The 72,089-nt window shown below is 38.6% G+C and overlaps 1 protein-coding gene and 3 pseudogenes across 1 annotated transcript; 2 read left to right on the top strand and 2 right to left on the bottom strand.

Annotated features, from left to right (window-relative positions):
• Positions 1-11,196: 11,196 nt before the first annotated feature.
• Positions 11,197-11,646, bottom strand: LOC111553144 (calmodulin-alpha-like). Its single transcript, XM_023227762.1, has one exon. The coding sequence runs from the start codon at positions 11,644-11,646 to the stop codon at positions 11,197-11,199; it is 450 nt and encodes a 149-aa protein (XP_023083530.1).
• An 8,312-nt stretch (positions 11,647-19,958) lies between these two features.
• LOC111553145 lies at positions 19,959-43,214 on the top strand (annotated as a pseudogene).
• On the bottom strand, positions 22,917-23,265 carry LOC111553146 (annotated as a pseudogene).
• LOC111553141 lies at positions 32,605-33,693 on the top strand (annotated as a pseudogene).
• Positions 43,215-72,089: the final 28,875 nt, after the last annotated feature.

Genomic DNA, 72,089 nt, shown 5'->3' with positions numbered 1-72,089 from the left:
CAGCTCACTGCAACCTCTGCCTCCTGAGTTCAAGTGATTCTCCCACCTCAGCCTCCCTAGTAGCCAGGATTACAGGCACCCACCACCACGCCCAGCAAATTTTTGTATTTTTAGTAGAGACGGGGTTTCACCATGTTAGCCAGGCTGGTCTCGAACTCCTGACCTCAAATGATCTGTCCCAACCTCCCCAAATGCAGGGATTACAGGCGTGAGCCGCGGTGTCCAGCCTAAGCTCCTCAGTTTTCAAACAGGTTCTTGGGCATTCAGTTCAATAATAATTGTAAATAACTAAGTATGTGGTCTGGTATGTAAGAACCATACAATGATCATTATCTGTAATTGTAAATAAGGATGTGGTCTGGTATGTAGGAACCACACAATGATCATTATCTGATTTTTTTAAAATTTTACAATTACAGGATTTTGAATTGTTTTGTTCACTCACTGCTACATCCCAAGTGCGTAGATCTATGCCTGACTCATGGCAGGCATCCAATAAATATGTGTTGGCTGTGTTTAAAGATGAAGAGAACCATGATAGCACAAAAAGACAACAGTGGAGATGAAATTAAACCACAAGGAAAATCCATACACTCCTTGATGGAGCCTTTGTAAATTTAACATAACAAAGTGTTTCTTCTTCTTCTTCTTTTCTTCTTCTTCCCCCCCCCCTTCTTCTTCTTCTTCTTCTTCTTCTTCTTCTTCTTCTTCTTATTATTATTATTATTATTATTATTATTATTATTCCTCTTCTTATTATTTTTCCTCTTCCTCTTCCTATTCTTCTCCTTCTCCTCCTTCTCCTTCTTCTTTGAGATTGTGGTCTCACTCTGTAGCCCAGGCTGGAGTGTAGTGAGTGATAGGATCATGGCTCACTGCAGCCTCAACCTTCTGGGCTCAAGCAATCCTCTCGTCTCAGCCTCCCAAGTAGCTGGGACTACTGGCATGTGCCACCATACCTGGCTAATTTTTAAATTTTTGGTATAGATGGGGTCTCGCTATGTTGCGCAGGCTGGTCAGGAACTCCTAACCTCAAGCGATTCTCCTGCCTCAGACTTTCAAAGTACTGAGATTACAGGCATCAGCCACCATGACTTGCCTCGCCTCGAAGTGTTACATTTTTTGGGAAATCCAAGCTAGAAAACAGAATTAGTGCTCAGAAATTGAACTCACTAGCCCTAAGACTCAAATACGTTCTTCTCCATCTTCATCCACTAGAGGGCGTATATTACTTAACAAGTCAGCCTTTCTCAAGCACGGCTGAAGCTGCTTTAAAATGATGATTAATGAAACATGTAGACCTAATGACCTATCCTGTACATTTTGATTTAGGCAGATGATTAAATTGTGTCAGATAAAAAATAAATAGTATCGAAAAGAAATGATCAAAATGTGATTCTTATAGTTCCTCAAACTTTGTAATAGAAGAATAAACATTAAAGAAATTACATCAATTTCTTTTTCAAACATTTGTCAAAGTCATTTTGTTTATATCCTAACTCAAGATAATTCAGTTAAAATGTACTTAAGAACAAAATCATGAATAATATTAACATATTTGAGGTACACCAGTAACGTGCCAGCAAGAGTATAGTTTTTCATTTGAAAGAAGCTTAGCAGGTGCCAAAAGAATAATCAAAAATTAATTGCATTAAAATGACATTTGTTTTAAGGGGATCATTATGTGATGATTTTACTTGGATCATATTTGTTAATCTAAACATTTGTGATGTGGCTGAAAAAAAACTCAGAAATAAAAAGTCCAAAATACCTATTTTTAGTTTGAAACTTGTTTGCAGAGATTATTTTTTCCCCTATTTTGGTAGTGGATCTTTAACCATTTAAACCATAAGATACCTCCTCTTTAGTCAGGCAGTTGTCTTATTCACTTCTCTGGGAGGAGAAAACAGTAAAATTAAAGGTGTGAATCGACTGAGATAACATTTGTTTCTTTCAAATTTCATTGGGGAACACTTTAGATTGAAAGGATTCTTCTCCTCTACTAAATATTTTACATCCTTAAAACTGAAATTGTGACTGATCACCAAAACAGACACTTGAATTGAGTAAGTGTGTCAGAATCTATATTGAATATTAAATAATAATTTTGTCTCCGGCAAATGCTCATTTATATTCTGTGTGAACCGCTGTGACTTGCTATATATTTCCTGTTATTTCCCAAGAACCTGCAAACTACTTGAAATGAGGACTTTAGCCTACTTTTCTATAAGCATGGAATGATTACTATAGGGCTAGAATATAATTCATGCTCAATAATTACTTGTTGAATTATGTTTTTAATACTATAAGCCAATATTTCCCTAAATATGTTCTATTGAGAATTAGGCTCTCTAGACAGAAGCTCGTAAAACATCGCCTCCATGGTCAAATAAATTTGAGGAACTACCTGGTGCATTCTTTTTTTTTTTTTTTTCATTCAACAAACATTTATTTAGCTTTGACAGTGTTGGGTGCTATATTGGTCTTTGCACAAACAAGGGAGTATGGCAGAGAAACAAAGAAAGGCCATCTGGAAAAGTGACATCTGCTGCTAGTGTAATATTGTGAAAATAACTCATATATTATTATAATAAATTTTTTCTGGATTTATCATATTTCTCATTTTGAAATGTTTAAATTTTTTTAATTTTTAATTTTTATGGATATATAGTACATATACACATGTACAGGGTACAGGAAATGTTTTGATGCAGGCATACAATGCGTAATAATCACATCAGGGTAAGTGGGACATTTATTACCTCACTTATCATTTCTTTGTGTTAAGAACATTCCAGTGATACACTTTTAGTTATTTGAAAATGTACTATAAATTATTGTTGACTGAAGTAATTCTATTGTGATATCAAATATTAGATCTTATTTACTCTATCAAACTATATTTTTGTACCATTAACCATCCCCACTCCCCCTGCCTCCCCTCTACCCTTCCCAGCCATCGTTCTGCTCTCTATCTCCATGAGTTCAATTATTTTAATTATTAGTGCCCGCAAATGAGTAAGAACATGTGAAGTTTGTCTTTCTGTGCCTGGCTTATTTCACTTAACATAATGTCCTCCAGTTCCGTCCATGTCCTCTAGTTCTTACAAATCACAGGATCTTATTCTTTTTTATGGCTGAATCATACTCCATTGTGTTTTTGTACTGCATTTTCTTTATCCATTTGTCTGTTGATGGACACATAATTTGCTTCCAAATTTCAATAAATCTAAGAGTGAAGATATTGCTTCAATATGCTGATTTCCTCTCTTTTGGGTATATGCCTAGCAGTCAGATTGCTGGATCATTTGGTAGCTCTATTTTAGTGTTTTGGGGAAGCTCCATACCGTTCGCCACAGTGGCTGTATTAATAATTTACATTCCCACCAACACTGTACAGGGTTGCCTTTTCTCCACATCCTTGCCAGCATTTGTTATTGGCTGTCTTTTGGATGAAAGTATACAACTGGGTGAAGATGGTATCCTATTGTAGTTTTGATTTGCATTTGTTTGATAATCAATGATATTGAGCACCTTTTATATACCTGGTTGCCATTTGTACATCTTCTTTTCAAAAATGTCTTTTCAGATCTTTTGCCCATTTAAAAATAGGATTATTAGATTTTTTTTTCCTCTTGAGTTGTTTGAACTTCTTATATATTCAGGTTATTAATCCCTTGTCAGGTGAATAGTTTGCAAATATTTTCTCCCATTCTGTGTGCTGTCTCTTCACTTTGTTGATTGCTTCCTTTGCTGGGCAGAAGCTTTCTAACTTGATGTGATCCCATTTGTCAATTTTTGCTTTAGTTGCCTGTGCTTATAGGGTATTACTCAAGAAATCATTGCCCAAACCAATTTCCTAGAGAGTCCTCCCAATGTTTTCTGTTATCAGTTTCATAGCTCGAGGTCTCAGATTTACATCTTTAATCCATTTTGTTTTGATTTTGTTTTTCTTTTTTTAGGCAGGGTCTTGTTCTGTTGCCCAGGCTGGAGGGTAGTGGTGCAATCTCGACTCACTGCAGCCTCTGCTTCCTGGGTTCAAGTGATTCTCCTGCCTAAGCCACCCGATTCGCTGGGACTACAGTGGCACACAAACACACCTGGTTAATTTTTTTGTATTTTTAGTTGAGATGGGGTTTCACCATGTTGGCCAGGCTAGTTTCAAACTCCTGGCCTCTTGTGATCCATCCACTTCGGCATCCTGAAGTGTTGGAATTATAGGCATAAGCCACCGTGCCTGGCCTGATTTGATTTTTGTATGTGGAAAGAGATAGGGATCTAGTTTCATTCTTCTGAATATGGATATAGTTTTCCAGGCACCGTTTATTGACGAGACTGTTCTTTCCCTAATATATATTTTTGGCACCTTTCTCGAAAATGAGTTCTATGTAGATATATGGATTTATTTCTTGGCTCCTTTCTGTTGTATTGCTCTATGTGTGTGTTTTTATGCCAGTACCATGCTGTTTGGGTTACTATAGCTCCGTAGTTAATTTGCAGGTAAAGTGATTCCCTAGTTTTGTTATTTTTGCAAAGGATTGCTTTGCCTATTCTGGGTCTTTTGTGGTTCTGTACTAATTTTAGAATTTTTTTTTCTATTTCTGTGAAGAATGTTACTGATATTTTGATAGGGATTGCACTGAATTTGTAGATTGTTCTGTGTAGCATGGACATTTTAATAATATTGTTTCTTCCCATTCATGAACATGGAATATTTTTCCATTTTTTGTGTCCTCTTCAATTTCTTTCATTGATAGTTTTCATGGAGAGATTGTCCTCAACTTTGATAATATTTGTCCTCATCTTTGATTATATTTATTTTTATTTAATTTGTAGCTATTATACATGGAATCACTTTCTTTATTTCTTTTTCAGATTGCTTGCTATTGTCATATAGGAATGCTACTGATTATTGTATATTGATTTTGTATCCTCAAACTTTACTGAATTTGCCTATCAGTTCGAATAGTTTTTTGGTGGAGTCTTTAGGTTTTTCCAAATATAAGTTCATATCATCTGCAAATAAAGATAAGTTGACATCTTTCTTTCCGATTTGGATACCCTTTATTTGTTTCTCTTGTCTGATTGGTCTAGCTAGGACTTCCAGTACTATATTGAATAATAGTGGTGAAAGTGGGCATCCTTGTTTCAGATCTCCTCATTCAGACTGATACTAGCTGTGGGTCTGTTGTATATGACTTTTCTCGTGTTGAGGTATGTTCCTTGTGTACCTAGTTTTTGAGGGTTTTTATCATGAACTAGCTTTTCTACTTCTTTAAGATGCATTGTTAGGTTTATTGGAAGTTTTTTCACTTTTTTGATGTAGGTGCCTATTGTTGAGTTTTATAAAATGCCTTTCAGCGTCAATTAAAATGATCATATGATTTTTGTCCTTCATTGTGTTGATATGATTTATCACATTGAATGATGTGTGTACACTGAACCGTCCTTGCATCCTTACAATAAATCCTACTTGGTCATGATGAATAATCCTTTTAATATGTTGTTGAATTCAGTTTGCTAGTATTTTGTTGAAGATTTTTGCATCAATATTAATCAGAGATATTGACCTATTGTTTTCTTTTTCTGATGTGTCTTTGTCTGGTTTTGATATAATGGTTAATATTGGCCATTTTTGGAATAGTTTGAGTAGGATTGGTATTAGTTCTTCTTCAAATGTTTGATAATATTCAGCAGTGAAGCCATCAGGTCCTGGAGCAAAATTTTCTTTTATGGGAGACCTTTTATTATGACTTCAATCTCATTACTTGTCATGGGTCTTATTCAGGTTTTGGATTTCTTCATGGTTTAATCTTGGTAGGTTATATGCATCTAGGAGTTTACCCATTTCTTCCAGGTTTTCCAATTTATTGGAATATAGTTGCTTGTAGTAGTCTCTAACAATCCTTTGAATTTCTGCAGTATCTGTTGTAATGTCTCCTTTTACATCTAGGATTTTATTTATTTGGGTTTTCTCTCTTTTTTTTCTTAGTGTGGCTGAAGGTTTGTTGATTTTGTTGCCAAAAAGCAACTTTTTGTTTCATTAATCTTTTGTATTGCTTTCTTCATTTTAATTTCATTTATTTCTGCTCTGATCTTTATTATTTCTTTTCTTCTACTAATTTTGGGTTTGGTTTACACTTGCTTTTCTAGTTTTTAAGATGGGTTAGGTTGTGTGTGTTTTTTTTTTTTTTTTTTTTTTTTTTAGAAATCTATTTTATCTGATATAAGTATGGGTACTTCTGTTCCTTTTTTGGTTTCCATTTGAATGGAATTTTTTTTCCATCTTTTCATTTTCAGTGTATTTATGTCTTTATAGGTGAAGTGTGCTTCTTACACGCAATAGACTACTGAGGCTTTTTTTTTTTTTTTTTTTTTTTTTTTTTGGGATTTTTTTCTTTTTTTCTTGACTGGAGTACAGTGGTGTGATCTCAGCTCACTGCAACCTCTGCCTCCTGCGTTCAAGCTATTCTCCTGCCTCAGCCTCCCAAGTACCTGGGATTACAGGCATGTGCTACCATGCCTGGCAAATTTTGTATTTTTAGTAGAGACAGGGTTTCTCCATGTTGGTTAGGCTGGTCTCAAACTCCCGACCTCAGGTGATCTACCTGACTTGGCCTCCCAAAGTGCTGGGATTATAGGCTTGAGCCACTGCATCTGGTCAAGGCTTGTTTTTTAAATCCATTTAGCCAGTCTCTGTGTTTTGGTTGAAGAATTTAGTCCATTTATATTCCATGTTATTATTGATAGGTAAGGATTTAATACTGTCAGTTTCTTATTTAGTTTCTGGTTGTTTCGTGGTCTTCTCTTCATTACTTCTTTCCTGTCTTCCTTTCTATGAAAGTGATTTTCTTTGGTGGATATTTTAATTTGTTGCTTTTTATTTTTTGTGTAACTGTTGTAGTTTTTTGTTTTAATTTAATTACCGTGAGGCTTGCAAATAATAACATCTTTTTTTTTTTTTTTTTTTTTTTTTTGGTGGAGTTTCTCTCTTGTTGCCCGGGTAGGAGTGCAGTGGTGTGATCTTAGATAACTGCAACTTCTGTCTCCCAGATTCAAGCAATTCTCCTGCCTCAGCCTCCCAAGTAGTTGGGATTACAGGCGCCCACCATCAAACCTGGCTAATTTTTTGTATTTTTAGTAGAGACAGGATTTCACTATGTTGGCCAGGCTGGTCTTGAACTCCTGACCTCAGGTGATCAGTGCCCCTCGGCCTCCCAACCGGGATTACAGACGTGAGCCACCACACCTGGCCTCAAATGCCATCTTATAACCCATTATCTTAAGCTGATGACCACATAACTCCAATTGCAAAAACAATCAAACTAACAAGCAAAGAGAAAACTAATAAAAACTCTACACTTTATCTCCCCATTTTCTTTTTTTTTTCTATTTCTATTATACTGTATATGTCTTGAGAAGTTTCTGTACTTACTATTTTTGATAGATTCATGTCTTAGTCTTCCTGCTCATCATATGAGTAGTTTACACACAACAATTAGTGTTATGATATCCTGTAGTTGTCTGTGTATTTACTATTACCATTGAGTTAGGTACCTTCAATGATTTATTTCTCATTAGTATCCTTTTCTTTCATATTGAAGAACTCTCTTTAGCATTTCTTGTAGGACAGGTCTGGTATTGGTGAAATCCCTCAGCTTTCTTTTTCTGAGAAAGCCTTTATTTCTTTTTTATGTTTGAATGATATTTTTGTTGGATATAATTTTCTAGTATAAAAGTTTTTTTCCTTCAGCACTTCACATATGTCATGGTTCTCTCTCCTGGACTGTAAGGTTTTCACTGAGAAGTCTATTACCAGATGTATTGGAGCTGCATTGTATGTTATTTGTTTCTTTCCTCTTACTGCTTTTTGGATCCTTTTGTTATCATTCACCATTGGGAATCTGATTATTAAATGCCTTCAGGTAGTCTTACTTAGTTTAAATCTGCTTGGTGTTCTAAAACTTTATCGTACTTGAATATTGATACCTCTCTAGGTTTAAAAAGTTCTCTGTTATTATCTCTTTGAGTAAACTTTCTACCCTGATCTCTCTACCTCCTCTTTAAGCCTAATAACTCTTAGTTTTGCACTTCTGAGGGCATTTTCTAGATCTTGCAGGTATGCTTCCTTCTTTTTAATTCATTTTTCTGTCTCTTCTGCCTGCATATTTTCAAATAGCCAGTCTTCAAGCTCACTAATTCTTCCTTCTTCTTGATCCATTTTGCTATTGAGAGACTATAATCCAGAATTTCTACTTGATTTTTAAAAATTTATTTGAATCTCTGTTAAATTCATCTGATAGGTTTTTGAATTCCTTCTCTGTGTTATCTTGAATTTCACTGAGCTTCCTCAAAACAGCTATTTTGAATTCTTTGTCTGAAAGGTCAGAGGACGCATTTGTGTCACTATGGGATTGGTGTTGGTGACTTTTTTGTTTCGTTTGGTAAAGTCATGCTTTCCTGCATGGTCTTGATGCTTGTGGATGTTTGTCAATGTCTGAGCATTAGAGAGTTAGGTATTTATTCGTATCTTCAGAGTCTGAGTTTGTTTATACTCATCCTTCTCAAGAAAGTTTTCCAAGTATTCAAAGAGAATTGTGTTTTAAGACTTTTGTCACTGTCACCATCTGCATGAGGGGTCACCCCAAATCCCGTAATACTCTGACTCTTGTAGACTCATCAAAGTACCACCTTGGTGGCCTTCAGTAAGATCAGGTAGAATTTCCTGGATTACCAGGCAGAGTCTCTTGTTCTCTTCCCTTGGTTTCCTCCAAACAATGGAGTCTCTCTTTCTATGCTCTAAAATTTGGAGAGTGGTGATTCATGCACTCCCATTGGCCACCACCACTGGGACTGTGCTGGGTCACAACTGAAGCTAGCACAGTACTGGGTCTTGCCAGAAGCCCATGGTGACTACTGCCCAGCTATGGCTGATGTTTATTCAAGGCCCAGGAAGGGCTTTTTAGTCAGCAGATGGTGAATCCTGCCAGTTCTGTGTCTTTCCCTTATGGGCAACAGGTTCCCTTCTGACCCAGGATGGCTCTAGAAATGTCATCTGAGAGCCAGGGCCTGAAAGAGGGGATTTAAGATTCTGATTGGTGCTTAATTTTACTGTGGCTGAGCTGGTATCCAAGTTGCCAAAGTTCTCTTTACTTTCCCATCTCTTCTTCTCAAGCAGAAAGAGTCTCTCCTCGCTCTGTGAGCTGTGCTGCCTGAGGTTGGGGGATAGGTGGCCCAAGCACTCCTTTAGACACCCCAGCTGGTATCTCACTGGGTCGCCTGCACCCCAAGTCTACTGGCTCCAAGCCCAACAGCACCAAAACCTCCCAGGAATTGCCGTCCTTGTGGCCTAGACTGCCTTTCAGGTTTATTTAGGACCTGGAGCACTTTAGCCTGCAGTGATGGGACTTGTTGGAACTCAGGTTCCAACCACTGGGATGACCTATTCCCCGTTGACTGGGGCTGGTCTAAATCCTCCCTTTTTGGATGCTGGTTGAATTCTTCCACATGTTGCTTTTCACTGTGTTCAGTATTGACTTGAAATGCAAAGCCCCACCGTCATTTCACTCTCCCTTCTCCAAGCACACAGATTTTCTCTCCATGCCACGCAGGGCTACTAGGGGAAGGGAGAGGGGTGACACTGGCAGTTCAAGACTGCCTTTCTTATCCACCTCAGTGCCTTTTTCTTTGATATGATGTTCAGGTACTGTGATTGCTCACCTGATTTTTGCTTCTTGTGAAGGTACTTTCTAGTGTGGATATTTGCTCAATTTTATGTTCCTGTTGGGGGGACAATTTGGAGGCTTCTCTTTGGCCATCTTGCTCCACCCTCCTCCCCCATTACAAATTTCCAGTTTTGGCACTCCTATTATGAGGTTGTGAAAAGGTCTGTGGTTAAAAATTCACTTTGATTAACCTGATATTTTCAAATTAATGTGATCATAGAATCATATTTTAATATGACACAACCTCCCATGGGCCTACTGGGGAATCTAGTAAAAATAAATAATTAGAGGATTCCATCTTCTAATCCTGGCATTTGGTGCAACATCCAGAACTATAATTCTGACTTGACTGAAATTAAATAATTGATGAGAATACATGAACTAAGAATTAAAACACAAAATATTGTAGCCATACCTGTTTCCTATTCTAGCTCAGAGAATGTAACTGTAGTCAATTGTGTCTCTGGAAGATTTCTAAAAAATATCACCTGCCACCAAATATCACCATTATTACAATGGAAACATTGTAATAATCTATGTTCATTGTATGCCAAGTGTGGATAAACTGAATCCCTGGGGTGCTTCATGCCACAGGTGGACTTCTTTTATTTTTTACGGGGGCGGGGTGGTATAAATTGTAATTTTTTTTTTTTTTTTTGAGACAGAGTCTTGCCCTGTTGCCCAGGCTGGAGTGCAGTGGTGCAATCTCAATTCACTGCAACCTCCACCTCCCTGCCTCAGCCTCCTGAGTAGCTGGGATTACAGGCATGCACCACCATGCCCAGCTAAGTTTTTTTGTATTTTTAGTAGAGATGGGATTTCACCATGTTGGTCAGTCTGGTCTCGAACTTCTGACTTTGTGATCTGACCGCCTCAACCTCCCAAATATACAACTTGGAATGGATTTGACGCAAATTGTGCCATAAGTAGGTTGTCTTTAAGTGGCTAAACAAAGTTTTAAAAGCAAGTAAAGGAAAATGGTTCTGGTACCATATCAGCAGTACAAAAAATAGTATACAAGTACCTGGATAATACACCACTTTGCAATAGTGCAACTTTTAAGTACATATTATTGACTACCCCATAGTTCACGCAGAGTTACAAATCCACACTTCAACAAAAACATGCTGACAGTTCCTAAAGAAGACTACTTTAAAAAAAGGCATAACTCAGATGTTCCCTCATTTGACCAACTCCATGTAAGTTTAGATGTGCAGAACAGTTTAGATATATCCAGAGTAAGCCACGTGTAACATGTTACTTGATCAGTTTTCTAAAAGAAGTTTTCAGGACAATGACAGTAAGATAAGGAAAGAAAACATGGAAGAATGAGGTCCTAATTACTATATATGCTTTTTTTTTTTTTTTTTTTTTGGACAGTAGGGAGAAACCTTTTACAGATAAGTTACAATCAAAGAAAAGGCAAATAAACAATTCTGTACAAGAAATTTAACACATTTGTACAAGGTCTTCACTTTGCTTTCATCATTTGTACAAACTCTTTATAGTTTACTTGACCATTGCCATCAGTATCTGCTTCCCTGATCATTTCATCAACTTCTTCATCTGTTAACTTTTCTCCAAGGTTTGTCATCACATGACAAAGTTCTGCAGCACTAATATAGCCATTGCCAACCTTATCAAACACATGGAATGCTTCTCTTATTTCTTCTTCACTGTCTGTGTCTTTCATTTTTCTTGCCATCTTTGTCAGAAATTCAGGGAAATCAATTATGCCATTACCATCAGCATCTACTTCATTAATCACATCCTGTAACTCTGCTTCTGTGGGATTCTGTACAAGGGACCTCAGTACAGCTCCCAATTCCTTTGTTGTTATAGTTCCATCACCATCTTTGTCAAATAGTGAAAAAGCTTCTTTGAATTCTGCAATCTGCTCTTCAGTCAGTTGGTCAGCCATGCTACAAGCGCTACCGGTTTCGGAGACGCAACCACACGGACACTCAGCTCGCTCATTCCACTCAGACTAATTCTCCACAGGTGGACTTCTAAAGGTCCGTGCAAAACTCTACTTCTAGGAATATGTCCTATAGATATATTCACATGTAAAAAATGAGATGTGCACTTTTATTATAGTGCTTATTTGTAATAAATAAAGAATGAAAACAAAGGATCATCAGTAGAAAACCAATTTTTAAAGTATGATATATCCTCTGGTGGTTGTTAGAGATGTTCAAATATTTTCAACATTTCCTGGTTCCATTTTGGTTATAGGTGGTCATGTGACCTCTTTGTCCAATGTTGTAAACAAAAGTGACATCTGCCACTTTCAGACTAAATTATTTCATTTCAGTGATTCTTTCTACAGTTCTCTTTCCTACTGCCAAAGTGACCAGACAGAGCCAGATACATTTGTCTGGGTTCCCTAGTAGTGTAGACGTGAAATAGAACTTCTGGTCAACTCATGATAAACATGTAGCAGGAGCTAGAAATAAAACTTCGTGGGTCGGGCGCGGGGCTCATGCCTGTAATCCCAGCACTTTGGGAGGCCAAGGCGGGCGGATCACGAAGTCAGGAGATCGAGACCATCCTGGCTAACATGGTGAAACCCTGTCTCTACTAAAATACATAAAATTAACCGGGCGTGGTGGGGGGTGCCTGTAGTCCCAGCTACTCAGCAGGCTGAGGCGGGAGAATGGTGTGAACCCGGGAGGCAGAGCTTGCAGTGAGCTGAGATCACGCCACTGCTCTCCAGCCTGGGCGACAGAGCAAGACTCCATCTCAAAACAAAACAAAACAAAAAACAACTTTGTGGTTTTAAGCCACTGAGATTTGAGGATTGTTTGTGACTAGAACATATCCTAGGCTATACTAACATTTAGTTGAATGTGAAGCAAGTTTTTTAAAAAAAGTAAACTGTTTATTATGGAGTGATGTCCAATATATATTGTCAAATACCTATTTTTAAGTGGAAAAATAAAGGTCCAGAACAGTATATATAGTATAAAATATCTGTGTGTGTGTGTGTGTGTGTGTGTGTGTATGTGTGCTGTGTCTGTTATATATAACATAGAACATCTCTGGAAATATACCCAAGACCCTAGAAATTTTGTCTGTAAGGAAAAGTACTTGATGGAAAACAAACATTGGAGAAGACCTTTTACTGTATACTTACCTGCATTTTTAATTGTGTGAAAATATTATGTGTTAAAAATTATATTTAGGGAAATATATGTAAATATTTTATATGAATCCTTCATTAGAAAAAAAAAGTTTTACGGCCTCCTCTAAATGCCAGTTTGGCAAAGGTGACATTGAAGTGGGATTTTTTGTGCCTCTGATTTGAAACTTTATCACTGTTGTTATATTACTCAGGTCAAATCATAAGTAAAGACTAGGAATTAAAAGGAAAGAAAGGCATTAGCGATCTTTTTGGAAAGAAAGTTTGCAAGTACTAACTGATTCGAAATTGCTATTTAAATGTAAATACATGTGTTCTCTATCCATTATAAAGATGTTATAAAGTTGTTCAAGTTATTCTCTTATATTCCCAAATCTCTATTGTGTCTTTAGCCATTCCATTTCATTTTTAACAATTTTCATTTGTACTTTTCTTTCTTTCCCTTTAAACAGTATAGTTAGAAGTTTATCTTTATTTTTTGTTAGTCTTTTCAAAGAAACATAGACCAGTTTTATTTCCCTATTGTTTCATTGCTTTCTGTTTCACTAATTTCTACCTTTTTTTTCCCTTTTTTCTTTTTCTTTTTCTTTTTTTTTTTTTTTTTTTTGAGATGGAGTCTTACTCTGTCATCCAGGCTAGACTACAGTGGCGCAATCTCGGCTCACTGCCACCTCCACCTCCCGAGTTCAAGCGATTCTCCCACCTCAGCCCCCTGAGCAGCTGGGATTACAGACACTTGCCATCATGATCGGCTAATTTTTGTATTTTTTGTAGAGACAGGTTTTCACCGTGTTGGCTGGGCTGGTCTCGAACTCCTGACCTCAGGTGATCCACCCGCCTTGGCTTCCCAAAGTGTTGGGATTACAGGCATGAACTACTGTGCCTGGTCAATTTCTGCCCTTGTATTATCTCCTTCTCTCTGCTTTTTAAAAAGATTTTCTCTGATGTTCTTTTTCCAATTCCTCACATAGGATGGGAACTTATTGTTTTTAATTTACTTATTTGGATGTGATTTTTTATGATCTTTATTTTGACACGATTTAAAACACAGGCAAGTTCCAAACATAGTACATAAAACTTTTCCATAGACTTTACCCAAATGCACCAATTATTTACCTTTGCCCTGTTTGCTTTATCATTTGCAGTCCCCCTCTGTCCACATACATGCACATATTTATGTGTGTGTGCTTGTGTGTGTGTGTACTTAGCTAATTTTTGGTCAGCTTGATCTATCAGTTTTTGAGACATGTGTTAAAATCTCACACTATTGTGTGGTTTTATTCATTTTTTTCTTATAATTCTAATGGTTTTGCAGAGTAGTATATTATCAGGTGCATAGAATTTCTGTATTGTTACATGCTTTTTATGAATGTTGCCTTAAATCCTATTTTGAATTATAATAATATCATTTCACTAGCTTTTTTGGTGAATATTTCACTATTATGTCTTGTTTTTATACCTTTATATTCAACTTTTTTATGTTGTTTTGTTTTAGGATATCTTTTATAAGCAGCATATAGCTAGACTTTGTTTTTTAAATCCAGTTTTGTACTATCTTTCTTTTATAGATGAGCTAAACCCTTTATTTGACCGAGAAGATATCATATGTTACAAACTTTACCATAAATCTGGTGACTGATGAAGAAGGAGAAACAAACGTGACTGTTCAACTCTGGGATTCTGAAGGTAGGCAAGAAAGACTCATTGAAGAAATCAAGAATGTGAAAGTCAAAGTACTCAAACAAAAAGACGGTCTTCTCCAGGTATCAATGCATATTCATGGAAATAGCCTAATGCTCATATTACCACTAATACTATTGAACAAATCTACATTTAGTTGCAAGATTGAATTACAGGTGTTTCAAACAGTATGGAAGAGAGCTTTGCCAGTAATTCTTGGGAAAGTTAACACAGCTTTTTTTTTTTTTTTTTTTTTTTTTAATGCCATTTTGTAGATTTCTTTTGTCTCAGATTGTGGCATTGCCTGAGGCACAAGCTTTTGGATTTGCAATGACCTGCGTGTGCCCAGGAGGTGTGGGGGCTGTCTCTTTGTTCTGCTTCTAGATGGAAATTTCACATTGGCCATTTTGATGACTTACACACTAGCATTATTGCCCTGATCATGATGCCTGTTAATTTTATATATACAGTAACATATTAGGGTTTTCAGGTACATTTCATATCCCTGTTTCTAAAATTGTGTCAACACTCCTTTTCATACTTTATCAGTATCAGTTGAAATAGTCATCAAGTGGAGAATACCTGAAAGAGCAAACTTCTTAGAATAATTAGACCTCTGAGTTTTATTTTAACGTTCGTAGGGACTTACTTGACTTTCAGAGTTTGATTAATGTTTCTAAAAGCAGATAACCTAGAGGTGCTTTTGTTGGGTCTCTTAGTTCCTGCTTCACATTTCTCATTTGGGCACTTTTTTGCTAAAGTTTGTATGCTGCGTCTTCTTGTTTGTAAAACTGTTGCTATTGACAGTTGGTTGTTAAATAGTTTCTTAGCCCTTGCCATTATTCAGCTGTCTTTTACAAGTCCAAGGCAAACTTAGCCTCTGTAGTTCCTTTTACAGGAGCCATGTGTTCTGGATGTGAAATGTTACTGTTCCTTTTGGTCTTACAAGGCTAAGAAAAGCTGTACCCTTATCTTAGAAGATAAGAGAAAAAGAAATTGCCAAGCCTAACAATTAAAGCATTGCTGAATTCCTACTCAGGCACTGTGGGAGAGTCAAAGAATAACTAAAATGATGTCCATTCATAATCCACTTATGATCTAATAAAAAAGTTGACATGGGGTGAGGAAGAATACATGTGTATATATACTCAACACCATAAATGTTAAGCATCCAATAAGTGCTTCCAACAGTAGAATGCTACACAGGAGTTCAGAGGAAGGAGGTAACTTTTCAGTTGTGTTGGTTTGAGAATGTTTTATGGAGTACAATGTGAATATGATACTTTATTTTGGTAGCAAAACGTAAGATCTTATTAGCTATCCTGGACACTCCACCCCTGACCAGCTGCCATGGTGTATATATAATTATATTAGGTGAGAGTCCACTTAAATCGTTAACTATTAACTGAGAATATCTTGGCATGTGGAAACTAAAACTTGTTTTAATGAAAAGAGACGTCATTTAAAAGAAGTCAACTCCAAAGACTAAGTGCAGTTGGCAAGATGCCCATGATTTCTGGGGAGGGAAATTGCCCACTCATTTCTGTGGTGGACTCTCTTTATTATGCAAATACAGGGCAAGTAAGCACTGTCATCCTTGCCTTTGGGAAAGGATAACAGACCTTCTTGTGGCTTCACAAAGGCCACCCTTCCCTAGAACTCTCTTGTGTACACTCAGCTGTCTAGGGAGATGTCAGGGGCCTTGGATCTCACCTCTCTTTCCTTCTGAGGTTCAGCGTAATTACAACCTCTCTCATAGATGGGAGTCAGCTGACAAGAAAGGATAACAAAGGCCTCCAAGAGGGAACTTCCCTTAGGGAAAGTTGGAAGAGTGAGGAGCTGGACATCATGCCAGGAAGCAGAGTTTGTGCTGCTGGTCCCTGCCCCTGATGACACCTGGGCACAGCAGATGTTCTTAGGGTTAGGAACAGTGGCTGCAGATGGGACCAGAGTTTTAAACATTGCCCCTTTGGGAACCCAGGGGTAACGCATCCTGTACTGAGGTCTCTGCAGCTTTCTGAACTACTTTCACAACATTGGACCAAAGATCCCTTGGATTTGTGAGAGCAGTTTGCAGCTTTGCCACAATCGAATCTGAACACTGAGACTTCCCTGTGTACCGGCAGATTTTGCATTTCACTTTCTTTTATTTTTTTTTTTTAATTTTTTTTTTTGAGACGGAGTCTCGCTCTGTCACCCAGGCTGGAGTGCAGTGGCAGGATCTCAGCTCACTGCAAGCTCCACCTCCCGGGTTCACGCCATTCTCCTGCCTCAGCCTCCCGAGTAGCTGGGACTACAGGCGCCCGCCACCTCATCCAGCTAGTTTTTTGTATTTTTTAGTAGAGACAGGGTTTCACCGTGTTAGCCAGGATGGTCTCGATCTCCTGACCTTGTGATCCGCCCGTCTTGGCCTCCCAAAATGCTGGGATTACAGGCTTGAGCCACCGCACCCGGCTGCATTTCACTTTCAGTAGGCATTTGGAAGCAGACTGGCCTCTTTGGACTGAAAAAATCTAGGTTACCTGAGAACAATTGTGAGGCAGATGCTAAGGTCTCTAGAAAAAAACGAGGCTTCTTGCTCACCTGACAAAGGTAGCTTGAAATGTTATCATTCGAAGGAATAAGATAGGTAGTATTTAATCTCTCTTGCTTCAAATTGGTTATACTGATTTTAGCAGCTTTGCCAAATCAGTGGGACCACATTCATTTAAAAAGGTTAAAAGATGATAGATGACATTTCTGCAAAAGCCTGGAAAATTTTATTTAGTTATGAATTAACACTTGTCATCATGCAGTTGGCAAGATTTTTAAGATGATTGACAATGAAGAATGAAATAGCTAGTTTCTGAAGGTTTGTCTTTAAAAAAAAAAAAATCATTTAATAGGCAAATAGAGATATCTAAACCAGATACCTAAGGCATCATTCTTTAGACAATTAAGACAAGTTTCTTGCTCTTTGTGGGGTATGGGAATTGGGTCCACAGTTCACATCATTCATCTCTGGGAAGTGTTTCATTGGCAACATGATTGTGACAACATCTTGTTCTTTGATTAAATGCAGAGAAACAGGCCGGGCGCGGTGGCTCAAGCCTGTAATCCCAGCACTTTGGGAGGCCGAGACGGGCGGATCACGAGGTCAGGAGATCGAGATCATCCTGGCTAACACGGTGAAACCCCGTCTCTACTAAAAATACAAAAAAAACTAGCCGGGCGAGGTGGCGGGCGCCTGCAGTCCCAGCTACTCGGGAGGCTGAGGCAGGAGAATGGCGTAAACCCGGGAGGCGGAGCTTGCAGTGAGCTGAGATCTGGCCACTGCACTCCAGCTCGGGCTACAGAGCAAGACTCCGTCTCAAAAAAAAAAAAAAAAAAAAAATGCAGAGAAACAATCACTTCCTAAGCAAGGAGCCAAATAGCTCACTTTTCTGGTCCTGCTGTGGCTGGGACATCTTATATCTGTGCAACAGTTTTTGCATGATGATGATGTATGTACCATGATGCTGCCCCTTCAAGAAGAGGAAACATTTTAAGGACCATAAACTAGTCCTTGTACCTCATATAATGCAACCTCCTTGTGCCGTACATTTGCTGCGTGCAGACTTTTGTAGGACCATAGGGAAAATTTCCCCTGTGTTCTCTGAATGTTTGCTGAAAATCAGCTGACAAAAGATAGATTAATTGGAAAGAAGGATACAAATTTATTTGATCATAGTTTTAAGTGACATGGGAGCCTTCAGAATGAAGACCCAAGATACAGGGGAACAGTCCATTTTTATGTTTAGGTTCAAGCAAAATATACCCAGCTGCGCAGAAACAGGATTGGACCAAAAGTATATAATATAATGCTAATAGACTGAGTGGGGAAACCCAGCAAAGCCTGTCTGTTCAGATTTTATTTGGCCTCTCCCTGGTGCATTCCTTCCTTCTGTGCATTGGGCAAGACCCTCTCTGGAATGGGGGTCTTGAGACCTACAATCAGAAAAAGTGGGTTGGATAATTTCTTTATGGTCTGTTTTTACACAAAAAGTTGCGGGGATTAGAATAATATTTTTGGGTTTCTAGGACCTGCCTTGGGGAAGAAGAATTCCAGTTTCTAAGGCAAGCCTTGAGGGAGAATGTGGGGCCAGAGACAGGAAGGCAAGAGGGGTCAAATAACTTTTTTTCTGTGAGGCTGCTTCTGAGGGCTTCATTTTGGGGTGTCGTTTTCTGAGCCCCAACACTTTGGAGTCAGTGTGTTTCACTGCTCTACTTTTGCTGTGTGACCGGTGACCTGTGTGAGGACAAATCATTTACGTTCTATGAGCCTCAGTTTCTTCATCTGTATGATGAAGCTAATTATACATACCTCAGGCAATATTTAACAAAAATAATGCATATAAAAACACAATTGCTGAAAGCATAGTAAGTCCTTGATAGGTGGTATCTAAATACATCATTGAGGAAAAGGGCAGTTAGTTCTGGCTACTGATTTTTTTTTTTTTTTTTTTTTAATGTACTATAAGTTTACCAGGTATTGCTTTGGCAATTAAAAGCTGCTCATCCGAAGTTATATCTCCAATTTGTGTTTTGTCAAAATGTTACTATGGAAAAATGAGAGAAAGGGTAAAGAAAGAGAAATGGGAAAAGGTGCGTGAATGGAAGAGTAAAGAAGCAAAGAGAAAAAGAGGAATCGAATTCTTAAAAGATTTAGAGAAGAAAGGGCAAGCAGAAGAAAAGAAGTTAGAAGAATCAGAACTGAGAAAGAAAAGGCCAGATCTGAGTCTCCTGTGCTGGTGAAGACCCGGGCCAGGCGTCGCAGAGCCTCGCAGGGCACAGCTCGGGGCGGGGCCCAGCAAAGCAACCACGCCCCCTCATTGACGGGCTTACGAAGCCGAGACCTTTTGGTCCTGGGCAGCCCCTCTGCCTCCCAAAGCACTGAGGCCGGATAGCACCGGGCACCCAGCTAGCAGGACGCCCTTCGACTCAAAGTGAGACCCCTGTTTTCCCCGCCCCACTCGCCACCCTCTCCGGGTTCGGCTAGTGCTTCCCTCTGCAGGGGCCGGAGAGAGCGCGGTCTGCGGTGCGCGGTCAGTCCCTGGGGTGGAGGCTGCATTTGGGTGACCCCTGCCTGCCACGTTATCTGGAACTGCCCTGGGGTGACCAGAAACAGTCCTGACGTTGGGGTAGGGGTTCGCAGACACCGCACTTAACCCCTATGGCAGCTTCTGTGGAATCATTGCCTGTTTTCATTTTCCCTACTCTGAAAAGTTGAGAGAAACTTGGTGCATCCCAGGCTCAGGTAGTCACTGTAAGTGGTGGGGCAGCGCCCGGATGACTGGCAGCGCCAGTCGCACTGCTAGGGACAGGTGGCCGACAGATGGCAGAGAGATCACTTACAGGTAGTCACCCTAAGAGATGGGGCAGCGCCAGTCGCACTGCTGGGGACAGGTGGCGAGAGGAAGATGGCCTGGCTCCCATGCTGGGAAGGGTGTGACCAGGACAGAAACAGCAGGAAACAGTTCAGGTGTTTATGAATTTGGGAAAATAAAAGTGAGTAAATACGGCCCCTTTACATCAAGAAATGTACTTGTGATATGATATATACGTGTATATCAGAATAAATGTATTACATATGTGCATACACATATACATATATGTTTTCACCAATCATTACTGGCTCATAACTCCCATACGCCCTTTTTACAGTCTTGTGTTATAATGTGGGGCACTGCAGTCCCCAGAAAAATGAATTTCTCTCTTTGACCTTCTTCTGCCCTCCTTTCAACTGCTGCTTTTTCTCCCCCAGGTAGGGATCTTCCCCTACCTTTCTGTCTTGTAGCTGGCTATAAATAAATTCTCTGGCCTATCTTGTCTGATTGTAAGTCATAAGACTCCCATTTCGGAAGGGGCCCTGCTCCATACCCAGGAGGAAGGAATGCTGCAAAGGGGAACCGAGAAGAATCTGAACAGACAGGCCTCAGTGGGTTTCCCCGGTCTATTACTGTTAGATCATGCTGATTTTGTGGGATGATATTCCTACACAATTATCTATCAATCATGCTTACCCAATGCCAGACTCAGGCCCTCAGTTGCTGTCTACTCAAGTAACTTACATGTTCATATCTGCAGGTCAAAACTCTCTTCTGAGCTCAGGATCCATCTCTTCAGCTGCATAATTGACATCTTCTTTTGATTTCACGAAGGCCTCATATCTCTGCTAATTGAACTCTTAATTTTCCAACCTCTTTCCCACATCCCAAACTTGACTTTTTTTTTGTTACTCCCTGTTCAGCGGATGTGACTGTTATGCATTCACATGCCAGACTGGAAAATTTGGGCATCCTTGTACTCTGCCTTACCCTCATACTCCATAACCAGTCTGTTACTGAGTCTCCCCAGTTTTATCTTCCCAAACAGGTATCTCTTGACTCCCTTAGCTTCTCCACCAGCAAAACTTCCCTCCCCAGGTTTCAGCCAATTATCAGCCAATTATCCTCCACACTACTGCATCCTGAATGTAAATAGTTTAACTCTCTACCCATACCCACTTTCTGCCTGTTCAGTAGCCACAATGAAGTGATTCCTCAAGTGTCTCCCATCAAATTCTTATCCCTGAGGTCCTGTAAGGGATGAACCCTACTACCTCCCCGCTTTATCCCTCCTGATTCTCTTGACCTCTGAGCTGTCACACTTAGGTCCTTCAGTTAGTCTTCATGTACCAGGCATCCTGCAGTTGAGTGAGTTCATGCGTGTTCACTTCTTCTTCTCACCTTAGTTTAATCTTGTCTTCAGGGAAACCTGATCTGATGCCTAAGTCCAGGTGAAAGCTCCCGTTAGATGCTTCTCATTGCACTTGTCCTCCTTAGCCTTTATTATTACAGTTGTGGTTTTGCATGTGGTCTGTGCATTTTTGATTAGTATCTGAGTCCCCTCCTAGAGAGTAAGTGTGAATGGGACCTGGTTTTCCTCCCCATGGTGCAGTGTACAGCACATAATAGGTATTCAGCAAACATCTATTGAAGGGTGAAACACATAGTGACTTCTGGGTGGAGAATCCCTTAGAAGAGAGGGTAGCTTTTGAAATGGGCCCTGAAGAATTGGTCAGAGTGACATTAGTGCTGTTAGAAGGTGGGGGTGTGAGTGGCTTGAGTCATTTCTGGCAGGAAAGTGGGTGCAGCTTGAAAACATCTAGTTCTGTTAAGACTAGTGGAGCAGAATGGGTGTCAGAATGAAAAAAGTTTGGTAACAATTTTTTTTTTTTTTTTTTTTTTGAGGTGGATTCTCAATCTGTCACCAACAATTCTTGAAGATCTCTAAGGAGTTACTCATATAACTCAGAGAGTGGCCTCCTTTTTAAATTTTTTTTTTTTTAATTCCTTTATCAGGAAGAAAAAGCAACAGGCGGAAACTCACTGTATTGGTCCTTTGCCCTCCTTTCCTCTCCTGTCTCTTTTCCTATAAATAATGTGAGTCCCAAGATAGGGATTTCTGAGTATCTTCAAGATGCAACTCTGTGTTAGCTATTCTCAATTGCAAAGGAGACAAAACTAGGGTTGCTTTACATTGAGGCCACAGTTTTGGAATCTGACAGCTTAAAAAGCTTCACTGTGCTAGATACAGTCTTTAGAGCGTGGTCAAGCCATTGACCAGTTATTCTAGTCTTCGGAAGTCAGTGGAAAGTTGGACACTTCAGAACACAAATATATGTTGTTGTTTTTTCCACTCTCTAATCTCAGAGAAATACATTTCATTTTTTTCTTTTTTATTATTCTTTTAGTCCCGGAATTTTCTTTCCTCAGAATGTCATAATAGAAAGAACAATGGAATTTAAAATCAGTTCAAATTATTACTGTGTTATTTCTCTCTATCATCTTGGGTACAGAAGTTCTCATCTCTAAGCCTTAAATTCTTGATCTTTATAATCTTATTAAAAAATACATCTCCTATGTAGAGCACCTGCCTACCTGGCATTTAGTTAGTACATGTGCCTTTTGCTCCTTCCTTTCAAAGCTTCTTTTATTTCAGTATTCCCAGTGTTCTTTCTTTTATCTTCACTTTATCCTTCACCCAGACATTTAACTATCTATTAAAATGTTTCTTGTGTCCTTTTTCTCTATTTCCTAAACTAGTGTTTTGTTGATTTTTTTTTTTTCTTCTTCTTTTTTTTTTTTTTGCCTAAACTCCCTTTATTTCACCCAGCTACGCAAATTGCGAGGCCAGGGATATGACCACAAACAGTTAAGTTTTAATTTACATGAATAAGCTTTCTTCTCACTTGGTCTAACACCCACCCTATCTGGCACAGATACACTTAACATGCAGTATTAAGTACAATTTTTATTTGATTTTTCTCCAGCGAATAGTCTGTCTTCAGTCTTTAAGGACTCAGCTCCTTACATGGGCTTTGGTGGGAGCTGTGGGGCAGCACCCGCAGGTCTAAATCGGGGTGGGGGTGTTGGATCCTTGTGGGCTTCATGAGATCAATTCCTGACTACTTTGCTGTGAATTGCACAACTCACACAGTAATGTGTCTTCACATATTGTTCGGGAAGCACATAGGCTTTGAAGATGCTCACTTCAGAAATGTCCCTGACTGCTGTGGCCTCCACTATGTCCCGAATGATAAATTTCTTAATGGCCTTGTCCTTGGGCATGCATTGGGCACAGTTTGTGCCGGGAATAGGCTGCACGTGGCTGCAGCCCTTTTTTGGTACAATCATTGTTCCCTCTTTTCTTTGTCATCTTGGAGGAATGCACCAGAGATTGTGTTTTGTTTTTTAACGTGTTATGGTATGAACACATTTGGAGACAATTTAATAGAAATTTTTAAAAATATTTCTGTATTAGTAGTGAAGTAATCCAGGTAGAAAGTGTTCTTTAATTGGTCTAAGAGTAAATCGTGGAAAAAAAAAATTGAACTCTGGAATAGGGCAGGGGGTAAATACGCAATGAAAGTCTGTTGCTAATTAAGATTTTTTTGTGTGTGAAAAAACTATTCTATAATTAAGACTTTTAGAGAATTCTAACTACTTTGTGCTGACATGTGTTAAATATTTTTGGAAGATGGCTGATCCTTGGCAGGAAGGCATGGATTAGGCAGTAACCCCAGCAAGACAAGCTGAAGAGGTATGAATTAAAACTTTGTCAGCCATAATGTGACGGGTGTGAAGCGTGTGGTTGCCTTATTAAATAAAACATGTATTTTGTTCAGTCTGCATTTGTTTTCCTTTTACTAAACACTTTACAGTGAGTACTTCAATTTTATATCATTAAACGTCTTGTGATGACAGTTGTGCAGCTAAAATAGGATGTTATATTATATAATTCCGTACCTAAAAGGTCATAATTATTGAAGCCTTATGTTATAAACATTTCTATAAGAAATTCTTAAGAGTATCTGTTTTTTGTTTTTTTTTTTTTAAGACGGAGTTTCACTCTTGTTGCCTAGGCTGGAGTGCAGTGGCATGACCTTGGCTCACTGCAACCTCCAGCTCCCAGGTTCAAGTGATTCTCCTGCCTCAGCCTCCTGAGTAGCTGGGATTACAGGCACATGCCACCACGCCTGGATAATTTTGTATTTTTAGTAGAGATGGGGTTTCTCCATGCTGGTCAGGCTGGCCTTAAACTCCAGACCTCAGGTGATCTGCCTGCCTTGGCCTCCCAGAGTGCTGGGATTACAGGCGTGAGCCACTGCACCCAGCCAAGAATATCTTTAAGGAATGTTATTTAAAGTCAGATTGAATGTTTTAAACAATTTTTGTGTTTTATCTTTTTGTTTGATTTAAAATTACTTATGCTTTTTTATTTGCCTGCCAAAAACCCTTTTTAGGTGGTTCGTGATGCTCTTAAAAATGAAGTGAATGTTATCCTGAAAAGTTCTCCAGTTGATTTGGTAACTGCTACTGACCAAAAAGTTGAAAAAATGCTTATCTCTTCCATAAAGGAAAAGTATCCATCTCACAGGTATTTCTTATTTCCATTTCAAATGACAAAATGAAATCTAAGTCAGAGTCACTTATACTAGGCAAGCATTTTGATTTTAGACACAGAAATTGACTTCAGTTAGCTTAAGCTGAAAAGGGATTTATGTTGTGGGTATGGGCTCCTTGGGCCAGAACCATGGGAGGGAGGAGGAGTATCTGAGGGGACACAGTAGCTATGGCTGAGGCAGCCACTGGTACCCTCACTCCTGACTCTGATGGTTTGAATACTTTCTAACTAACCTTTTATCTTTACCTCATTAGTTTAAGATTACAAATTCTGGACAGGGATATGCGGTTTCTGAGCTTAGGTGCTTTGCATATGCTCAAGCTGACAGGGAGTAGGAAAGAGGAATCTTTGGATTCCTTCATAGTAAAAGGAATGAATGGTTGGGTGCTGGGAAGCTAACATGACAAACGTCTGCTGTTGGCATGATTTAAAAGTTCAGTTTCATTCTCTGTATCATAAACTTCTTTATATGATAGAGTGGCAGTAGCTCTAGAAAGTCTGAGAGAAAATCCCGAAATTTGGGCTCTTTTACAGGCACAGAAATTTAACAGAAACATTATCATGCTAAACTGTTAGCACTGTGATTCTGGACTTCTTCCTAGTCATGTCATTGGCCATTCCTGGTGTTTTTAGCCATTGAGAAGAAAAAATGTTTAAAGCCGTGGCTAAGTATATTTCTTCAGAATAAAAAGATTTATAGCTAAGAGAAAAAGAGATAAATGGAGATGATGATAGTAGTTTAAGACAGTTCAGTTTTAAATGAAAGAAAATAAATAGAAAAGAAAATAGGAAAGAAGAAAACCAGTGAACTCTAGTATCATTTATGGGATTTCCATAAGATTCAGTTAGAAACAAGTTACCAAGTGTAGCTCACACTCAGGATAAGGGGTATTAGGCTCTGCCTCTTGATGGGAATATTAGAGAGTGTCTGGACCCATTTTTTAAATCATGGCATTTCCTTAATGATTTCTCATCTTCAAACAATGCTCGTCTGGTGTGTGTGTGCGCATGCATGAACATGCGTGTGCCATTACTTACTCTGGTATTACATTTTATAATTTTTTTGGGTGGGGGGAACAGAGTCTTGCTCTGTCACCCAAGCTGGAGTGTAATGGTGTGATCTCGGCTCACTGCAACCTCCATCTCACGGATTCAACCAATTCTTCTGACTCAGCCTCCTGAGTAGCTGGGACTACAGGTGCATGCTACCACGCCCAGCTAATTTTTGTATTTTCAGTAGAGAGGGGTTTCACCATATTGGTCAGGCTGATCTCGAACTCCTGACCTCAGGCAATCCACCCACCTTGGCCTCCCAAAGTGCTGGGATTACAGGCGTAAGCCACCATGCCCAGCCACATTTTAAAATTTTGAATTCTGTAATTTTTCTCATGACTTTCTCTCAGTACAATAAAATAAAGCTTCCCCCTCACTGTTATCAGTCTTTATAGGGACAAAGAAGCAACAATAGAAAAGTAGTGTACAGACTTTTATATTTTATACAAGACTGTGCAGCTAAGGAAATATCATGGTTTGGACATTGTTAATAGGAGTGTGTCCTTCTTGCTTTTAGTTTCATCGGTGAGGAATCTGTGGCAGCCGAGGAAAAAGTGTCTTAACTGACAACCCCACATGGATCATTGACCTTATTGATGGAACAACTAACTTTGTACATAGATATGTTTTAAATAGTTTAATATAATTGTTCTTTGTATATTACCTGGATAGCCCTTTAGAGTACTCTGTGCAGAAACATATACATTTTAGAGAATCACATACTTTGTTTATGCATCTTTATTCTAAGAAAGGGTACCTAAAGTGAATACAGCAAATTGTATTATGCAGACTTCTCATCGGATATGGAGGTGAAGAAATATTAATGGTGTGATCTTTTTATGTGGAGTAGCATGCCCTGGTCACCATTCTTTTCTCACTCTTGGAGCCATATAAAAATTGAAGCAAACAACCTTGCTTCTTTGAGATCGACAAAGAAACTAATGAGGTCACTATTGGAGTGGTGTCAATATAGAATGAGTTCAGTCCAGAAGAGAAAACAGGGTTAAAAATTGGAGGGGTGTTAGGTTCAACAGGCTTAGGCTTGAATTCTGGTGTTTTTTAATTGACTTTGTGACTTTGGGCAAGTTAATCTTTTTAAGCCTCAGTTTTAAAAAAGACCATATTAATGTCACCTAATAGAATTGTTTAATGATGGGACTCTGTGAGTGGTATATTTATCTTAGAACTTAGTATAATGCCTGGCACAGAGTTTAAGTATATTATATCACTAGAAGAAAGCCCGATGGCATTGTGCATGTTGAGTTAAAATGAGTAGCCAACTATGGTGGGATTCCACATAGATGTTACTTTTTTATTTCCTTTTTATTTTTTTAAGACAAGGTCACACTCTGTCACCCAGGCTGGAGTGCAGTGGCAAGATCATGGCTCATTGCAGCCTCGAACTCCTAGGCTCAAAGTATGCTCCCACCTCAGCCTCCCAAGCAGCTGGGACTACAGGTGCAAGCCACCACACCAAGTTAGTTTATTTATTTATTTATTTATTTACTTTTGTAGAGATGGGGTCTCACTATGTTGTCCAGGCTGGTCTCAAACTCCTGGCCTCAAAAGCAATCCTCCCACCTTGGCCTCCCAAAGTGCTGGGATTATAGTCTTGGGCACCACCCCTGGCCCATCAATGTTACTTTTGAAGTTGCCATGTAGTTGTACATGTCTGTACTATGTACAGAATCGTTAAAATCTATAAAATTTTATAGACTTTGTATATATGATAGTGTTGTATCTTTTAAATGTGGAAAGATGCTTATGGTGTAATGTAAGAGTAGAAGATTGTATGATACAGTGTGTATAGTTCGATCCTATTTTTGTTAAAATAAAAACTCATGTATTTAGAGGTTTTTATTTGTAGTAGTTATATTGACCCTATTTTGCCTTGATCTTGACTCTCTTGTGGGTCAGAAATTTCAAAGTATTTGTTTTAACTGTCATGCAACAATAAAAATAATGGTGAATAGTCTACTTTTCAGATGTGAAGTTACAGGTTTGGTGTTGGAATAGAGACAAGTAACAGCAATTCTGTACAATGCAGTACCTGTGTCTACCAAGGCTCCCGGCTGCAGGAAAAATGATGAAAACAGACTATTTTCTTTCTAACAATTCACTTTAATTTTCTTAACATTTACTTTTATTTTTTGAAAAGATATTTTCATGTAGTCATTAGATTACGGCATTCGATATTCAAAAGATAGGAAATGGCATACAGTAGAAGATACCCTTGCCACTTCTGTCCCCAGTTTCTCAGGACCCATCTCTCAGGTGACCATTGCTATCCGTTTCTTATGAATCCTTTCAGAGGTGTTTCATGCCTGTAGGAGCACCTTGTGTGAATACATGTACGTATATATGTCCCCTTCCCTCCTATTTACACAAGGAGCTGTATACAATACACACTGTTCTGCATATTATGGGGAGGAGGAATAAGACTGTTTATAGAAAAAAATTTATGAGTACTTATACTATGAAAAGATTAATTTTAGTAACTATATTAACAATAAGTTTTATTTTGGTAAATTTATGTTTTGTCTTTTTTTAAGATTTCCTTTTGTAGCTGTTTCAGTTGGCTTTGTTGTAAATAAGAAGGTATGTTGTTTTAAATGTATAGTTGATTAAATGTCTTGCTTTCATTTTCTGGGAAAGAGTAAATGTATCTTCATAATAAATTCAGATGTCTTTTTTTCAATTCATAGAACTGCATTATTTTGAGTATAAGCTACAGGACTGTTAAAATGTTCACAATACATTTCCATTGAAGAAAATGTCATGTTTTCTGAGAATCAGGGGTCGTAAGGAGAAAATGCACACAAGTAACTGAAAGTTCAGTATTTAGCCACCATTATATGTGCGAGAGAGTGAAATGGGGTAGGGTTTGTGTATGATCTAAAATGCTGCATGGAAAAATTGGGATTTAAGCTTGGAATGCTTTAATAGGTATCAGTGAAAAGAGCCCTTTAAAGACCAAGAATTAGCAAGGGCCAATGCATGGTGTGAAAATAGCAAGTGTATTGTGGGATCGACACATTATTGAATACTTGTGTCGAAAGCCCAGTAGAGTAAAATCCATAGCTATTGCATTTCCTTGTTGCTTGGCTGTTTGTTTGGTTAAACAGTGAATATATTTGCTATTATCTTACATCCCTGTCATTAGGGAATTTTTTATATGTTTGATCAACCTGTACACAAAAACTTTAAAGAAATTTCTGAAAATAAAACACAAACTAGTACAAATGGAAGCTTAGCCCTAGGGTTGCATTAATCTTGAGAACGTCCAAAAGGAGATGAGTGAGCATTCAGTCTATAATCAGCCCTGGGCTGTGTGCTGGCCCTGCCACTGAACTCACAGCTCAGCACAGAGCTGGATGTGTGAACAGGTAAAGATGATTATGTGGTGGAACCATGACAAAAAATACAGTGGGAACACAGGATGTCACCGATTCTGCCAAAAGTGGGTTGGGAAAATCTTTATAACAGAAGGGATCTTAGAAGTTGGTCATGTGAGTTGATCCTTAGAAAATTAGGGCTTTGCCAGATGGAGGGAAAAAAGGAAAAGAAAAAAGGAAAGCATTTTAATACGAAGAACAGCTTGGAGAAGTCGAAGACCATGATGTGTGTGGGGAACAGTGAGATGTTCATGGAGAAGGAAGCACTGGAAGTGGCCGGGCAGAGGTTAGTTTGGCCTTACTGTAAGACACAGTGGCCAGTCTATGTGACAAATTTAGTTTTTTGTTTCTAGGTAGTTGGGAAACAGAAGAGGTTTTGGAGTGGAAAATGACAAATAATTCTAACAATGTAGAGATTATACTGGGGTTTGGGTGATTCTGAACTAAGTAGAGGCAGTGAGAATAGCCAAGAAAATGCCAAAATTGGGAAGTGTTTTTAAGATTCAATTTGAAGGAGGAGATTTATGGGGAAGCAATGGGAGGTGATCAGGTAATGAATGATTTTGATCTCCTTGATAGAGATTCTGTAAGACTAGGTTCCAAAGTGTATTATTAATATTATTATTTTGAGACGGAGTCTCGCTGTCGCCCAGGCTGGAGTGCAGTGGCACAGTTTTGGCTCACTGCAAGCTCCACCTCCCGGGTTCACACCATTCTCCTGCCTCAGCCTCCCGAGTAGCTGGGACTACAGGCACTGCCACCACGGCCGGCTAATTTTTTGTATTTTTAGTAGAGACAGGGTTTCACTGTGTTAGCCAGGATGGTCTCGCTCTCCTGACCTCGTGATCCACCCACCTCAGCCTCCCAAAGTGCTGGGATTACAGGTGTGAGCCACTGTGCCCAGCCATATATGTTTTTATCTATGATTATGGGGTTGATGGGAGCAAAATTATTAAGAAGTTGAATTTGTGGACTGGAAAGGCCAATCTGTGTGAATATGGAGAGCTACAAGGGAAATGGAAGCAATGGAAGAAGGAAGAAAAGCCTGAGGTACCTAACTTTTAAGGCTGAGGCAGAGAAGAAGGTTCTAAAATAGTGACTCTGAGATGGATTGGTGAGTAAGGTAGAACTGAAAGAGTAATTCTGGAAACATGGAGGTACTGAATTAAGTATTAAATAAGGGTTGATGATGGCCAGCAGTCTCCAATTCTTCAGGCAATACATTTGGTCAGGAAAGTTCATTGATTTTCTCTGCGGGACTTTCAGAAGAATAAGTGATCAGGGCAGAAGCCAAACTGTAATGTATTAAAAGGAGCACAGGAGATGCAAAGTGTAGACTACTCATTGGCAGTAAACAGAAAAGGAAGGAATAACATTTTGAAGCTTTTGTAAGGGAGGGAGAAACTTGGTGAGAAGGTATGAAAAGAAAAATCCAAGAGAAGAGATAATCAGTTGATGGAGCAGTTTTTCAGAGAATATAAGAGAGGGTAGAAAATAGAAACGCTCTGTCTTCTTCTGGAGCAGGAGGGAGAGAGGTAAGATGAGTGCTATTAAGTCTGCACATAGATAAGATGAGAATAAGAAGGATTCCAGATCTGATTACATTTTTCTTTGATTAGGCTGGAAAGCCTCCTACAATATAGCCATTTCAATCTGTTATTAGTAGTATGTGATATTTTCTTGTTAGTGTCTTAGAACAATTCATTGATTTAATGGTGAAAAATATTCAGGTTTGGTAAAGGAAACTTGTTTTTCTTCTGCAGATAGAATTTGGAGTTGTGTCCAGTTGTGTGGAAAATAAGATGTACACTACCAGGAAAGGAAAAGGTGTGTTTTGTAATGGTCAAAAACTACAAGTTTCACAACAAGAAGGTAGGTTTATTCTCCAAGTTTTAGTGCAATTGATATTGGGTACTCATGTTTTATTGTTCTTGTAATGTTTACCTGTGGAATTCCCCAGGTGTTAAGTGTTTCATAAACTGTGTTTATTTTCTCTTTGTTCTGTTATTTCAACTTCAGTTTTGAATGTGGAGTGGAAATAGGGAAAGCAAATGTAATTGAGCAAACACTTCAGGCTCAGCACTAGATTTGGTGATGGAGATAGGAAGATGATTAAGACTGGCTTCCTACCCTCATTTGAGTTCATGGTTTATGTGTTAGCCATTGTAGCTAAAATTCTTTATGGAATTCCTCTGATCTGATGCAAATGGGACAGATTACTGGAAAGTAATATGGGGGAAAAAAAGTCAATTAAAGCTGGAATCACTTAAAATGATACACATACATTTTATATGAACTGGATGATTGGCATTTGAAGTCTTCCTCTGTGACAGCTGTCGACCTAAAAGGAGAAAGCTCAGGCAAAATTAATATAGAGAGTTTATTCAGGCCAAAGTTGAGGTCTGCAGCCCAGGACACACTTCCTGATTGTCTTGGAGAGTGCTCCGGAGAACTAAAGAGAGGCTCAAGTTTTTAAAGAAAAAAGGATGAATCAGAAGAAGAGGTAATTTCTGATGTTTTTCAGGAATTCTCTTTGGTTTACCAGTATCACATTAATTACTGATTGACTATACATTGCTGCACTATAGCACATATGGCATTTTATGGTTACTTGGCATCAGTTAGTCTACAACCTGCATAGCAAGTGGCTTCAAGAGGCAATTATTTAGCTCCATGGGGAGTGAGACTGACTGCTGGTATACTTTAAATGCCTCTCTGGGCCTGATAATTTAAAGGGGCTGACATTCCACAGATTTAAAAATGGTTTTTTTTCTTCTTTCTGACAACCGATTGAAGTTTTGAGTTACCTTTCTTCCATAAACTACATCCAACATTTTTCACAGATTACACTTTGAGATTCTTTTAAGTGCAGCAAGAACTTAAAGATACTTGCAAAGGAATTTGAGTTCAGAATCTTCCTAGACTTTAATTTTTCTCCTCAATCACTTAATTTGAGAGCAGATTTTTAGGTCATTTTATTTTTATTGAATTCTAAGGCCCCAAAGATTGGATGAGGCAATCTAGTTTTTGAGATGTTAACGTGAAAAAATATGCATCTTAGAACTGAAGGAGGTGGGGCCTGAGGTCCTGGGGCAGATTCTCCTTGGTACTCCTGCATGGAGGAAGCTGCACAAGGATGCCACCAGGAATGCTCGCACCTCCTACTGGGATGGCCTGCGCAGGACAGGACGGTCTCTGTGCGGATGTGCGGGTGTGAGCCATGGTACCCTGGGCCAGATCTCGAAAGGGAAGCTGGGAGGCTGGCCTAAAGACTGGGGTGAGGTCGCCACTCCTTTCTTTCAGGCTGGAGCTACTCTGCTAGGGTTTAAAACTTGAAATGGGAATAAAGGGTAGTATTTATGAGAAAAAGAGAGTAAATCGTATCTCACCTCCTCCAGCTTTTTTTTTTTTTCATAAGAAACCAAATTAAACTTATGCATTCTCCTAGCTGTTATTGTCCTTCAGTTGGACAGAGTGAGAGCAGAGCGAGACCAGGTCTGAGATGGCGAAGCAACTCATTCCTTTAATGACATTCACACTGATGTCCTATTTTCAAACTATTTGAAAATTGCATCGTTCTGCCTCCAGTACTGGCAGTTTCTCTGTTCTGTGATCAATGTGATTCACAGGAACATTTTGTTAAATGAGCCAAGGGTGTGGAAAATATGACTTTTATATTGGTCTGGGATTAGCTATGAGCTCCAGCATTTTCACTGGAGGAAGTTTCATTTGTGATGGGGAAAAAAAGGCTTTCTACGACTTGCCAGAAAAGATTCTATGACAGCAGGTTAAGGTGGCCACGCATATCCTAAAGAATGGTTGTGGTAGGCCAGACTGCTGTCAGTGGAAGCTGGCGAGGTGGCCAACTTAGCGGCATATGGGTTTGCACTGGCCATGCTGGTGACTCCACTAGGAGCTCTCAGCGTCCTAGTAAGTGCCATTCTTTCTTCATTCTTTCTAAATGAAAGATTTAATCCTTACGGGAAATTTGGATGTTTGCTAAGTATTTGAGGATCTACAGTTATGATCACTCATCCTCCAAAAGAAGAGGATATTGAAACTAAATAAAATACCTCACAAGGTAGGTGATCCAGGTTTTGTGGTCTTTGCAACTCTTGTGGTCATTATGGCCATGATAAGAATCTTCCTGGTGGGTCCCCACCATGGACAACGATCTTGTGTATGTAACAATCTGCTCCGTAATTGGCACATTTTCAGTCTCCTAGGTTAAGAGCCTAGGCAGTGCTATCAGAGAGCTGTTTGCTGGAAAGCCTGCGCTGCCACATTCCCTGGCCTGTATTCTGCTGCTAAGCCTCATTGTCTGTGTGAACACATAGATTAATTACCTAAATTGGGCCCTGGATATGTTTGACACTTCCATCATGACACCAATATATTACATATTCTTTACAACATCAGTTTTTAAACTTGTTCAGCTGTTGTTTTTAAGGAGTGGCAAGATACGCTCATTGATGATGTCATTGGTACTTTTGAGTGGCTTTACAATAATCGTGGAGATATTCTTGTTGCATGCTTTTAAAGGTGTCAGCTTTAGTCTAGCAAGTCTGCCTGTGTCTCTTCAAAAAGACAAAAAAAAGCAATGAATGGCAATCTCTCTAATATGTGAGAAGTTCTTAATAATAATGAAGAAAGCAAAAGTTTAACCTGTGGAATCAAACAACACACTGGTGAAAATATCTCCTGAAGAAATGGAATTCTGACGGCTTTTTAACAAAGATGTAATTAAAAGGTTAATCTATAATTCTGTTATAAAGTGAATTTGAATATCAGAATATGTCTGAAAAAGCACTGTTCTCAAATAATGATCTTTAAAGACATCCTCTTAAAGGTTTCACTAATTTGAACTAAGAAATTACTTTTCTGATTTATTTATTTATTTATTTATTTATTTATTTATTTATTTATTTATTTATTTTGGAGACAGAGTCTTGCTCTGAAGCCCAGGCTGGAGTGCAGTGGAATGATCTGGGCTCACTGCAAGCTCCGCCACCAGAGTTCAAGCGACTCTCCTGCTCAGCCGCCCGAGTAGCTGGGACTACAGGTGCGTGCCACCATGCCCGGCTAATTTTTTGTATATTTAGTAGAGATGGGGTTTCACTATGTTAGCCAGGATGGTCTCGATCTCCTGACCTTGTGATCTGCCCACCCTGGCCTCCCAAAGTGTTGGGTTCACAGGCATGAGCCACCGCGCCCGGACCTACTTCTCTGATATTTAAATGATGGTAGCTCACTAAAATGCACTCAGTGCATGACGAATTTCTATTCACATTGTATTATTGTAGAGATATTTTACATTTCGAATCCTTCTCCAAAATCTAAAACTCCTTAAAATGACAGTTTTAAGTCTATAAAAATGCTTTATTTTTTTTCATTGGTGATGAAAGTCTGAAATGTACATTTATTTGTCATCCCCACTTCACTAATTCCTAACCATATAGGCTTTTTTATTTTAATAAAGAACAAAATTATCCCAAAATTATCCTGTGATTTACCTTATCTATTATAACAAAATACATATATATACACACATACACATCTGTCAAAAACAAGCAATGGGGAAAGGATTCCCTATTTAGTAAAAGGTGCTGGGAGAACTGGCTAGCCATATGCAGAAAATTGAAACTGGACCCCTTACACCTGATACAAAAATTAACTCCAGATGGGTTAAACCCAAAACCATAAAAAACCTAGAAGAAAATCTAGGTGATACTACTCAGGACGTAGGCACGGGCAAAGATTTCATGACAAAATCACCAAAAGCAATTGCAACAAAAGCAAAAATTGACAAATGGAATCTAATTAAACTAAAGAGCTGCTGCACAGCAAAAGAAACCATCGTCAGAGAGAACAGGCAACCTACAGAATGAGAGAAACATTTGCAATCTATCCATTGACAAAGGTCTAATATTCAGCATCTACAAGGAACTTAAATTTACAAAAAACACAACCCCATGAAAAAGTGGGCAAAGGACATGAATAGACACTTCTCAAAAGAAGAAATTCATGATGCCAAAAAACATGTGAAAGCAATCTCAACATCACTAATCATTAAAGAATGCAAATCAAAACCACAACGAGATACCATCTTACACCAGTCAGAATGGCAATTATTAAAAAGTCAAATTAACAGATGCTGGCAAGGTTGTGGAGAAATAGGAACACTTTTACATTGTTTGTGGAAACGTAAATTAGTTCAACCATTGTGGAAGACAGTGTGGCGATTCCTCAAAGATCTAGAACCAGAAATACCATTGACCCAGCAATCCCATTACTGGATATAGACACAAAGGAATATAAATTATTCCATTACAAAGATACATGCACACGTATGTTCACTGCAACACTATTCACAATAGCAGAGACATGGAATCAACCCAAATGGCCATCAGTGATAGACTGGATAAAGAAAATGTGGTACATATACACTGTGGAATACTATGCAACCATAAAAAGGAATAAGATCATGCCCTTTGCGGGGACATGGTTGGAGTTGGAAGCCATTATCCTCAGCAAACTAACGCAGGAACAGAAAACCAAACATTTCATGTTTTCACTTACACGTGGGAGCTGAACAATGAGAATGCATGGGCACAGGGAGGGAGATACACACTGGGGCCTGTCCGGGGGTGGGGGTGAGTTGGGGGGTGGGAGAGCACCAAGAAAAGTAGCTAATGCATGCTGGGCTTAATACCTAGGTGATGGGTTGACAGTTGCAGCAAACTACCACGGCACACGTTTACCTATGTAAAAAACCTTCACATCCTGCACATGTACTCTGGAACTTAATTTTAAAAAGTAGTACAACAGTTACAAAAATGCTCAGGACAAACACACCTGGTGAACATACATCTTGTTGGATGGGAGGTGGTGAAGTGTGGGGTGTCAAGTGTGTCCTGAGTTTCAGTCAGGATGTTTCAGAGGAAAATGTAAAGCCTTGGATAATTTGCCAGCTTTGTAAATGGAAGTCGAAGAAGAGCTACCATGTAATTTCAACTTCTGTTTTCTTTCAAATCTGTATACAAATTCCCTATTGAATTTAGTTTGTAACTTCTACTTTTTTGTGCTTAAGATATTTGCTCGTTTCTCACTACACATATCATGCCTGCAGGCAAATTGGTTATATTCTGTACCTTTTGGGGAATGGTCTAAGGAGCTGGATTCTTTTTGATGCTTATAAAAAGCTGACTTGGAAATAATAACTTTATCAGTTTTAATATGTAAAAGCTTAGAAATTAACTTGATAAAGCTAGGAAGAGAGATAAAAATGTTATATTTTCTTCTGAATAAAAGTGTCATTTTTTAAGAATTCCAATTATTAAAATCTAGTGATTATTTAAAACATTTCCTTTTTAGATATTACCAAATCACTCTTGGTGACTGAGCTGGGCTATTGCAGAACATCAGAAATTGTAAGAACTATTATTTCCAATATGGAAAGGCTTTTTTGCATTCCTATCCATGGGTAAGCTCTTTTCATTTTCCACCTAAAGTTCTAGATCACTTAACATCTTAAAATAATATATTTTCCTTTAGAAATTAAGCATTTATTTATAGAAATGGGATTGGTACCATAATTCTAATGCTGTCCCTCCCCTTGCCCCCCAGTCCCCGACAGGCCCCAGTGTGTGATATTCCCTTCCCTGTGTCCATGTGTTCTCACTGGTCACAATGTTGGTTTTTTTGAGAGACTTCAGAACAAAAAGACACCCATTTTTATTAGCAGTGTCTGATGTTCTGCAGTAGGTTTGTGTGGATGTGTTCTACTTTTTTCTATTTTGATTCATTTGGTTATTGGGGCTCCTTGGTTCAGAGCTCTGTATTTTGTCAGTTCTGCCCTTCTGTGCAGTTTCCTTTATAATATCTGTTGAGTGGTTGTGGTAGGCAGGGTTGGCTTGTCTTGCTTATCATTGATTTCTGCAGGGTCCTTAATTTTTCACTCTTAGTTCCAACTTTTCCTTGACTTCTTGGTCTCCAAGAGGTACCATCTCTTCTGTCTGATGTGATTCTCCTCCAGAATCACAGTTTCCCCGAGGTAGCTGGACTGTGAATTACCAAGTGCTGATCTGTGCTCAGTGTTTTTGTATTTATTGTCTCACTTATACTCTTTTCTGAGGGTGGTTTTTTCTGTGTTCCCTGTGGGTCCTCGGCTCCTCCCTGCTCTCCCTCACAAAGTCTTTTCTGCCTCTTCTCCTCCACTCTGTGTGTCCACAGGCTAGGAATGCTCCATTAGAATTAATTTGTTGTTTGCTCTTTCTTCTGCTTACAGGTAGTTTGATATTTGTATTTTCCGATTCCTAGAAATGCTGAAGGAATAGGTCTTATGGGTTTTATTTGTCCTCCTTGTTGATTTTATTTCATTTTATTTTTCAGGTGGGTAATGGGGAGTTTCAAAATCAGCAGGCCACTATTCCTCTCTAAACCTCAGAGTCCTTCTGTAATCATTTTCATAAATGAAGAAATTAAAAGCAAACATCTATCCTTATGTTTACATTTTCAAGAAAAGCTAAAGTTTTGAGGTCTTTAACTTTAATATAGTTATGCTATATTAAATATAATTGCTGGCCTTTATTATAGTTGTTTGCATTAAAAATCATAAATTTTGTTGTTATTCAACAAAATCTGTAAGTTTTGAATAACATATTTTACTGCCTACTGTTTCTACCTTTTTTCCTTTTGAAAATATCATCACTGAGTTATAAGAGTCTTAGACCTGATCAAAGATCATCTAATAATCCAGCCTTATTTTGTAGGTGAGTCAACTGAGGTTCAGAGAGGTGATGTGGTTGCCTTAGATCAAAGAGCTAAGTGGAAATATGACTAGAATCCTGGCTCCCAGATCATTTCTCTTTCTCCAATATTGGACTTCTCTTAGGAGTCGGAACCTTAAAAATATAGTTTGGCCATGTACAAACTAATTTGTTACTATACATTTTTGTTCTACATAGTAATGAGTAAAGTAAAAGAGAGAGATCTTCTGTCAGATAGCTACAGAACCTCCCAGAATGATGCCCTTGAGAGAAGGGCAATAAACTTGCTGCTACACTGTGCTATTCTGAAACAAGGACTGTAACCACAGGCTATAAAATGGTTATGTTAGTCATAAAAGAGCTGCAAGAGGCTTACAACTTTAACCTTTAATTTTGCTGTTGGATAAAGTAAAAACTAATTTTTACTTCAGAATTTTTTCAGAAGTATAACCAGGGAAATATTACCAAGGAGAAGTTCTGACATTGATTTAAGATCTTTTGCATTCAGCTGCTTCTTTAGTTTAGCAACATGGCTTCAGAGTTACTTACACAAAGCAATGAAACTAAAGGGAGTCATAATCTGAATGAATGCTTTAAACAAGCAGAAACAGTCTAATAGGTTCCTAACTAGGGACAAACATTTTTGAGACAACAATTACTGTGGCTCAATTTCCTTTAATTTTTCAAAATTTAATTAGATGAAATATACCTGGTATATATTTTCTGGCATCACCGTTTGAGAATAATTTTATCATAAACATAGCTAGTTTTTATTATGGATCTTTTATATGCCAGTCACTCTTTTGGTGCTTTACAAATATTGTTTGTAGTTATTGTAACAGCGATCTAAGGTAAATTGGTATCCCTATTTGATGACAAGAAAGCTAAAACTCGAAGAAGAAACTTGGTCCAAATTAGTTTTTTTGGTTTTTGTGATGGAGTTTCACTCTTGTTGCTCAGGCTGGAGTGCAGTGGTGTGATCTTGGCTCACTGCAACCTCCACCTCCTGGGTTCAAGCAATTCTCCGGCCTCAGCCTCCGGCCTCATGCCTGTAGCTGGGATTACAGGCATGTACCACCACACCGGGCTAATTTTGTATTTTTAGTAGAGACAAGGCTTTATCATGTTGGGCAGGCTGGTCTCAAACTCCTGACCTCAGGTGATCTACCCTCCTTGGCCTCCCAAAGTGCTGGGTTTGCAGATATAAGCCACCATGCCTGGCCCAGATTAGGGTTTTTAAGCAGCTGAGCATGGAACAAACTCAACTCTTTGTGACCCCAAACAGTGTTTTTTATGATATACCCTGTTAGCTGTATAGGAAGATCAGACTAAGATAGGATTCAGAAGGCACAGTGTAGAATCTATACCACTGACTTAATTACCTGGTAGTATAAGTAATCTCTTTGGTAATATTTGCTCACAAAAATATGCTCTAGCTGATTACAAGACTCCTTGCCTGAGCTCTCATGATGTTCAATAGAAGTGATGGAAGCACCACTAGTTACTATCACTGTTGTTCTGCTAACCTAGGATTCTCTCTGAATAGAATACTAAGGGATTACTTATAAAAATCTTGGTCTTTGCTTTCTATAATATGAGACATTAACTTCACATACCTCATATGAAAAGAGGAGAAACACATCTTTCTTTATAACTGAAAAAATGCCATGAAAGCTAATTTGATTTCATTCATTTGGGAAACAAACATCTTGGAAATTTATTGTACCCACTAGTTCTTTCTTAAATTTGATGTGCAGCAAAAACATAGGCAGAAAAACATTCCAAATCAAAGACATTATGTCATTCTAATCCTTTTTTTAAAAAATCACTTTGAGATGAAGGATGTACTTAGGTGCAATATTTTTTATAGATACAAAATAAATACCACATTTGTAATCAATTTATCATTACTTTTTTAAAAAATAAACTTGGAAAGATCTTGGTAAATAGAACCCACTGCTTTATTTCCAGAGCTTTAAACAGTCACAAAAGGAGTTTGACTAAAAACCATTTGCAATTGACTTGCAGACATAAATGATCTTTTTCTTCTAAAAACACATTTCAATGTGTATTTCTTTAATAAAAAGGAACATTGTCTCATACAGCCACAGTACAATCATAAAAGTCAGGAAATTAACATTGATACATAAACTAATATAAAGACTTCATTCAAATTTTGAGAAAAAATTTAACACAAGGTCCAATCCAGACTCATACATTGCATTTAGTTCTCATTTCGCATCAGTTTCCTTTAATTTAGAACTTGCTTGGTCCTTATCTTTTATGACCTTGACATTTTTCAAAAGTATAAGCCAATTATTTTGTAGTCTAGCTCTTGATTTGAATTTGTCTAGTTTCTTTATGATTGTATTTGGATTATGCATTTTTGGCAGGAATGTCACAGAAGTAATGTTCTGTCCTTCTCAGTGCATCATATCAGGAGGCACATGGTATCTTTCTGTCCTGTTATGGGTGATATTAACTTTGATTACTTGGTAATGGTAGACGATTGTAAAAATGCTATTTTTTTCTCACTGTACTTATTATATATCTTGTGGAGAGATACTTTGATACTGAAAATATCAAACTTTCACCCATTAATTTTAAAATTTATTGATGATTCTTTACTGAATAAGTTATTACTATAATTGCTGTCAAGTAGTATCTTACTTATTCTTACTTATATCTTACATATTCATCTTACCTTGCTGTATTTTCAAGGAAGAGGTGCTATGAGAGGAAAAACCTGTAGTAATCGTTCAAGAGAGGCCTAGGTTTATGCAGAACCTAGGTGGGTTGCAATCCCTGTAGGTCTAGATATGATGCACATGCAGTAGGGAATGATCAATATCGTGATACTTTATACTCCCTAGAGATTATTGTGCATTGTGTGTGTGTGTGTGTGTGTGTGTGTGTGTGTATCTGTGTAAAATAAGCTGTAGTTACCTAGGGTTTAGAAAAATATGAATATGAATATATTTGCATGCTGTTATAGTAGAATTATAGCATTATTTTTAGGGCTTTTTTCATGCAAAATTATTGTTTTCATGTTTATCTTATTAAGTTATTGCTTTGTGAGTATTCATTTTGGGATTTATATAGTACATCACGATAACTGGATTTTATGTATTTTTATTTTAAAATTAAATACCATCTTTTTTTACATTTATTCTCTAGATTGGTTCAACTTATCTCAATCAACATTCAAACTGAAGTTAGGAGGAATACCTTATTTGAAAGGTTATATTTTCGATCTGCCATTTTTGAATACTATTTTTTAGGATCCAGAGTGTTGGAACAGCAGCTACTAATGTGCATTGTGGCAAGTGGAGGAGCAGAAGCATTTTATGAAATGGGAATTCACTGCTGGGATATTGCAGGAGCTGCCATTATTGTTACTGAAGTTGGTGGTGTGCTAATGGATGTTACTGGTAAAATTATGAGATAGTGAATCATTTTTCTCTTTACATCTCTTGGACTTTCCTCTGTATGTAGGGTTAAAAAAGTTTGATACATATGATAGCTTGGCTTTTAAGACAAACAGGCTATATAATTTTGTGCAAAATCAAAATAAACATTAGGAGATAGAGGCAAGGATGAGAACTAATGGCAACGTGCGACTGATAGTGATAAATGGCTAAGCCTTTTCAAATGTGAGTAATAGGAACTCCTGAAAGGCTGTAGAGAAAGCCTAGACAGTCACTGAGTCTGAGGCTTGTATTCAGAGTTCTTTGAATGCTGACCACTGTGATAGTTGATGATGGACTTCAGTCCTCCACCATCACTTTCTGTGTTGGGACTAGAGAAGTTAAATATTTGCTTTGAGCTGATGGTGAAATTTTTGAAGTGAAGAGTGAAACTGGGTTCAAAGAATTCACCAGTGATCTGAGAGAAATGCAACAAAGAAGTGAGGAAATGGGAAGGACAGTGGTATGAAAATTAATTGGAGTCACATTTTCTGTCCATAGATTCTTAAACAGTAGAGGGGTAATAAGAGTGCATACACACACGCACACACACAACGAAATAGAGAATAGATGACATTTTTTCAGACTATCATGACTTGAGACTCTCTCTCTCCCCCGCCAACTTTGCCAGTAAATACCAAACAAGTGGTGTTTTAAAAAACGTATACTTAAAAACTCAGCTATGTATTGCCAAAGCTTAAACACTGTAGTTATGTGACAGTATATTAGATTTTTAAAAGAAAACTGAAAGTATTAAAATGTCATGATTGACCATAGTGCACATTGCTGTACTTGTTTGATGTAAATTATTTTTGTAACAGATATAACTATTTACCATACTTGATTTGTTTTAGGTGGACCATTCGATTTAGTGTCATGAAGAATAATTGCTGCAAAATGTACAGCATTAGCAGAAAGGAAAGCCAAAGAAATTCAGGTAGTACCTTTTCAACGAGATGATGATGATTAATTACAGCAGCCTCATAGTCAATCACAGTTGCTTTTCCCCAGATTTGCTAACTCACTGATGGATATGGGTTTCAGATGTATGATATGCTTGGTTTCAATTGTCTTTGTCGAGATTAAAAATTTTGAACTTGTTTCATATTTTACTATGGCTAGGTTTGCAAGAATAGACATAATGTTTACTTCATTGTTTTAAAAAATGGCATGTGAGAGCTTTAGGAAAAATACACAAAAAGTACAATTGATGAAATAAGTATAACATCAACTGAAATAGCAATTTTGCATTTCTGAGTATCAATGATCTGAAATTTTGACTTGCTATATACATGTATGCCTAGACACTTGCCTAGAAAGTTACCTATTTGGAAAAAAAATTGTTTGGTTTCAAAAGCCATATTTAAATTTGTAAGGATATATTGAGTACTTCCTAGATCAAGGTTTTTTCTTTGAAGAAAACCTTTATGTTTTATTCAGTGTTCATATAACACCTAGCACCATGCCTGTCAGTTGGCAACCAAAATTAAACATCGTAAGAATGAATATTTTGAAGTCATCGATTCCTAGTTATTATATAGAGTAGATACATAATGAGCTCACCATTCTGTACTTTTGCTGTATTTTTCATGATGTGAATTTTCAAGTAAAAACAGTAGTTATCTTTTGTATGTTTCACATTACCATACTGCCAGATACAGCTGATTGTTGTGGGCATTTCTACAATAAATATATTTTCCAAAGCACTTAGTTAAGGTATGTATTTTGATTTCTTTAAAGTCCCTGAGTAAGAGAGAAGAAACTGTTCCTAAAAAGCACTCTCATCGGATATCTGATATATTTTGATGCAGTGTAACATTTTACTAATTTCAATAGTCACATTTCAAAGATGTTGGTGCTGATTTGGTTGTGTTGGCAAATTATGTGTTATTGTTAATATTCAACTATTTGGTTTCCTCCCAAATCGTTATAAATTTCATCATTACTGGATTCCATTCAACCTTTAAGAAAGAGAATAGATGACATTTTTCAGACCAGTATGACTTGCAATTCCCTCTCTCACACCAACCTGGTCAGTAAATACCAGTAAATATCTTTTTTCTTTTCTTCTTTTCTTTTCTTTTTTTTTTTTTTTTTGAGACAGTCTCACTCTGTTGCCCAGGCTGGAGTGCAGTGGCACGATCTCGGCTCACCACAGCCTCCGCCTCCTGGGTTCAAGTGATTCTCCTGCCTCAGCCTCCCCAGCTAATTTTTGTAGTTTTAGTAGAGGTGGGGTTTTACTATGTTGGCCAGGCTGGTCTCAAACTCCTGACCTCGTGATTCACCTGTCTCGGTCTCCCAAAGTGCTGGGATTACATGCGTGAGCCACCACGCCCAGCCACCAATAAATATCTTAATCATCCTTGGCCGAACAAACAAAAAAAGAAAATTGTACTGGTTCATAGATTTTTTAAAGGATTAATTTATTATTTAGCCCTTGGCACATGAAAAGGCTACTACGTTTTATTGTGGATTTCTAAATGCCTTGTATTTGATACAATGAAAAGTGTTGCTATTTGTTCAAAGTAGGGATTACTTTATTATGTGTACATCTAAATATATATGATACTAGGATTTGAGTACTGTAATTAATTTATTAATACTATTGATCACATGTAGTTAAAACATCTGATACTGTATTATTCTAGGGCTGTTTTTGCAATTTATTTTAATATAAGAAGAGTATTATAAGTAAAATTTTAAATATTTCAATAAAATTGTAATGAAAAGTATAATTGATATTTACATTATTAATGTTTACAGTTTAAACTACTTTTAGGGGTTTTATGTTAAGTTACAACACAAACTTTGCCATTGTAATTGAATATAGATTCTTATTTTTTTGCCTATAGTTTTTTGAATTTTAAAAAAGCTAAAAATGTTTTAAAATAGGTCACTCTTACATATTTTATTCTAAATGCAATGGGATATTCTGTAGCTAAAATTTCTTTAGATTATGAAAAAGGATGATTGAGAAATGAATTATCAAATATTATTTGAAATTATTTATTTGAGTAACAAGACTTCTTTGACTTAACATGTATATGCTATAGTCAGATATATTTTATTAAGCATTTTGCCTAGGGAAATCTGGAGCTTTAATGCAAGGCAAGGAAACAAAGTAGAAGGGTGTATTGCTAGAAATAAAAGTGATCGATAGTCTATGTGATTGTCCACTTAGAAAATCCAAAAAACCTGAGAGAAACAAGAAATGGAAACGTGAGAGAAACAAGAAATGGGGAAAGGATTCCCTATTTAATAAATGGTGCTGGGAAAATTGGCTAGCCATAAGTAGAAAGCTGAAACTGGATCCTTTCCTTACTCCTTATACGAAAATTAATTTAAGATGGATTAGAGACTTAAATGTTAGACCTAATACCATAAAAACCCTAGAAGAAAACCTAGGTAGTACCATTCAGGACATAGGCATGGGCAAGGACTTCATGTCTAAAACACCAAAAGCAACGGCAGCAAAAGCCAAAATTGACAAATGGGATCTAATTAAACTAAAGAGCTTCTGCACAGCAAAAGAAACTACCATCAGAGTGAACAGGCAACCTACAGAATGGGAGAAAATTTTTGCAATCTACTCATCTGACAAAGGGCTGATATCCAGAACCTACAAAGAACTCAAACAAATTTACAAGAAAAAAACAAACAACCCCATCCAAAAGTGGGCAAAGGATATGAACAGACATTTCTCAAAAGAAGACATTCATACAGCCAACAGACACATGAAAAAATGCTCATCATCACTGGCCATCAGAGAAATGCAAATCAAAACCACAATGAGATACCATCTCACACCAGTTAGAATGGCAATCATTAAAAAGTCAGGAAACAACAGGTGCTGGAGAGGATGTGGAGAAATAGGAACACTTTTACACTGTTGGTGGGATTGTAAACTAGTTCAACCATTATGGAAAACAGTATGGCAATTCCTCAAGAATCTAGAACTAGAAGTACCATATGACCCAGCCATCCCATTACTGGGTATATACTCAAAGGATTATAAATCATGCTGCTATAAAGACACATGCACACGTATGTTTATTGCAGCACTATTCACAATAGCAAAGACTTGGAATCAACCCAAATGTCCATCTGTGACAGACTGGATTAAGAAAATGTGGCACATATACACCATGGAATACTATGCAGCCATAAAAAAGGATGAGTTTGCATCCTTTGTAGGGACATGGATGCAGCTGGAAACCATCATTCTTAGCAAACTATCACAAGAACAGAAAACCAAACACTGCATGTTCTCACTCATAGGTGGGAACTGAACAATGAGATCACTTGGACTCGGGAAGGGGAACATCACACACCGGGGCCTATCATGGGGAGTGGGGAGTGGGGAGGGATGGCATTGGGAGTCATACCTGATATAAATGACGAATTGATGGGTGCTGACGAGTTGATGGGTGCAGCACACCAACAGGGCACAAGTATACATATGTAACAAACCTGTACATTATGCACATGTATGCTAGAACTTAAAGTATAATAATAATACAAAAAAAAAAAATCCAAAAGACTCTACAGACAAACCATTAGAATTCGTGTCTTTGGTGATGTCACCGGAGACATATTCAGTGTACGAAAATCAACTTCATTTGTTTAAGCTAGCAACCCATAAGATAGCATTTAATGAGGATACTATTTACGCTGGCATTTTTAAAAAGCCATCAGATAACTAAAAATTATTCGAAGGAAAGATGTGCAAAAACTCCATGAGTGGCCAGGCGCGGTGGCCTACGCCTGTAATCCCAGCACTTTGGGAGGCTGAGGCAGGTGGATCACCAGAGGTCAGGAGTTCAAGGCCAGCCTGGCAAACATGGTGAAACCCCATCTCTACTAAAAATACAAAAATTAGCCGAGCACGGTGTTGCACACCTGTAGTCCTGGCTGCTCAGGAGGCTGAGGCAGGAGAATCACTTGAACCCGGGAGGCAGTGGTTGCAGTGAGCTGAGGTCGTGCCACCGCACTCCAGCCTGGGTGACAGAGTGAGACTCCATCTCAAACAAAACAAAACAAAACAAATAAAAAACTCCAAGAGGAAAAATTATAAAATATTACTGAGAAAAATTTGAAAATATCATAATAAATGGAGTAATAAACCATGCTTATGGTTTGGAACACTCAGTACTGCTCAGATGGCAGTCTTTGCCAAATTGATCTATAGATTTAAAAGAATCACAATCCAAATCCCAATAATGTTTGGGAATATCAAGACTTTTTAAAGAGCTCTATGATTAAAACAGTGATATTAGCACAAGACTAGACAAATAGACCAGTGGAACAGAATGTCCAGAAATAAACCCAAACTTATATAACTACCTAGTTTATGATAATGATGTCATTGCAGTGCAGTAAGGAAAGGTGGTGTTTTCAATTAAGAGTGTGGAATCACTTGGATATCAGTAATGAAGCGGAAAAAAAGAATATTTATCCCCTCATACCATATGCAAAAATCAATTCCAGATAGATCCTAATCCTAAAAATGAAAGCTAAAAGAAAAGATAGCATATCTTCCTGACCTTGGTAGGCAAAGACTTAATGAACAGGACACACAAAAACGCACTAACTCTAAAGGAAGGTTGATAAATAGGGCTACATTAATATGTCTATCATCAAAATACACGATTAAGAGAGTCAGCAGGGCAGCCCATAGAGTCAGCAATACATCTATCTGACAAATTATACTGAGGACATAAATAACTCCTATGTAACAATAAAATAAGCAAAAAATTTAAATACATATTCCACAAAATAATATATTCAAATACTAAGTGAATGTAAAAGTGCTCAGTATTGTTAGTCATCAAAGAAATGCAAATTAAATCAATAATTTTACTCCACTACATATACCAGAATCATTAAAGCAAACCATGAATCTAACAACAATAAAAGCCAAATCAACCCCCAACAATACCAAGGATTGGTAAGCATGTGAAACACCTTGCCTTCTCATATGCTATTGTCAGGGGTGTACATTGGTATAACTACTTTGGGAAATTCTGGTGGTGTCTACTAAAGCCAATTTTCAGCTTGCCCTAGGACACAGCAACTCCATTCCTCTGCACCTATCCACAATAAATGCACAAAAAAAGGCATGGACAAGTATGTTCATAGCAGCATCTTGTTATAATAGCCCTGAACAGTAAACAATGCAAAACTCTACCAACAGAATGGATTTTTTTTAAAAAGTGTGGTCTAATCACATGAAGAATATTCTATAGCAATGAAAAGAATAGACTCCAGTTACACACAATAATGTGGATAATTGCAATCTGGCTGAAGCTCTGACTTCCAATGGTTCTGCACATTTTGATATCACCAATGATATCCTAATAATTTACAGAAGCCAACTTGTTTCTGCTTTGAACTTAACCTCTCTTCAGTTCTTCCCCCTTGCTTGTTCTGTTTTTTTGAAAATCCCATTTTGAAATGTTCTTTGTTCCTTTCTTTGTTTCCCTTGCTGACTTTTCTTCTCTGGTGATAACACAGCTCTGTAAACTGCTCTCCTTGGTGGTCCACCTTCTGACTGTCAAGTCACTCTGAGGAAACCCATGCATGCCCCATGATTTCAACCATCGCTTCCTTTCTACTGACTCCCCAGTCTTGACCTACAGCCCATATTTCTCATCTGAATTCTCCCCCTGCATCTCCTGCCCATATTTGATCTGCTCAATATATTTCTAACTATTTTTGGCTCACGGTTTTCTGCTACTCTACTGCAGCATTCTCCTCTGCGCTTTCAAATTAGCACCTAATATATTTGAGCTTTCTCTTTCCCTAGTCTTCATATCCAATTTGTCATAAGTCATGTTTGAATTCTGCAACCAAACTGGAACACTAGCTCTTCCCTGGCCTCCTCTGAGCCTTTTCAGATGACAGTCATTCTGCCCAGAACAGTCTACACTAATAATAGATTACTTTTTTGTGATTGTGAAGTTAACTATACATTACAGTGATACTACTTTCTCTGGGAGTTGTCCCCAACAAACAGGACTGTGCCCACTGTCACCACATCTGTAGATGGTGTGGCTCTGTTCCCTATTTAATTCAGGAAAGGATAGCTGACCCAAAAGGACAAATTAAATTTTCTAGGGCATTTGATATTTTGAACCCAAAGACAGAAATGAGGAAAAATTGGGAATAATTCAATGTGTTATAAAGCACTTTAGGTAAGCACTGGAAAAGAAGTAGCAAGCTTCCCAGATGGAGCTGGGTATCAGTATTCAATCCCACCAGGCTACCTGTTTAAGAGGAATGGAAATAGGCCATAGGTAATATGTTCTTATTTCCAGTATGTCCTATATAATACCTTCATATCCCTTAGGTAGTTTCTTTAAGTAATTCATGAAATATTTTCCTTGATAAAATGTTATTAATAATATTAGCATTTGCTGAGCACAATGTACCAGGCATTATGCTAAACACTTGATACTCATGATCATACTTAAACCTCACAATAACCCCAGCAAACATTATTATCCTCCTTGTACTGAGGCACATAGATGTTAATTAGCCCAATTTTCCTGCTCAGGGTGACATAGCTAAGCAATGACACTTCTGCAGAGACACGGCGGGGGTGCACAGTCTTAACCGCCTGCCTGGTGGTCCTCCTGCTGGCTGTACGTTAGAACCACCTGAGGAGCTTATAGCTAAGCTGCTGCTGGCGTCCCACCTGAGTGTCTGACCAGGTCTGGAGGGTCACCTGGCCATCTGTAATTTTTAAGTTTCCCAGGTGATACCAAGCAGCCAGAATTGAGAACCATTTTGTTTCCTAGATGTAACTCTTTTTTGTCTTTCAGACAGGGTCTTGCTCTGTCTTCCAGGCTGGAGTGCAGCAGCCCAATCACGGCTCACTGCAGCCTTGACCTCCCAGGCTCAAGCAATCCTCCCACTTCAGCTTCCTGCGTAGCTGGGACTACAGGGTGTGAGCCACCACAACTAGCTTTTTTGTTTTTGTTTACTTTTTATAGAGATGTAGTCTCTGTGTTGCCCAGGCTGGTCTCAAACTCCTGAGCCCAAGCAATCCTCCTGCCTTAGCCTCCCAAAGTGCTGGGATTACAGGCAAGGACCACCATGTCTGGCTTGATTTCTTAAAAGTAGCCAATTCACATGCCCGCCTACTCATCCACCTCCAGGAAACTTAGAGAGTCTTAGGACACAACTTGATACCTTAAAATTAAAATGTTGCTTTGCCACCTGATAAGCCTCCTTGAGTACTATTGTACCTGCCTTTTTTAATTCCCACAAATTAACACTAGATGACAAACTATGCGTAAGGAATCATCTTAGGTATTTCCATTTCTGAAACATTATTTTTTCTTCAAATAACCTCATTAGCCAATATTTGAGTTTAGTAAAATAGTGTTAAAACCAAGGGAATCCTTTGTAAATTGAATGACTCTGGTTCATGGGCTAACTCACATTCCCTTCAGCAGAGCCATAGGTGGCCTATACTCACTATGGCCTGGATTTCAGTTGCCTTCCCGGTTCAGCTCTTAAAAGATGTTCATTAATCACAAACATATAGAAAATAAAATACTTGTCTTTTGTTATCACATCTGAGAATACTTTCCCACCAATGTATTTCAATATCCCTGTTAAATAATTGACTCACTAATAAAAACATTTGGGTATCTCCAGGGGTACAAGGCAAGGGGCGCTTAGACACTATTATATGTCCACTTTCCTTTTCTTTTTTCTTAGAGATTGTGTTTGCTTGCATGATGGAGTAATGGAGATGGGGTTTGTGAGGAACAATATAAGTATATGATTACTATTACTATTTATGTTATGTTAAGGAACAATGTAATAACATTATCATTGATTTAGTCTCGTAATTGGCAACATACCTTCATATCCCTGATGTCAAAGTGATAGCAGCTTGTCTGGCCACTTCAGAGTTGGCAGACTCAGGGCAGTGAGGACTGTGTGCATGGTGCTTGGGTTTTTCCCACCATAGTGTTCTCCATTCTGAATTTCTTTTACTACCTTAGAGTTTCAAGTGTTAACCCCTTAACATCATTCATCTGACTTTACACATGATGAAAGGTGAGGTGTGAGGACTGTAGATATTCGAATACTCTTTCTAAATGCAAATCAGTTATCTCCAGCTTAATGGGTCCTCCGTTTTGGGATGAAGTCTAAATTCCTTAACATGGATTACAAGGTCATTAGGCTTGATCCCCCCTCCTCATCTCAGGGTTTTCACCTCCAGCTTCATGCACTGACATAAAGTTCAGACTGGATTTCTTTCAGCTGCAGCAGCATTCCTTCTTCTGTTGTGAACCTTCACAACAAGCTGAGATTTTTTTTGTTTTTTTTTTCGTTTTTGAAGGGTAAGAGTTAACACAATCCTCCCTTGGTGTCTCTGAGGGTTAGTTCCAGGACCTCTGGTGGATATCTAAATTCACAGATGCTCAAATGCCCAATATAAAATGGTGTAGTATTTGCATATAGTCCATAGGTATCCTCCTTTATAGTTTAAATCACCTCTAGATTATTTATAATACCTGTATTAGTCCGTTCTCACACTGCTATGAAGAAATACCCAAGACTGGGTAATTTATAAAGGAAAGAGGTTTAATTGATTCATAGTTCTGCATTACTGGGGAGGCCTCAGGAAACTGATAATCATGGCGGAAGGCAAGGGAGACTGACTAATTTATTGGGGAAATATCCTTTAGTGCTCCATCAGTCAGCAAAGTGTTTGTCAAACGACTTCTAAATTCTGAGATAAGTATTAAGCAAAGGGACCCACCTGAAGACACGGTCCTTCAGTTCAACCAAGCTTCAGAGCACCTGTTTTCTGAAGGGGTGGGCAAGGGCACTGCAGGGGTCTGGAGATGGGAAGGCTGAGTGCTCCCCCTTTGGATAATGATAGCTAATAAGAGGAGCATTTAACGAGTAGCTGGTAGTTAATATACATGATTTAATTTAATTTGAAAAAGTTGAGTGTTACTCCCTTCTCACAAATGAGAAAAAAATAAGTGTAGAATGGATAAGGAAACTGCCCCTGACTATGCAGATGGGTGTTAGAATTAGGATTCAAAGCACCTGCTTTTTCTTGTGTAAACCAAAAGGTATCTGAGATATGTCCCAATCAATTTAGAAGTTTATTTTGCCAAGGTTAGGGACATGCACCTGGGTGACAGGTCTGTGACTTTCTCCAAAGATGATTTTCAGAGCTTCAATATTTAAAGGGGGAAGGGTAGATAGTGGGGAAAAGGGAAAAAATATTTAAAGGTGTGAGTAGATAAGAGGCAAATGGTTGCATTCTTTTGAATCTTTGATCAGCCATTCACATGTGAGAGGTGGGCAGAAGAATAGTCACTTTCTTTTTTTTTTTTTTTGAGACGGAGTCTCGCTCTGCCACCCAGGCTGGAGTGCAGTGGCGCAATCTCGGCTCACAGCAAGCTCCGCCTCCCAGGTTAACAACATTGTCCTGCCTCAGCCCCCTGAGTAGCTAGGACTACAGGGGCATGCCACCACCATTGGCTAATTTTGTTTTGTATTTTTAGCAGAGATGGGGATTTACCATGTTAGCCAGGATGGTCTCGATCTCCTGACCTCGTGATCTGCTCCCCCTTGGCCTCCCAAAGTGCTGGGATTACAGGCATGAGCCGCTGCGCCTGGCCAGAATAGTTACTTTTGCATTCATCTGGCTCAGTGAATCTGCATTTTTACATAAGTTAAAATAAACATAGGGCAAAGGAAGCAATCAGATATGCATTTGTCTTAGGTGAGCTGAGGGATGACTTTGAGTTCTATCCTTTCTCCAGTACCTATCAATTTACATTATGAGTGTGAAATTCAACAGAACTGTTTTAGGGTAAAGATCTTGGGAACCACAAGGAATCTCCTAATGAGAAAATTGTGAGAGGCATGTAGCTTTTAAAAATCTTTGTAGCTATCTTATTTAGGAATTAAATGGGAGGCAGCTTTACCTGTTATGCAGTTCCCAGCTTGACTTTTCCCTTTGGCTTAGTGATTTGGTGGTCCTGAGTCTTATTTTCTTTTCACACCTGATTGCTGTACCACATCCAGCATGGGGGTGTGGGGGGTTTAGGGGGAATAAGACACATAAATTAATGTGTCTTATTAACAAACAGGACATATTTTAAATTATTAATTATACTAATAACTCTAATACTAAGAAAAAAAATAAGGAAAGTTTGATGAAATTAGACAACAATGTGTGATAAAGATTTGGAGGGAAAACTCCCAGGAGGAATTGGAAATACTTTGTGGAAAAGTTGGCTTTTGAACTTGAAGGCCTTAAAGAATGGATGAAATCCAGAAAGACAGAGATGTGACTGGCATATCATGAAGAAGAAATAGTGTAAGAAAACCCTGGGAGTCAGGGAAGGACTGGTTTCCTGGGAAAGAAAAACCTAGGGAAGGGTGAGAACTCCGGTTTAGGGAGCACACACTTAGGTTTAAGAACTTATCGGGAGACACCCTGCAGGGTCCTAGATGCCAGGCTGGGCTGCTCAAGGCTGTTGAACAGCAGAGATAATGGCAACTTGCACACAGGATTTAGAGATTGATGAATGGCAGCATGCAGGCAGAAGTGTATTTGGAAATAGAAGCCAGTTAAAAGGCTTTTATAATAGTCCAAGAAATAATGAATAAAGGCAGTTTGACTGTGGGCAGCAGGAACTCACAGGAGGGGGACAGATCCAAAATGCTTGGTAGAGATATCATCTATGCGATTTTGACAATTATTAGGGAGATGGTGATGTAGGATATTTGGGGTGAGTTCTTTTTGACACATGTTGAGCTTCAAGTTAAGTAGGAAATTAAGGTAGAGATATCCAGAGGGCAGCTGGAATCACCAACAACTGAGTGTGGGAAGGAGAATTAGGAAGACTGAGAGTTGTCTGCTGAGAGGTGATAGCTAACACTGTAGGACAAGAGGTGTTTGCACTAAAGCAGAAAGATGAAATCAGAGACAAAGGATCCTCAGAGAATCTACTTAGTGTGAATCCAGCCTCTTGAAGAAAGGTTTATCAAGGAAGTTGTTACATATAAAATAAAAATAGTGACTCTAAGAGCATTTTAACCCACCAGAAACTGATATCTTGACCTCTCTAATTAAGATGTTGGTTGTCAGTTATCACCATCATTTGACTGTGGAGAAAACAATCAGGGTGAAATGAAGAAAGAACTGCAGAGCATCAACTGGCAAGCTTATCTTTCCAACTCCGTGTGCAGAAAAAGCTTAACAAGGAGGGAGGAACCACTTCTGTGAATTTCATGAGGTTTGGATGACAGGCTGGGCCTCTTGATTTGCAATATTCAGGATCACCCTGTTTTTGTTTAGTTTTGTTTTTTAAAACTGTTGTTCTAAAATAACCCCTTTTTCATGTACTCTTTTTGGTTTGTTTTACTATGCCTTGTGTAATGTGAGCACACAATGATAATTCCCCTTTAAAATTCAAACTTAAAGAGTAGGTTAAGAGATATCCACCATACAACTTTTCCTGCACCTAGTAATTTTTCCTGCTTCTTCTAGCACTGGAAGTTGATCCTGCCTTTTTACCTAGTGATTGCCCAGGCAGTGCTACAACCTGAACAAATATTTATTGTAGCCAGAAAACACTTCAAATGGTAGGACAACTCTTTCAATATTTACTATTCTGCAATTGGCCAGAACGCTAACGACTTTTTAAAACACAAAGAAAAGTTAACAGATTTGAATGATAGCTATCACACTCTTAAGTTACTTGGCTAGTGGCAAGTAATGGTATAGAGTATATAATGATTGATGAAATAACTACTATAAAATAACAAAATAGTTCCATGCAAATGGGCTCCTTTATACTGGAATTAGATTCTACTCACAGCAGGGTTTTCTGCACATGCAAGGGCAGCTCACTTCTGTCCAGCTCACATAGCAACTTCCTTGATAAATCTCTCTCCAACAGGATGGATCCACACTAAGAAGATCCTCTAAGGAGAATTGTTTCTAAATCATCTTATCCTCCTGCCTTTCTGCAGTCACCTCTTCTACAATGTCAACTATCACCTCTCAGCAGACTACTCTCAATCTTCCTAATTCTTCCTTCCCAAACTCAGGTGGCTCTTCCAGCTGCCCTCTGGGCGTCTCTACCTGGACTTCCTACACTTGCTTAAAGTTCAACATGTCCCCAGAAGAGCTCATTCCCACATCTTCTGCATCACCATCTCTTTAATCATTGCCAAATTCCTATGGATGATATCTCTAGCGGGTTTTGAATCTGTTCCTCTCTGGTAAGTTCCTGCTGCCCACAGCAGACTAGGCCCTTTTAGGGGAATGCGTTCCTCCAAAAATTGAAGACACCTTTGACTTCTCTCTGATTCTTCTAGTGGTATCACACCAGGAGAGCTGACAAATGAGAACCTGTTTAACCCTTTCCCATTCTCCCCCCGAGTACTTGCCAGTGGCGCTGGCAGCTGCAGCGTTTACTCCGAGATAACTTCCACCAAGTATCTCATGTTTATTATTATTTTCACATCTCTCTAGCATAGCGACTTTGGAAACAAAATCCATCATTCTCTTCATAGCATTCTGTTTTTACAGGTGATATTTCCATTTACAAAATACATCAATTCTCATTCACTGAGAATGTCAACCTAAAAAACGTGGTATTCCTACCATTGTTATCGAACAGTTGTTGGCCAAAGATTCATTTGATGAATCTGATTTTTCCAAAATGGACAATTCCAATGATTCAGACAGTTCTCATATTAGTTCTGTTTAGAAAGAATTCGAAGAACAATTTTTACATTTTATTTTCATGTTGAAAGTCAGTGAGATTTGCTTCAGCCTCAAAGAGCAAGTTTATGTAAAATTAAATGAGCACTGGCAGTGAGCTGCACTTATTTTTTTTCTAAAGACGAAAAGGGCTAAAGATTTAAAAATCTTCCACAGAATCAGATCTCATTCATATTAGACTCATTTTACTCAACTACTCTTTAAGAAAATGGAGCCGACATACAGCTCTGAAATAATTCAACTGAGCCGTCCAGGAAGGGGTTGCTTTCTGTTTTCTGGACACTCATGCAGGCAGTAGAGACATCGGTGAGAAGGGCTTTGCTGTCAAATAGTCCAGAGTTTGACTCTCTGCCTATTTATTTTATTATCCTTAAGTCATTTAACCAGGTGTTTCTGGGGAACCCAGTGGCAGGTTTCAGGTGCTAGGGTCATAATGATGTTAGCTGGAGAAGACAGACAATTAAAAAAAGTAAAACACAATTAAAATCAAGACAGGGCCACTCAGAATTACTGGGTTGTCTGTAACTGACCAGATGGTCAGAGACGTTCCTGAGGTGTTCTGGTCCGTCAGTTTCTGTGTGATCTCGGGCAAGTTTCTTAGCTTCTCAGTCTTCAAACATGGTTGTTGGGAAGACTCAATTTAATAATAATTGCAAACCACTAAGTACATGGTCTGGCATGTAGAAAGCACATGATGATAATAATCTGATATTGCTTTAAGTTTCCCAAAGACAGGATTTCAAATTGTTTTGTTCACTCACTGCTGTATCTCCAGTGCACAGAGCCGGGCCTGACACATCGCAGGCATCCAACATTTATTGACTGAATGACTTCAAGGATGAAGAGAACCATGATGGAAATAAAATACAACAATGCAGATGAAATTAAACTACAAAGACGTTCATACACTGCTTGCTGGAGCCTTGATAAACTGAACTTAACAAAGTCTAGCTTTTGGGGAATCCAAAACAAAAACCAAAAAAAAACTCAGTCTGCTCCTCCCATCTTTATCCACTAGAGGGAGTCTATTACTTAACATAAGTCAGTTTTCTCCAAGCGCAGATGAAGCTGCTTTAAAATGAGTTAATGGAACAATGATTAGATCTAATGACCTGTCCTACATATTTTTATTTAAGTAGATGGTTAAAACAAATAGTCTCAGGCAGGGTGCGTTGGCTCACGTTTGTAATCCCAGCACTTTGGGAGGCCGAGGTGGGCGGATCACCTGAGGTCAGGTGTTCGAGCCCAGTCTGGCAAACAAGGTGAAACCTCGTCTCTACTAAAAATACAAAAATTAGCCGGTTATGGTGGCACACGCCTATAGTCCCAGCTACTTGGGAGGCTGAGGCAGGAGAATCGTTTGAACCCAGGAGGCTGAGATTGCAGTGGGCTGAGATCGTACCACTGCACTCCAGCCTGGGCAACAGAACAAGACTTCATCTCAAAATAAAATAAATAAATAAATAAATAGTCTCAGAACAAATAAAGTAGTAATCAAAAGAAATTATCAAAATGTGATTCCTACAGTTATTCAAACTTTGTAAAAGAAGAATAAACATTAAATAAATCATTTTTATTAGCAGAAAGAAGCAAAATAGGTAAAGCTGAATTTTTAAAAAAAAAATCATTGGGTATTCAAATTATGATGCTTTAAAAATGTTATCACTTGATTGCTTTAGAAAGGAAAGTTAGCCAATATTCCTTTTTCGCATGTTTTCTTGAAGGTTCAATTCAAACAATTTGAGAATCATAGTATTTTGCATTTCATTACAACTACTTTCTGTCTCTTATTCTTGGATATAGTTTGTAAAGTATAAATGGTCCCTGGAAAACCAATGCTGAGCATATGTTGAAATGGTGAGACAGGAAGCATAAATAGAACAGTAATCCTCTAACACAGCCTGGCAATCCTCTAACCTCAGGGGACCCATTGGTAAGTGCTGCCTCTGCATAACGGGCAGGTGGAAGTCCCATGGTCCTTCCTCAGGTTCACCTGAATTCTCTTCTTGGAAATCTCAGGTAAGACACTCTATTGCTTAAATGGAGATTATGTTATCACAATTAGAACAGTTTTAGAAATGCCTTTCGAACTTATTATGTATGTGTAAATAATAGAACGTTGTCTGGAATTTTTCGTGTTGGAATTCCAGTGGCTCAAAGCTATGAACAAAAGTCATTATACAGTTCAAATTTTAAATTCAAGAAAGCATCTATGTTTAAGACCAACTATTTCCCGAAAGGCTAACTAGAAAGAGACCACTCAGAGCCAGCTGTCTTCTTTGGGTGCTTGATGCCTGCCTGCAGAGAGGGGAAAAGGCAGCCTGTTTTAGAAGGTGCAGTTTGCAGGGAGAGAGAGATGCTCTGCTCCCAGAAACCCAAAGAGCTGGAGGTGCCAAAACAATCTTCATAAGGCATGGTGCTCTCTAAAAAACAGGAAAATAGATACTTATTTTTTAAATGTCTGCTTAAGCAGGGGCTTGTCAATCTTTCTTATTCTCCTTAAACAGGGGGAAAGTGAACTGGGTGACCTGCTGTCTCAGAGACTGCCAGGTTAGGAGTGGGGTCAGAGGAAGGTCAGGGCTGTTTGTGGTTTCTGGGAGGTGAAGGTGATGGATCCCCTGTGTTTTTGCCAGCTAGAGAGATTGTTGCAGACAGGAGAAGGGTAATTTGTTTTATTTTTTTGTAGAGACTAGGTCTCACTATGTTGCCCAGGTTGCTCTCAAACTCCTAGGCTCAAGCAATCCTTAATCCTTGGCCTCCCAAAGTGCTGGGACTCTAGGCATGAATGACCCTGCCAGGGCTTGTTTTGTTTTAAAGGATTCATTTCTGTTCATTTTTTAAAATTAACTCAAAAATTTAATTTGAAGATTTCCCCCATCACTCCAGCATTGGCAAGATCCAACTATCCAGTCCCAGTCTTTTTCCTTCGGGAAGGGGGCAGGATTTGCCCTTTACGGAGCCTTCCTTTTTCCCTCTTCTAGTTGCTGGTTCCTTCAGCATCTTGAAAGGCATAAATATATCCCTACTTATGCAACCTAGTGAGGTCGCAGTCACCTCGTCTACAGTTGCTGATCTGGAGTGCTGTGCTTAGGGATGGGCTGTGGCTCCAACATGCCCTGTTGAAGTGGGTTCAAGTCTTTAAAGCTTCCCTGATTCACTTCTAAGTTTGGACATATCCACTGCCAGCCCCCAGCTGGGATATTCATATGACTTTCCTCTGATGTCTGCACCTCTTTGCTTCTCTTCCTGTTGTGTTTCCAGCAAACCTGTATCTCCTAATCCCTTCTCCTTAAAGAGTCTGTTGTTGTACTGAGTGAGGAAACATTTAAGGCCTTTCCAATAAGATTTAAAATAATACTAGAATGCCTGCTTTCGCCAGTTTTATTCAACATAATACTGGAAGTCCTGGCCAGAGAAATTAGGCAAGAGAAAGTAATAAAGGGGCATCCAAACTATAAAGGAAAAAGTCAAATTAGCCTTATTCACAGACAGCATGATCTTATACTTAGAAAGACATAAAGACTTCACAAAAAAACGGTTATAACTAATAAATTTGGTAAAGTTGCAGTATACAAAATTAACACACAAAAATCAGTAGCATTTGTATGTACCAACAGTGAACAATATGAAAAAGAAATCAAGTAAGCAATCCCATTTGTAATAGCTACAATTTACAAAGAATATAAAATACCAGAAGTCCTAACCAGAACAATCAGTCAAGAGAAAGAAATAATAGACATCCAAATAGGAAGAGAGGAAGTCAAACTTTCTTTTCATAGACAATATGATTCTATATCTAGAAAACCCCACAGTCTCTGCCCAAAGGCTCTGTGATGGTTAATATTAAGTGTCAATTTGATTGGATTGAAGGATGCAAAGTATTGTTCCTGGGTGTGTCTGTGAGAGTGTTACCAAAAGAGATTAACATTTGAGTCAGTGGACTGGGAGAGGCAGACAAACCCTCAAACTGGGTGGGGATCATCTAATTAGCTGCCAGTGTGGCTACGATAAAAGCAGACAGAGGAACGTGGAAAAACTAGACTGGCTTAGTCTTCCAGTCTACATCTTTCTCTCATGTTGGATGCTTCCTGACCTCAAACATCACACTCCAAGTTCTTCAGCTCTTGGACTCTTGGACCTTTGACCACTGACTGAAGGCTGCACTGTCAGCTTCCCTACTTTTGAAGTTGTGGGACTTGGACTGGCTTCCTTGCTCCTCAGCTAAGAGATGGCCTATTGTGGGACTTCACCTTGTGATTGTGTGAGTCAACACACTTTAATAAACTCCCCTTTATTTATATATGCATCTATCCTATTAGTTCTGTCCCTCTAGAGAACCCTGACTAATACAGGCTCCTAGATCTGATACAGCCAAATCAAGTTATTGGCTCTCAGTTTGGACATTATTGGTGTACAGAAATGCTACTAATGTTTTTTGGCTTCAAAATAGCCAAAAGAATAAAATACCTACAAATACAGCTAACCAGGGAGGTGAAATATCTGTACAATGAGAATTACAAAACGCTGTTCAGAGAAATCAGAGATGACACAAAAAAATAGAAAAACATTCCATGCTCATGGATAGGAAGAATCAATATGGTTAAAATGGCCATACTGCCCAAAGACATTTACAGATTCAATGCTATTTCTATCAAACTATCAATGAGATTTTTCACAAAATTGAAAAAATATTCTTAAATCTGTTTGGAACTAAAAAAGAATCTGAATAGCCAAAGCAATCCTAAAGAAAAAGAAAGAAGCTGGGAGCATCACATTACCCAATTTCAAGCTATACTACAAAGTTACAGTTACTAAAACAGCATGGTACTGGTCCAAAAACAGACACATAGACCAATGAGACAGGTCAGAGAGCCAAGAAATAAAGCTGCACACCTACAACCATCTGATCTTCAATAAAGCCAACAATAACACGCAGTGGGGAAAAGACTCCCTGTTCAATAAATGGTGCTGGTATAACTGGCTAGCCATGTGCAGAGGATTGAAACTGGACCCCAACTTTTCACCATATACAAAAATTAACTCAAGAGAGATTAAAGACTTAAATGTCAAACCCAAAATGATAAAAATCCAAGAAGGAAACCTAGGAATACTACTCTGAACATCAGCCCTGCCAAAGACTTCATGACAAGGACTCCAAAAGCAATTACAACAAAAACAAAAATTGATAAGTAGGACTTAATTAAACTAAAAAGCATCTGTACATCAAAAGAAACTATCAAAGAGTAAACACACAACCAACACAATGGGGAAAATGTTTGCAAACAAATCAATAACCAAAAACCAAACAGCCCCATTAAAAAAGTGGGCAAAGGACATGAACAGACACTTCTCAAAAGAAAACATACAGGTGGGCAACAAGGACAGGAATAAACTCAATATCACTAATCATTAGGGAAATGCAAATCACAACCACAGTGAGATACTATCTCACACCAGTCAGAATGGCTATTATTAAAAAGTGGAAAATAATAGATTCTTGTGAGGTTGTGAAGGAAAGGGAACATGTATAAACTGCTGGTTGGAACATAAATTCGTTCAGCCATTGTGGAAAGCAGTCTGAAGATTTCTCAAAGAACTTAAAATAGAACTACCATTTGACTCAGCAATTCCATAACTGGGTATACACCTAAAGGAATATAAATTGTTCTATCATAAAGACACATGCATGCATATGTTCATCACAGCACTATTCCTAATAACAAAGGGCATCTGGAATTAACCTAGATGCCCATCAACAGTGGGATGAATAAAGAAAATGTGGTACATATATATCATGGAGTACTACATAGCTATAAAAATAGTGGGATCATGTCCTTAGAACTGGAGGCCATTATCCTAAGCAAATTAACACAGGAATAGAAAACCAAATACTGCAGGTTCTCACTTACAAATGTGAGCTAAACATTGAGTACACATAGACACAAAGAAGGGAACAATAGACACAGTGGCCTACTTGAGGGTGGAGGGTGGGAAGAGGGTGAGAAATGAAAAGCTACCTATTGAATATTATGCTGATTATCTGGGTGACAAAATTATTTGTACATCAAACACCCACAACGTGTAATTTACCCATGTAACAAATCTGCACATGTACCCTTTGACCCTAAAATAAAAGTTGGAAAGAAGAAAAAGAAAGAACATAAAATACGTAGGAATCAATTTAATCAAAGAAGTTAATGATCTATAAAAAATAAAAACAATAAAACAGTGATGAAAGAAATTGAAGAGGACACACGAAAAATGGGAAGTTATTCCATACTCATGGATTAGAAGAATTAATATTGTGAAAATGATAATATCCAAAGCAGTTTACAGATTCACTGAAATTCGTACCAAAATGCCAATGATATTTTTCACAGAAATAGATAAAAAAATCCTAAAATTTATATGGAACCACAAAAGACCCTTCATAGGTAAAGCAATTTTGAGCCAAAAGAACAAAGCTGGAAGCATCACACTACCTGACTTCAAATTTTAACATAAGTCTATAGTAGCCAAATGAGCATGAGACTGGCATAAAAACAGACACATACCAATAGAACAGAATAGAGAATTCAGATATAAATTCAGATATTTACAGCCAACTTTTTCAAAGAAGATGCTAAAAACATGTAATAGGGAAAGGACAGTATTTTTAATAAATGATGCTGATAAAACTGGGTAACTATATGCAGAAGAATAAAAATAGAACCCTATCTCTCACTGTACACAAAAAAAGTCAAATCACAATGAATTAAAGACTTGTGTCTAAGACCAGAATCTATGAAACAACTAGAAGAAAACATTGAAGGTATGATCCAAGACATTGGTCTTGGCAGATTTTTGGGGTATTACCTTAAAAACACAGGAAACAAAACCTGAAACTGACAAATGTGTAACATCAAACTGAAAAGCTTCTGCACAACAAAAGAAACAATCAACAACGTGAAGAGACAATCCACAGAATGGAAGAAAATGTTTGCTAACTATCCTTCTGACAAGGGACTTATAACCAAAAGATCTGACTAGATACTTCTCAAAAGAAGACAAACAAATGGCCAACAGGTATATGAAAAGGTGCTCAACACCACTAACCATCGGAGAAATGCAAATCAAAACCATCATAGATGTCATCTCACATGAGTTAAAATGGCCTTCATCAAAAAGATTATTATCTAATAAATGCTGGTGAGGAAATGGATAAAGAGGAACCCTTGTACACTGTGGGTGGGAATGTAAATTAGAATATCCACTATGAAGAACAGTACAGAGGTTCCTCAGAAACACTAAAAATAAAATCACCACATGATCCAGCAATTCCACTTCTGAGTATATATCCAAAAGAAAGGAAATCAATATATCAAAGAGATATCTGCAGCATCTTGGCTCACAGGGGATTAATCAGGGTGGGAAGTCACATCTTGTGTTCCTAATCTAGGGCAATGCAGCTGTGTGAATTCCTAGTAGCTCTTCAAATTGGGCTCAGAAATTGTGAGGACTGTGGGATTTGCCTGTTGGAAAAGCTGTAGGTATCTGCAGTGGCAATGGGGGCTGGTAAGAATCTTTTGCTTGCTTGCCTTTTACCTACAATGGGAAGTCCCTTCTGAGTCCAGGCCAATCTGATCTGGGTGGGGAAGATGGAGCTGCAGAGGCTGGTGCCTCCATGCTTCTCTCCTGGACTTCCAATCACCACAGGTACATCTCCACTCACCTCCTGCACTCTAACACTTTAACACCATGTCTTTGACACTCTAGTCAAATCTTAGCTGTTTATTCATTGACTTGTTCCTTTCTTGTTGGGGGAAGAATTCTAGGCTTCTTTAGTCAGCCAACTTGCTGATGTCACTTTCCAGGATGTTGAATTTTATCAAATGCTTTTTCTTTGTCCATTGAGATGATCATATGGTTTTTGTCCTTCAGCCTATTGATATGATGTATCACATTGACTGATTTGTGTAGCTGAACCATCTTTGCATCCCTGGAATAAGTCCGCTTGATTATGGTGTGTTATTTTTTGATGGAGTTTTGCACACAGTTTGATAATATTTTGTGGAGGATTTTTGCAAGTACATTCATCAGTGATAGTGGCCTGTAGGTTTTTTGTTTTTGTTGTGTCCTTGTCTGCTTATGGTGTCAGGGTAATGCCGGCCTTATATAATGAATCAGGGAGAATTCCCTCCTCTTCAATTTTGGAAGAGTTTGAAGAAAATTGGTGTTAGTTTTTCTTTAAATATTGGGTAGAATTCAGCTGTGAATTCCTATCAATTCCTGGCTGTTTGGTTTTTGAGAGACTTTTTATTATCACCTTGATATTATTACTTATTATTGGTCTGTTCAAGTTTTCTATTTATTCCTGACTCAATCGTGGTAGGTTGTATGTGTCCAGGAATGTATTGATTTCCCCCAGGCTTTCCAGTTTTTTAGTGTGTAGTCATTCATAATAATCTCTGATGCTCTTTTGTATTTCTGTGATATTGGTTGTAATGTCTCCTTTTTCATTTTTGATTATGTTTATTTGGGCATTCTTTCTTTTTTTCTTGACTGGGCTAACAAATGTTTTATCAATTTTGTTTATCTTTTTAAATAAACAAACTTTTGTTTTGTTGATTCTTTGTCTCTATTTTGTTCAGTTCTGCTCTGATCTTTGTTATTTCTTTCCTTCTATGACTTTTGAGTTTGGTTTCTTCTTGCTTTTCTAGTTCCTTGAGGTGCATTGTAAGATTGTTTATTTAAAATATTTCTACTTTTTTTATGTAGGTGCTTATCGCTATTATAAACTTCCCTCTTGTCACTGCTTTTGTTGTATCTCATAGGTTCTGATGTGTTGTGTTCTGATTTTCATTTGATTCAAGAGACTTTTGATTTCTTCATTAACTTCTTCCTTGACCCAGTGGTCTTTCAGGAGTCTGCTGTTTAATTTCATATATTTGTATAGTTTCAATGTTTCTCTTTTTATGGATTTCTAGTTTTATTCCATTGTGGTCTGAGAAGGTACTTGATATAATTTTGATTTTTAAAAATTTGCTGAGACTTATTTTGTGTCCTAACATGTGGTCTATCTTGGAGAATCTTCCCTGTACTGAGAATAATATGTATTCTGTAATTGCTGAATGAAATGTTCTGTCAATGTCTGTTAGGTTAATTTGATCTAATATTCAGTTTAAATCCAGTATTTCTTTGTTAAGTTTCTTTCTAGATAATCTGTTTAATGCTGAGAATGGAGTATCAAAGTCCCCAACTATTATTGTATTACAGTCTCTCTCTCCCTTTAAATCTAGTAATATTTGCTATATATATCTGGATCCTCAGTGTATGGTGCATCTATGTTTAGAATTGTCATAATCTCTTGCTGAATTGATATCTTTATTATTACACCATGACCTTCTTTGTCTCTTTTTACTATTTTTGACTTAAAGTCTATTTTATTTGATATAATTATAGCTATTTCTGCTTGCTTGTGGTTTGTTTCAATAGAATATCTTTTTCAGTTGTTTACTTTTAGTCTACATGTGTCTTTACATGTAAGATGAGTTTCTTGTAGGTAGCTTATAGTTGGATCATTAAAAAAATCCAGGGCTGGGCACAGTGGCTCACGCCTATAATCCCAGCACTTTGGAAGGCCAAGGTGAGTGGATCACAAGGTCAGGAATTCGAGACCAGCCTGGCCAACATAGTGAAACCTTGTCTCTACTAAAAATACAAAAATTAGCCAGGTGTGGTGGTGCATACCTGTAGTCCCAGCTACTCAGGAGGCTGAGGCAAGATAATCACTTGAACCTGGGAGGTGGAGGTTGAAGTGAGCCAAGATTATGCCACTGCACTCCAGCCTGGGCCACAGAGTGAGACTCCATCTGAAAAAAACAAAACAAAACCAAAAAATCCAGTTAGCCAATGTATTTCTTTTAAGTGGAAATTTAATCTGTTAACATTCAAGGTTATTATTGATATATTGATGCTATTTCATTCTATTAATTGATTTATGATTGTTTTTTGTTTTGTTTTGTTTTTCTCTCTCTCTTCTTGTTTATCAGTGTCATTTTGTGGTTTTCTGTATTGATAACATTTGAGCTTTTCCTCTTCATTGTTTGTGTGTTTGCTCTACCAGTTGTTTTTATGTTTTTGTGAATTTTCATGATGGTAGATATTGCTGTTTCACTTCTAAGTGTAGGACCCCATGAGCATTTCTTGTAGAGTCAGTCTAATTGTGATGAATTCTCTCAGTTTTTGCTTGCTTAGGAAAGACTTTATTTCTCCTTTATTTATGAAAAATAACTTTGCTGGGTATGGAATCTGTGGCTCTTTTTCTTTCAGAACTTTGAATATATTATCTAATTCTCTCCAATCTCGTAAAGTTTCTGCTCAGAAACCCACTGTTAATCTGATGGGGGTTCTTTTATAAGTGACTAGATGCTCTTCTCTTGCTGTTTTTAGAATTGTCTCTGTCTTTGACGTTCAAAAATTTGACTATAATGTTATATGGAGAAGACCTTTTTGGCACTGTATCTGTTTAGGGATGTAGAAATGTTACATTCCTTATGTGTTCAAAATGAAGTTAAATCTGGTTCTGAGATTCATCCCCCAAGGATGCTAAGAAATTCAATCTTAGCCATGTGGTAGGGAATTCCTTCCTCTTCCTCAGGGTCAAATCAGACTTTTGGAGCAGGAGAGTGTTTCTACAAGTAAAAATATTAGGGAAGAGACATTTATTATCACAAAGTCCTCCCTTTTCAAGCCTTGTGATCAGGTAGCATTGACCCCTATGGGTTGAGCAAAGGCATAAGAGCCTTTAAGAGTGGGCTCTGCCTTCATTCCAGTTTTCATTGTATCCTTGTTGGCACTCTGATTAGAGTTCAGCATTTCTACCCAGCAATAGACTCTTCTCAATCCTTTCCCCATCCTGTTGATTTTCTCTTGCCCTATCTTAGAGACTTGCTCCAGGCCATGCTTTTAGGCTATGCAGTCAAAAGCAAAGTCCTACTGTTTCTCCCCTGAGAGTAAGAGAACCCTCCAGGATAAAACAGCTTGGATCAAAAATATTAGAGAAGCAGGAAAAGTTCTCAGTCTATCCCAAGTCTTAAACAATAGGAAGAATAAAACTGAATTTACTATATTTATAAAGTATTCTGTTGTATATTTTCCTCAAGACTCTTACCTCACCATAGCTTCCCTTTCTGGATGAACAAAAATATGGGCAGAAAGGCCTGTTTTAAGGAGACAGTTGGGCAGGGTGGGTGGGCATAAGCTAGACTTGTGCCTAGGGTGCAGTTGAGAGGCGTTGGCAGAACTTTGCCTTTGGGGGGACAATGGAAAACTCCAAGGGACTAGATTGTGGTCAACATCTGGATTCTCATGCAGAAAGTACATGCTTTGTCCATAGAATGTGTCTTTAAACAACTACAGAAGACTAGATGCTAGTTCTTCTTTTATTTATTTTTTTGGTGATAAGTCTATATTTTAACCAACATATTGAATGTCTATTTATCCTGTATAGAGAATGATAAAGCAGTTACTTGAGCAGATCACTGACCTTTTTAATTAATAGAAGAGTTTTATTTAATGAACTCACTTTGTTGACAATATATTCAAAGCACGGATGTTATGGCTTAGAGGTGGGCGGATCACAAGATAAAGAGATCAAGACTATCCTGGCCAACATGGTGAAACCCTTTGTCTACTAAAACTACAAAAATTAGCTGGGCGTGGTGGCATGTGCCTATAGTCCCAGCTACTCTAGAGACTGAGGCAGGAGAATTACTTGAACCCGGGAGGCAGAGGTTGCGGTGAGCTGAGATCATGCCATTTCTCTCCAGCCTTCCAGCCTGTGCGACAGAATGAGACTACGTCTCAAAAAAAAAAAAAGAAAAGAAAAGAAAGTGAAATAATTCTTTTGCCTCGGGCAAATTCTCATTTATATTATGTATACATAGCAGTGACTTGTATTTTTTGTGTTATTATTTACCATAAGCCTGCAGACTACTTGAAACAAGGACTTTGGCCTACTTTTATGTAATCGCAGAATGATTACATAGGACTAAAATATGGTTCATGCTCAATTGCTACTTGTTGAATTATGATTTTAGTACTATAAACCAATATAAAAAAATTCAGCAAAGTTTCCGGATACAAGATTAATGTACACAAGTCTGTAGCTGTTCTATTACACCAACAGCAACCAAGCAGAGAATCAAATCAAGAAGTCGACCCCTTTTACAATAGCTGCAAAAAAAAGAAAAAAGAAAAAAAGAAAAAACTTAGGAATATACTCAAGGAATTGAAAGACCTCTACAAGGAAAACTACAAAACACTGCTGAAAGAATTCATAGCCAACACAAACAAATGGAAACACATCCCATGCTCATGGATGGGTAGAATCAACATTGTGAAAATGACCATACTGCCAAAAGCAATCTACAAATTCAATGTAATCCCCATCAAAATACCACCATCATTCTTCACAGAATTAGGAGAAACAATTCTAAATTTCATATGGAATCAAAAAAGAACCTGCATAGCCAAAAGCAAGACTAAGCAAAAATAACAAATATGGAGGCATCACACTGCCTGATTTCAAACTATACTGTAAGGCCATAGTCACCAAAATGGCATGGTACTAGTATAAAAATAGGCACAAAGACCAATAGAACAGAATAGAGAGCCCAGAAGCAAACCCAAATACTTACAGCCAACTGATCTTCAACAAAGCAAATAAAAGCATAAAGTCGGGAAAGGACACCCTATTCAACAAATGGTGCTGGCAAGCCACATATAGGAGAATGAAACTGGATCCTCATCTCTCACCTTATACAAAAACAAATTCAAGATGGATTAAGGACCTGAAACTATAAAAATTCTAGGAGATAACATTGGGAGAAACCCTCTAGACACTGGCTTAGGCAATGATTTCATGACCAAGAACCAAAAAACAAATGCAATAAATAAAAAAGATAAATAGTTGGGACCTAATTAAACTAAGGAGCTTTTGCAGAGCAAAAGGAACAGTTAGCAGTAAACATACAACCCACAGAGTGGGAGAAAATCTTCACAATCTATACATCTGACAAAGGACTAATATACAGAATCTACAATGAACTCAAAAAATCAGTAAGAAAAAAACAAACAATCACATCAAAAAGTGGGCTAAGGACATGAATAGACAATCCTCAAAAGAAGATATACAAATGGCCAACAATCATATGAAAAAATGCTCAACATCACTAATGATAAGGGAAATGCAAATCAATATCACAACACAATACCACCTCAACCTGCAAGAATGGCCATAATCAAAAAATCAAAAAACAGTAGATGTTGGCATGGATGCGGTGATCAGGGAACACTACTACGCTGCTGGTGGGAATGTAAACTAGTACAGCTGCTATGGAAAACAGTGTGGAGATTTCCTTAAAGAACTGAAAGTAAAACTACCATTTGATCCAGCAATCCCATTACTGGATATCTACTTATAGGGAAAAAAGTCATTATTTGCAAAAGATACTTGCACATGCATGTTTATAGCAGCACAATTCACAATTGGAAAATAGTGGAACAAACCCAAATGCCCATCAATCAACGAGTGGATAAAGAAACTATGGCATATTTATATGGTGGAATACTACTCAGCCACAAAAAGGAATGAATTAACAGCATTTGCAGTGACCTGGATGAGACTGGAAAGTATTATTCTAAGTGAAGTAACTCAGGAATGGAAAAACAAACATGGTATATTCTCATTGATACGTGGGAGCTAAGCTATGAGGATGCAAAGGCATAAGAATGATACAATGGACTTTGGGGACATGGAGGGAAGAGTGGGAGGGAGCAAGGGCTAAAAAGACTACAAATATGGTACAGTATATACTGCTCAGGTGATGGGTGCGCCAAAATCTCACAAATCACCACTAAGGAATTTACTCATGTAACCAAATACCACTTGTACCTCAATAACTTATGGAAAAATAATAAAAAGAAAAACATGTTATAATCATATAGAATATTTTAAAAATCTTAATAGTAAGCATATTTCTGGAAGTATGTTATAATAGGTTCAAGAGTTGGAGGAAGTCAAGTTTCAATTTGGGTTATTTCACAAAATCTAGAATAAATGATTTCTGTAAATGTCCCATGTTTCCTTGTGGTTGTTAGTTGTTTCCCTGAATGCAAAGCAGCAGGTTTAAATGACCCCAACATTTCGCTGATGAAGTTTGAAAACTGGAGCACAGGAAAACATTGATGATGTTTTGAAAAAGTTGGTTTGGGTTCAGGTTTAACTCTGTCAGTTACTAGCCATGTGACTTAGTCTCTGTGAAATTTAGTTTCTTCATCTATAAAAAGGGAATAATCCTGTCACATAAAATAAGTTAGGGCATTTGAAAGTACTTGCTAATAATAGCAGCAGCAGACCATCCACAGTGGGGGAGGTGTGGGCGGTGGCAGCAGGAGAGGCTGAGGGAGCAGCAGTAGCAGCAGTGCATCACCTGTGTCCCAAGTCCTTAAGGCAGCCGACTGCGCCGCCGCCATCCTCATATGGCCAGGCGAACCCAGTCCCAAGCCCAGAGCCTTCATGGCTCCCAACCATGGCCCTGCATCCCCGCTCTCGCCCGCTGGTGCTGCAGGGAGGGCTTGGGGAGAAGGTGGAATTGGAGCCGCATTTCGAGGGCCTAAGGTGGAAAGTGGGAGCGGCACCCGCTTTGGGACTGACCAGTGGTGCAGTTTTCGTGCCCACCCCGCCAAAGGCTCCGGGTTCCTGCACCTCAGGAAGAGACTCTGTCTGGGGCTGCCTGGGCTGCATCCCCAGGGTCCACCCCACATCGGGATGACCAGGTGCAGCTGCAGCTACTCAAGGCCCAAGTTGGGGCTATGGACCTGGGCCTCTCTGCACTCCTGGGGGCCTGAGAAGGTCCCCCATTTGCCCTTGTAGGCTCAAAGGTGCCTACTCTGGCTGCCTGGCCTCTCCCCGGCTCCCAGCACCAGCTTTGATCTCAGAGCTGGGTTGAGGCCGAGCCCGAGTACTATCACAGCCTGGCCTAGTGTGTTCACGCTGGGATCCTGCCACTTTGGCCTCCTCCAGACCTTGACCACCCACAAGTGTGGGTGGGGTTAGGGGATTGAGTGGGGACCTGAGGGTGGCTGGGCACTGGCCTGCAGTTGCCCCTTGGAGGGAGCAGTCTGGGCGCCATGGACGGTGGCAGGAAGCATACAGGCTCCTGGGCAAAAGGGGGTAGGTCCCTGTGAGGTCCCACCTTCGGGCCAGGGAGGGCCTGAAGGCTGGGGGCAGGGCTTTCAGTCCTGCGGACCAGAGTGGGGACCTGTGGTACCTTTTCTAGGCCCACTCATGGCCACCCATAAACCAATTGGTGTGCACTTCCTCCCCTTTAAGGCCCATAAAAGCCCCGGGTTTAGCCAGAGTAGAGCAAAGGACTGAGAAATGACAGGACAACTAGCTGCAGAGAGAAACTACCCTCTCTGCTGAGAGCTGCAGACGGTGGGACAAGCTGCCTGCAGAAAGGAGCCGCCCACTCTAGAGCCTCCTCTCTGCAGAGAGCTAGAGACAACGGGACTACCAGCTGTAGGGAGGAGGCTCCCTCTCTGTTGAGAACTGAAAACTTGTCAGGACGACCTGCCTGCAGAGAGGAGCTGCCCTCTCTGCTAGGAGCTGCACACTCGTCAGGGCACCCTGGCTACAAAGAGGAGCTGCCCACTGCGGTCTTCTCTAAACTGTTTTGTTACTCAATAAAACTCCTCTTTGTCTTGCTCACCCTTCAAGTGTCTGCATGCCTCATTCTTCCTGGTAGCAGAACAAGAACTTGGGACCTGTGGAATGGTGAGGCTAAAAGAGCTGTTATAACACAAACGGGGCTGAAACATGCCCCTCGCTTGCCATGTTTTGAGCAAAGAGAAGGATAGAAGAGCTGCAGCCCTTTGGGAATCCCAGACCTGGGAGCTCCCTCAGCCAGGGCTATGATTCCCTCTTTGGGTCCTTGTGGGTCTTGGCATCTCCAAGCTTCCGGGCACCACCACATTCCCTAGTGTCAGCTGGGGAAGCTGTTTGCAATGCACCTGGTCCAGTTGCAGCCTTGCAGAAAGCTGGCACCAATGCTGGCACAGGGAGCTGCCCACCACGTGGCAGCAGCTGGCGTGCCTTACTGCTCAGTGGCCAGATCCCATGTTCCTTGCAGCCTCATGCCTGACTCCAGTCTACCTTGGAGGCTTGGGATTCAGGCCAGTAGTGTGAACTGAGTGCAGCCTGCCAGGCTGAGCAGGCAGAATGAGCCCAGTAGGCCTGAGCAAAACTTGGGCAAAGGCGCCACCAGCCACAGGTTTCTGGCCAGAAAAGCAACACCCCAAAGATCCCGTAACAATAATATTAAAGAAAATGATAGTTATTACCTGGAGGGAATGTTTTTATGACTAAGAGGCTGCTGGTTTGTTTAAAAACAAGGGTAAAGAACGCATTTCATTCCCAAAACTTTTTGGAATAAATTGGGCCCTCTCAGTGGGCTGGTCATAGTTTAACACTGCTTACTCAATCTTGGAGTGAGCATGTACTATGTTTGCAGTCTCTTCAGTTTGTTCTTTTTATTTTGATGAGAGATACAGACTAAAGGAAACTTAACCTCAGGCTTTGCTCTCTTTTTGTGCTCAGCTCACCACAGAGAAACTGAAGACAGAACTGCTAAGTCACCGGCTCCCTTCAGAACTCTGTAGAATCAGTCTGTTTCTTCTAGATGCTAGCCCTTGGAGGCAGTGTTGAAAGCCTGTATGTTTCCATTTGACCTCATCATTGTTTAATCTGGCTACAATACAGAACCATACAACAAACTACAATGTGAAAAACCAGTTTGATGGCAATCTTGGTTTCTAAGAAAAACCTATCTGATTAAGTCAACGTTTTAAACACCAATACTTTTTGAAACTTTTTTTGTGGGTATATATCAGGTGTATATATGTATGAGGTACATGAGATTTTGATTCAGGTGTACAATGTATAATTATTACATCAGGGTTAATGGGGTATCCATCACCTGAAACATTTATTTTTGTGTGTGTTATAAACAATCCAATTATATTCTTTTTATTATTTTAAAATTTACAATAAATTATTGTTCACTGTAGT

This window comes from Piliocolobus tephrosceles, chromosome 7 (genome assembly GCF_002776525.5).
Source record: "Piliocolobus tephrosceles isolate RC106 chromosome 7, ASM277652v3, whole genome shotgun sequence".
NCBI lineage: Eukaryota > Metazoa > Chordata > Mammalia > Primates > Cercopithecidae > Piliocolobus > Piliocolobus tephrosceles.
The sequence above is the reverse complement of the archived record's forward strand: the minus strand, read 5'-3'. Positions and strand labels throughout refer to the sequence as shown.

Excerpts from the sequence above, each read along its gene's own strand:
- LOC111553144 (XM_023227762.1), bottom strand. The coding sequence starts at position 11,646 with ATGGCTGACCAACTGACTGAAGAGCAGATTGCAGAATTCAAAGAAGCT.